Source organism: Phycomyces blakesleeanus (genome assembly GCF_001638985.1).
Source record: "Phycomyces blakesleeanus NRRL 1555(-) unplaced genomic scaffold PHYBLscaffold_6, whole genome shotgun sequence".
Lineage (NCBI taxonomy): Eukaryota > Fungi > Mucoromycota > Mucoromycetes > Mucorales > Phycomycetaceae > Phycomyces > Phycomyces blakesleeanus.
The window spans coordinates 1139789-1200736 of record NW_017265139.1 but is presented as its reverse complement, the minus strand read 5'-3'; the positions used below and the strand labels follow the sequence as shown (position 1 = coordinate 1200736).

At 34.8% G+C, this 60948-nt stretch overlaps 19 protein-coding genes across 19 annotated transcripts in view; 11 read left to right on the top strand and 8 right to left on the bottom strand.

Moving 5' to 3' along the window:
- Positions 1-263: 263 nt before the first annotated feature.
- Positions 264-1688, bottom strand: PHYBLDRAFT_166088 (hypothetical protein; the record flags this gene model as incomplete). Its single annotated transcript, XM_018435361.1, has 5 exons — positions 264-320; positions 853-973; position 1261; positions 1405-1492; positions 1584-1688. 5 exons carry the CDS (start codon positions 1686-1688, stop codon positions 264-266), a joined length of 372 nt encoding a protein of 123 aa, XP_018294156.1.
- A 778-nt stretch (positions 1689-2466) lies between these two features.
- Positions 2467-3479, top strand: PHYBLDRAFT_59647 (C2H2-type zinc finger transcription factor; the record flags this gene model as incomplete). Its single annotated transcript, XM_018440535.1, has 2 exons — positions 2467-2678; positions 2780-3479. The coding sequence occupies 2 exons, from the start codon at positions 2467-2469 to the stop codon at positions 3477-3479; spliced, it is 912 nt and encodes a 303-aa protein (XP_018294155.1).
- Positions 3480-4209: 730 nt separating this feature from the next.
- PHYBLDRAFT_59646 (Homeodomain-like DNA binding domain-containing transcription factor) lies at positions 4210-5548 on the bottom strand (the record flags this gene model as incomplete). The annotated part of the gene is made up of 4 exons (XM_018440534.1): positions 4210-4276; positions 4665-4921; positions 5018-5111; positions 5154-5548. 4 exons carry the CDS (start codon positions 5546-5548, stop codon positions 4210-4212), a joined length of 813 nt encoding a protein of 270 aa, XP_018294154.1.
- A 9631-nt stretch (positions 5549-15179) lies between these two features.
- On the top strand, positions 15180-16839 carry PHYBLDRAFT_74346 (hypothetical protein; the record flags this gene model as incomplete). The annotated part of the gene is made up of 2 exons (XM_018443012.1): positions 15180-15485; positions 15507-16839. The coding sequence occupies 2 exons, from the start codon at positions 15180-15182 to the stop codon at positions 16722-16724; spliced, it is 1524 nt and encodes a 507-aa protein (XP_018294153.1). The 3' UTR covers positions 16725-16839.
- Positions 16840-17566: 727 nt separating this feature from the next.
- On the bottom strand, positions 17567-17788 carry PHYBLDRAFT_95552 (hypothetical protein; the record flags this gene model as incomplete). The annotated part of the gene is made up of 1 exon (XM_018443917.1): positions 17567-17788. A coding segment is annotated over one exon (222 nt), but the record flags the coding sequence as incomplete, so codon positions are not given.
- Positions 17789-20235: 2447 nt separating this feature from the next.
- On the top strand, positions 20236-21069 carry PHYBLDRAFT_59642 (hypothetical protein; the record flags this gene model as incomplete). The annotated part of the gene is made up of 2 exons (XM_018440533.1): positions 20236-20392; positions 20522-21069. The coding sequence occupies 2 exons, from the start codon at positions 20236-20238 to the stop codon at positions 21067-21069; spliced, it is 705 nt and encodes a 234-aa protein (XP_018294151.1).
- Positions 21070-21815: 746 nt separating this feature from the next.
- Positions 21816-22534, top strand: PHYBLDRAFT_110529 (hypothetical protein; the record flags this gene model as incomplete). The annotated part of the gene is made up of 4 exons (XM_018428170.1): positions 21816-21858; positions 22007-22072; positions 22195-22358; positions 22436-22534. Coding segments are annotated over 4 exons (372 nt in total), but the record flags the coding sequence as incomplete, so codon positions are not given.
- A 266-nt stretch (positions 22535-22800) lies between these two features.
- Positions 22801-24720, bottom strand: PHYBLDRAFT_166082 (hypothetical protein; the record flags this gene model as incomplete). The annotated part of the gene is made up of 7 exons (XM_018435360.1): positions 22801-23102; positions 23331-23447; positions 23578-23853; positions 23983-24075; positions 24167-24226; positions 24399-24554; positions 24633-24720. The coding sequence occupies 7 exons, from the start codon at positions 24718-24720 to the stop codon at positions 22801-22803; spliced, it is 1092 nt and encodes a 363-aa protein (XP_018294149.1).
- A 1286-nt stretch (positions 24721-26006) lies between these two features.
- Positions 26007-28305, top strand: PHYBLDRAFT_186134 (hypothetical protein). The gene is made up of 6 exons (XM_018439199.1): positions 26007-26352; positions 26504-26652; positions 26793-26990; positions 27089-27110; positions 27210-27352; positions 27435-28305. Exons 1-6 carry the CDS (start codon positions 26265-26267, stop codon positions 28122-28124), a joined length of 1290 nt encoding a protein of 429 aa, XP_018294148.1. The 5' UTR covers positions 26007-26264; the 3' UTR covers positions 28125-28305.
- Positions 28306-28521: 216 nt separating this feature from the next.
- Positions 28522-29187, top strand: PHYBLDRAFT_158219 (hypothetical protein). The gene has a single exon (XM_018433754.1). The coding sequence runs from the start codon at positions 28693-28695 to the stop codon at positions 28957-28959; it is 267 nt and encodes an 88-aa protein (XP_018294147.1). The 5' UTR covers positions 28522-28692; the 3' UTR covers positions 28960-29187.
- A 1818-nt stretch (positions 29188-31005) lies between these two features.
- Positions 31006-32785, top strand: PHYBLDRAFT_186133 (hypothetical protein; the record flags this gene model as incomplete). Its single annotated transcript, XM_018439198.1, has 5 exons — positions 31006-31085; positions 31269-31530; positions 31678-31809; positions 31925-32083; positions 32152-32785. The coding sequence occupies 5 exons, from the start codon at positions 31006-31008 to the stop codon at positions 32461-32463; spliced, it is 945 nt and encodes a 314-aa protein (XP_018294146.1). The 3' UTR covers positions 32464-32785.
- Positions 32786-39243: 6458 nt separating this feature from the next.
- PHYBLDRAFT_123400 (hypothetical protein) lies at positions 39244-40810 on the top strand. The gene is made up of 6 exons (XM_018428926.1): positions 39244-39318; positions 39447-39591; positions 39671-39793; positions 39867-39964; positions 40090-40302; positions 40493-40810. Exons 1-6 carry the CDS (start codon positions 39262-39264, stop codon positions 40766-40768), a joined length of 912 nt encoding a protein of 303 aa, XP_018294145.1. The 5' UTR covers positions 39244-39261; the 3' UTR covers positions 40769-40810.
- Positions 40811-40992: 182 nt separating this feature from the next.
- QCR9 (ubiquinol-cytochrome c reductase core subunit 9 QCR9) lies at positions 40993-41522 on the bottom strand. Its single transcript, XM_018440064.1, has 2 exons — positions 41345-41522; positions 40993-41209 (listed from the first exon to the last, which is right to left on the bottom strand). Exons 1-2 carry the CDS (start codon positions 41501-41503, stop codon positions 41171-41173), a joined length of 198 nt encoding a protein of 65 aa, XP_018294144.1. The 5' UTR covers positions 41504-41522; the 3' UTR covers positions 40993-41170.
- Positions 41523-43516: 1994 nt separating this feature from the next.
- On the top strand, positions 43517-45989 carry Gpa2B (G protein alpha subunit; the record flags this gene model as incomplete). The annotated part of the gene is made up of 9 exons (XM_018440063.1): positions 43517-44179; positions 44230-44425; positions 44623-44765; positions 44966-45094; positions 45149-45278; positions 45386-45539; positions 45605-45689; positions 45791-45818; positions 45918-45989. Exons 1-9 carry the CDS (start codon positions 44049-44051, stop codon positions 45987-45989), a joined length of 1068 nt encoding a protein of 355 aa, XP_018294143.1. The 5' UTR covers positions 43517-44048.
- A 1071-nt stretch (positions 45990-47060) lies between these two features.
- On the bottom strand, positions 47061-47740 carry PHYBLDRAFT_143087 (hypothetical protein; the record flags this gene model as incomplete). The annotated part of the gene is made up of 4 exons (XM_018430934.1): positions 47061-47299; positions 47438-47510; positions 47565-47654; positions 47702-47740. 4 exons carry the CDS (start codon positions 47738-47740, stop codon positions 47061-47063), a joined length of 441 nt encoding a protein of 146 aa, XP_018294142.1.
- A 4599-nt stretch (positions 47741-52339) lies between these two features.
- On the top strand, positions 52340-53231 carry PHYBLDRAFT_158216 (hypothetical protein). The gene is made up of 3 exons (XM_018433753.1): positions 52340-52495; positions 52571-52607; positions 52713-53231. Exons 1-3 carry the CDS (start codon positions 52354-52356, stop codon positions 53116-53118), a joined length of 585 nt encoding a protein of 194 aa, XP_018294141.1. The 5' UTR covers positions 52340-52353; the 3' UTR covers positions 53119-53231.
- Positions 53232-53917: 686 nt separating this feature from the next.
- Positions 53918-54909, bottom strand: PHYBLDRAFT_143085 (Homeodomain-like DNA binding domain-containing transcription factor; the record flags this gene model as incomplete). Its single annotated transcript, XM_018430933.1, has 2 exons — positions 53918-54473; positions 54713-54909. 2 exons carry the CDS (start codon positions 54907-54909, stop codon positions 53918-53920), a joined length of 753 nt encoding a protein of 250 aa, XP_018294140.1.
- Positions 54910-56369: 1460 nt separating this feature from the next.
- On the top strand, positions 56370-59833 carry PHYBLDRAFT_180518 (hypothetical protein; the record flags this gene model as incomplete). The annotated part of the gene is made up of 12 exons (XM_018438329.1): positions 56370-56432; positions 56509-56544; positions 56600-56710; positions 56838-57050; positions 57113-57170; positions 57248-57906; positions 57970-58024; positions 58289-58452; positions 58501-58744; positions 58805-59100; positions 59179-59256; positions 59333-59833. The coding sequence occupies 12 exons, from the start codon at positions 56370-56372 to the stop codon at positions 59690-59692; spliced, it is 2337 nt and encodes a 778-aa protein (XP_018294139.1). The 3' UTR covers positions 59693-59833.
- Positions 59834-60097: 264 nt separating this feature from the next.
- The window catches only part of PHYBLDRAFT_132158 (hypothetical protein), a 2059-nt gene continuing 1208 nt past the window's right edge, over positions 60098-60948 (bottom strand). The window contains exons 3-5 of the mRNA XM_018429472.1: positions 60661-60948; positions 60502-60593; positions 60098-60432 (exon numbers count right to left, since the gene is read on the bottom strand). The exon at positions 60661-60948 is cut by the window's right edge and continues 643 nt beyond it. Of these exons, the coding sequence (XP_018294138.1) occupies positions 60296-60432; positions 60502-60593; positions 60661-60948 (517 nt within the window). The 3' untranslated portion in view covers positions 60098-60295. The remainder of the gene's footprint in view (positions 60433-60501; positions 60594-60660) is intronic.

The following is a 60948-nucleotide window of genomic DNA, read 5'->3' as shown; positions in this document are numbered from 1 at the left end:
ATCACCTTTTTATTTGCTTTTCCTTTATGTACACTAATTTTATATTGTATTGTAATAGTTTCGGTTTGTTTTGCTATCTTCTTTAGGGAATTTACCTAGTTATTTTGTTACAATGTCCACTTTTTTAATTATGAACTGTTCAAACTTTGTGCATATAAAGTAATCTGCATTTTAAATACCAGTTAAATGTTTGAGCCTTGGCCTTTTTTTTATTCCTTTTCTTTTTGCAGAACTCTCGGTTGTCTTCCTGACCTGTATCACTCCTATTTCTGTTTTTGACATTCAATGTGTCTTGAAAAATTTAAACTTAACTCAGACTTCTTTTAAAGAAATAATAATATATAATATAATAAAATAAAATAAAATAAAATATAGCTACATTTTCTTTTTTTTTTAAAAAAAAAAAAAAAGCTCGCGAACACACGATGTTAAAACTGACACTACTACTTCAAAGACTTTCAAAACACTCGATTTATTTGAAGTTCAAATATAGGCATATTTACATACACATAAAATCGAGGAAAATCCTTGTTGATAATTCTTATTTCAGCATATATTTGTCGTACTGAACTACATTCTTTACATGCTTTTTAGTGTTATGTCTGTACTTTTAGGTAAGAGTTACCAAATCTAAAATTATTTAATCCGGAAATTTATATTTTTATGATCGGTCTTGAAGTCCCCGAGTGTTTTTTTTTTTTGAGTTCAACGAGCTCGTTTTAGCTTGCTTCTGCTTCTTCCTCTTCCTCTTCTTATTATTGTTATTTTGACTTTATACTTCAATTAAAAGTTTCTTAGCTATCATATAATTATGTAATACTTATAGTACGTAATTACAGGAGTAACTTTTACTTTGTTAGCATTGAGTATTGTTATATATTTTCTGGGTATAAAGAATACCCAGGAAGAAGACAATCTAGCTAATAATCGGGGCAGATAACTCCCCAAAAAGAAACACTTTTTATTAAATACACTATACAATCAATGAAAGTTATGTATACACCTATATAGCTTTATAAAAGATATATTTTCTATTAAATCATATAAAACACAAGAAATATCAAAAAGAACATATATTCTGCTATAATCCCCTTGGCCATATTTTACTTTTGTAACTTGAAAATATTCTCGTTTATTCTGAATCTATACACATTTTACTACTAACCTGTGCTACAATTTTAAATTTAAAAACTCTCTACGCGTATTACGCCACACGATATTGGTATTGATTTAGCAAACTGGCGTTTTTTTTTTACTTACCCTTTAAAACATACTACATGTATATTTTATTCACTTTTTTAGCTGCAGTAAGAGATACGAGTTTAAAGTACTTAGAAAATGAGAATATGTATATATTCTCTTTATTTGCTAACTTAAAAATAGATCAATACAAATAATACTTACATATATATTTATCAACTACGTTTATGGCAGTAGTCCCAAAAGCAGAAAGTTCATTAAGTTCTTCTAATATTCTTTCAATATTCGGTAACTAGAGCAGCAGCTACATAAAAGGCATGTTCTATATTCCAACTAGATATTTTTGGATGTACAAAAGCATGCTAAGCAAAACAGTCGAATACCTGGTTACACTGACGAAACTTTCTAGAAGTAGTGGAGGGAGATATGGGACCGATAATAAGGGATGCTTTGTAGGCACGAGATGAAAAGAATGTATAATGGCGCATTTTTAAGAGAATTTATTGGTCAGAAAGAATGTTTTAATTATGTTTATTGAAGACGCACATAGGCTGCCCCTTTTGTAGTCGATCTTGTCAGGAGAAAAGCACTGACCTTTACTTTCTTAGGTTTCAATAAGTACTACAAGAAAGAAGAGAATCAATCTATAAAAAAATCAATTGATTTCATTATACAACTATCTATAAATATTCAGTGCTTTGTAAAAATAATAACAACATAGAAAAGCTTTTTACTTAAGAATTTTTAATCAGATAGTAATATTATACACACACACACACACACATATATATATATATATATATAAAATGCGTATAGTTCAAGTGTTAACACGTCTTATTCATAGGTTATAAAAAAAACATATAGAGAAAATATATATGTTTTATATTCAATCTTAATAGGAAGTGAAAAAAAGGGGGTTGGACAGTACTATAGACATTATGTATACAAATCATTTATAATTTTTTTATAATCAACTCTATTTAACCTTTTGTTTTAAAGCTTGAGAAACATCAAACTGATACTCATGGCATCTATATAAATATATAAATATATATTACATATATATTATTTACCTCTTTACAATTTTATCAAAAGCAGCGTCTACAAAACCTTAATACCCTTTCCTTTCTGTATTTCATACATTCTCTTTAAAGTCTCCAATCCTCTCTTTTTCTCTTTCTTTATATTACTTTCTTATTCCTATCCTTATCTCATTTCAGAGCTTTAATAAGTTATCTTTATTATCTTTACTACTACTTACTACACATGGTTACTCTATCAACCATACTGACTGGACACACTATGGACAATAAATTGACTTTTGGAGCTCAAGACCAAATTTATGAAAAATTCTCGGACTCGTCTACTGAAAAGAAAGGGTACCAGTGCACGACTTGTCATAAACATTTTACTCGGCCAAGTGCGCTAAGGACCCACATGTATACACACACTGGGGAGAAACCATTTGCATGTAGCCAGTAAGTATTTTTTTCTCTCTCTCTCTCTCTCTTCTTCTTCTTCTACTACTACTACTACTTTCTGTCATTGTAATTTTTACTAACAGCTCGTTTTGAATTAGTCTAAGATGTGGTCGTCGATTCGCCGTTATCAGTAACCTGCGTCGACATCTAAAGGTTCATAAGAAGCCGGTGTCTCCACACAGACTTTCTTCCGAAGAACGTATTCGAAGAGTTCAGAGTTTGATTAAACGAACGTCTGGAAATGAATCCTCCGACTCGTGTCACAACATGGTCGAGGCAAGACGTATTTTTTCAATCGCGCCTCGGCCACTCCAGCCATGTCCCCCAAGAGATATCTCATCGCCATCAGAAAGAGCCTACATCCCCAGAAAGGTCTCCACATCTTCAGAGGGATCTGTGCTGGATGATAGCATGTCCAGCTGGTCTTCCCTCCCAACGTGTGCTGGACTTGAGACATACACCCATGGTTCTATCAATCAATCCGCAGCTCTCTATCCTACTGAAACACAAGTCTATTACGAGTACAAACAGCCTGATGATATCAACTATAATCTCATGCAGTGGGTTACCCCATCCCCAGTAAATACACAGCTGGTGAATACATATACCGATCTAGGTCGTATGGACCGTCTGTCTATAGCAGACCCAATTTCTCTACCATTCTCCCATCAAACTGTAACCCACCCTAACAACCATCTCTCGTATTTTTCTGATTGCTCAGCAAGCATAGATAACTTAAATATCTACCAAAATTCATTACTACAGTACATCAACGAATTCGATTTTCCTCCCTTATAGAATATTATTTACAAAACTTTGCATTTGTTTTTCTCCACATCTTGGGGCTATGACATTTATTTCTATACACATACACGCATATATTATTATTATTATTATTATTATTATTATTATTATTATTATTATTATTATTATTATTATTATTATTATTATTCTCTCGCTCTTTATCTCTCTTGGATCCTCTGTCTATCTCTTTATTTATATGCCCTGTATGATATATGTATTTGTGTGTGTATTGTTGACAGTTTCAAAAAAAAACCCTATATTCATGGCACAAAATATAGTATTGTGTTGTCTAATCACTACTGAATAATTACTACTATCTATTATAATAATAAACCATAAAAATAATAGTAGTTGTTACTATAGTGACAAGTTGTTTCACGAAAACACAAAAAAAATGTATGCGCAAGCTGCGTACTGATTTCTAATAAAAATAATAATATTATAATAATTAACGCGCAAATTTATAGTAATAATAAATAGAAAATTCTTTTACATCTACCAAAATCTCGAGATCTTTATTTTATTTTCTCTATAACAACAATATAATGTTTTTTTTTATATTCTCTATTTATATATAGTCTAACATGTACCTCTTTCGTATATATATAAGCAGATACTTTGATATAAGATATAGTGTTAAGTAGGGCCATATTATATGAGAAGGGAGGAAAGGGAGAAGAAAATGGAGTTGACCCTCAAAAGTAAATATAAAATAGAATAAGAATCAGCTGAGTACTTTCGTTGTTCTAAGCAGAGTATGGCACCAGACATACATTTTCTTATTTTGAATCCTTCAAGCATATATATACATATATATATATATACACTCCCAAAACTGAAATCACCGACAAAATCTTTGATTTCTACCCCCGAATAAACCATACATCAACTTCATTATGCTATATCTTCTCAAGAAGTTGACAAAATAAAACCAAACATTGTGTTGTTATAGAGAAATGTATATATATTATAGAATAAAAATAAAAAAATGAGGTTTAATATACGGTATGATCACCACGAGCTTTTATGAATGCTTTAACTCTGTCAGGAATACTTGCCACAAGAGTTTGCAGAACTCCAGGGTCAAGCAACTCCCATTCCTGAAGAATACAGGCCTTTAGATCTTGCACATTGTTAATAGAGATCTTTCTCTCTTGAACCTTGGCCTTTAGGGCATACCAGACATGCTCAATTGGGTTCAAATCTGGACTTTGCGACGGCCAGTAGTCAAATCGTTTAATCTCCCAACGGTTTTTCCACCACGTCGTGTAGGACCCAGTATGACAGCTAGCACCATCTTCTTGGAATGTGAACATGGTGTCATGTTCTTCATTCAATTGTTTGTACCAGGGATTGAAGTCCTTAGACAGACAATTGACGTATGCATCTTGGTCTACAGATCCTTCGATAAACGATAATGGTCCAATGCCACCAGCCTGGAAACAATCTCATACCATCACGGAACCTTTTCCATACTTTTCTGTTGTTCGTATATGGCGTTCCTGGTGCCTCTCCCCTCGTTTACCAATTACCGATGGGTCAGAATCATTTCCTTTCACCATGAACCTCGACTCATCTGACCACACCACTCTGCTCCAGTCTTCGATGCTAAAACTGGCCCTAGCTCTAGCCTAACGCAACCGATTCTTTTTCTGCTCACAGGTTAACTTTTGTTTAGATACAGGGGTGTAAGAACCGAAGCCTTTTGCTCGTAGGTATTGGATAACTGTCTGTCTACAGACAATAACGCCAGCAGCTCCCAAATTTGCCTGGTGGTATCCATAACTCTCAAAAGGATTACGTCTCACACTCAAACAAAGACTTGTAACGTTTGTTACACTAAGTTTCTTTGGTCTCCCAGGTCTGGTATTTGTCTTGGCTGTTCCAGTAGTCTCCCAGCGCTTTATTGTATCGAAAACTATAGTTCTAGGAATGTTCATACGGTTTGCAATGTCAGTTGGAGTATGATCGGCTTTTGAGAGCCAAACAATGCCTCCACGCTCAAAATCTGACAGCTCGCGTCTGGAGGGAGTAGTTTTAATTCTTTTATTACTTTTCGACATTGGTGGTTAAGTTTGAGGTAAAGGTGTGAGGAAGAGAAAGGTAAAGAATGTTATAAAAAAAGCAGCATGAAAAATGTGGTTCATCGATGATTTTTATTGTCGGAGTGTATATATAGTAAATTCAAAAACCGGGCCAGCAAATGTAAAAATTGTACTCCGCAACTTATATCTTCTTGAGTTCTTATTCTTTCGCGATAGTTTTAATACACTCTAGGACATCTGTTAAAGAGCTACAACATACTATGCTAGTATAGATATATATATATAGTATTAATAAAAAGTTATATGAAAAAAAGTGGAAATTTTCAGTGGCCCGGTTTTTTAGGTAAAGGTATCTTTTTTTATTTTTCATTAATAAGATACCCTTTCTTCAAAATGCATTTATGCATTCTGCTTTGCATGGATTCAATTAGATCCTTGCACATTTCCTCTGGGATACTATCCCACTCATTCTGGAAACGGGACCACAATTCCCTCATTGAGCTGGCTGGCTCTTCATATTGGTAGAGTTTACCCTTTGTGTACGCCCAAAGGTTTTCGATGGGATTAAGGTCAGGCGAAAACGGTGGGAAATCAATGACCTCAATTTCCTCTGCCTTCAACCACTTTCTGGTATTGGCTGCAGTGTGTGACCGGGCGTTATCATGCAAAAACATGATATCGGACTTGATGAGATTCTGCTTCTTCAAGGTCTTCAGTAAACCCTGCTCCAAAACTGTTACGTATTTTGGGCTTGTCATGGTTTCATTGATCTTGAGAAGCTCTCCGTGACCTCTGGACGAAAAGCATCCCCAAACCATAATGTGTCCTCCAGCACGAACAGGGGAAGTCTTACCCTTATATTTTTTAATTGCCGACTTCTTCAACTTCCACCTCCATCTCTTTCCATCCGAGCCAAAGCGATTCACCTTACATTCGTCTGAGAAGACAACACACTTCCAGTCCTCCACGGTGAAGTTGATATAGTTCCTTGCGAACTCCATACGCTGCTTGCGGATAGCGGGGTTTGTTTTTACCTTCGGAGGTGGTTCCAAGGTACAGATGAACCCAGATGCTTTTAGCAAGGTGTGGATTGCTGGAGCCTTGACAGCAAAACCTTCACCACATAGCCGTCTCTCTGCCTCTGTTGTTGTCATAAATTCCTCATTTAGGAATGCATAGATGATACGGTGGGCGAGCCTTTCATCGATTTGGGCAGGTCTACCCCCAGGAACTGAGGTAGAGATGTTCAATTTTCTTCGATATCTCTTGACAGAAGTCTGCGAAACACCAACAATCTTTGCTACCTCGGCTGTAGACTTTCCGTGTCTAAGTTCAACTTCAATTGAGAGTATTTTGTCGCGTGAGATGGGAGACATTTTTGTTTTAAAAGTTGAGCAAAGGAACAAGGAAAACTCTGAAAAATTCAATATAATATATCTATTTTGTTTGGATGATTGTGATATAATGACAAGACACACTCCGTATAAAAATTATCATAAAGCAGTTCTGCATTAAAAGTAAAGAAATAATGCTTTACTCTATTTTTTGGCCCATACCTAAAAACCGGGCCACTGAAAATTTCCACTTTTTTTCATATAACTTTTTATTAATACTATATATATATATCTATACTAGCATAGTATGTTGTAGCTCTTTAACAGATGTCCTAGAGTGTATTAAAACTATCGCGAAAGAATAAGAACTCAAGAAGATATAAGTTGCGGAGTACAATTTTTACATTTGCTGGCCCGGTTTTTGAATTTACTATATATGTTACAAAAAAATCTGGGTTGCTACCCTTGAGTACATTTCTTTTTATTCAAAACGGTAACACTTTTCCATTACCATAAATAATTCATTGTTAGCTTCTCAGGAGTTACGCGTTATTAAACCCTACCTTTAGATTTAAGTAAGCTATTATCAGATAGTATATTATAAGATAACCAATGAAATCTTATATATATATACATGTTTATTTCAATAGCAGACTTCATAAGTATAGTAATTGACGTTATTTAATGTACTGAAATGGCTTCTTTGTTGTTGTCGTTGCTGCTGCTGCTGCTGCTACTATGGTATCGATATTAATATTGATAGTAGTTTTGTTCTCAATTCTGTAATAAAACTTTTAGGATATTATATAGATTGTTGTCTCGATTATTCTGATTTATTTACATGCCAATTTGACAGATAAAGTAACCGTGCGCTAGTCAAATATATACAAAACCGGAGTGAAAATTTCATTCTTAAAGTTATAGTAATGTTTCATAAAAAAAATCAAGCTCAATGTTCAGAACTAAATAGATTATAAGCACTTGACTATTTGCTATTTTCTAATAATAATAAAAATAACAATAATAGTATCATAGTATCGTAAAAATTGTGCGATAAGAGCCTAACCCACACATATCTAATACTTTTTTTTTTAAAAAAAAAAGAAATAGCATACACATTCACATAAATGTTTTTACGCGTAGCCTTTTCTAAAAATAAATCTAGATAGCTATTCAATTTAATAGAAATATATTTAATTTTCTGTGTGTGTGTAATTACTAGATTTACTCGTCAAAATATTTTTTGATAGCTACACAATCTAAATCCAGGTATTTATATAGATACATTATTATTAGTTAAGGAAAATACAAAGCATTTATAGCAATAAAGCCGATATATCTTGTACAGAATATTTAAATTATTGTGAAAGCTTCTGTTAATAAAATAGGATTAAGATGTGCTCGAGCCATTTCAAAATGATAGTGTGGTTATGATTTTATTCCTATAAAAAGAGCATCACAAGTATAGGAATTGTCGAGATAACATGTGTCTCAAAAGATAATATAGTACAATATTTACATAAATTCTTAACACGCTTATTATTTAGGTAACCGCAAAATTATAGTAAAGAGAGTACAGCATTAGTTTGAATACACAAATCAGCAAAAGGACTCTGATATATTTATTTAACTATAAAATTCTCAAATATATATTTTATTGGATCGAATTCTCCCCCGAGATACAATCACATTATACATCTCTAATAAGTATAGACTAATTATTATTATTACTATTCTTTTTTTTAAAAAAAAAAAAGAGAGAGAGAGGCCAAATCAGAAGTTAGCGTTACGGATAATTTAATGTGTTTAGTAAATCTATATTTCTTTAAAAGGAAGAAAGGAAAAAAAGGAAAAAAAGAAAAAAAGAAAAAAAAAGAAAGAAAGAAGAAATTATCCTACAAGATGGAGTTAGTACACATATCAAACTCACGGTCCGAGAATAATAGTTCTCGTGCCAAGCTTATATATTATTTATGTAGCTCCTAATATATATATAAAGGACATTTTAAATCTATGGCTCTATTGAGTCATCCCCTAGAATCATATGCTATCAAAGATCTTGAGATTATATATTATAATCTTCCTTACTTTAAATGATACATATATATATATATATATATATATATATTGGTGGTTTTGAATCTACAAAATCCAATTCATCTTTAACTTATAAGAGCCTCAAATTGAGTGCATTACAATGGTACCCCTTTCTCTTATCGTACTTTCTTTATAGAAATATTAGATATATATATATATGCCCTAGCATAAATGTTTGTATCTATGTATTCCCTTTTCAAAACTAACTCAAACCAAATCAAGGCTCTAAATAGTATAACCGCTGTACATTCCTTGTATTATTAATGGGCGTGCAATCAATGTGGTAAAGTTTAAATTTTGTATTACCGAGCTGCTTGATGGAATAACTAGACAAAAATCGCGCGATACAGCGCAATAGAAATAATTTCTTAACCTCATTCACCCTACAAAAGACATTAGCTATAATGCGAGCTTAGGTTGTTTAGTAGAAAATATTCTTTCCGCTAGATATTTCAATATAAATTACTTAAAACAAAACAAAAATAACAAAAAGAGACCCATCTATCTAGAACTATCTAAAATATTATTCTGTCCATTATCCATAATCGCTTTATTTTACTTTTTTTTTGTTTTCAATAACTCTTGTTAATAATAACAACAGTATACATTTTCAGTATGTGTGTTTTTTATTGAAATATTTATTTATTAATTAATCATATTTAATTATATAACTTCAGCCAATTATCTAGTCTTATAACCAAAAAAAAAAGAACCCTACATCAAGCTGGCGAAATACATATAATATAATAATTATTGCAACATTGAGTTATGAAACTGGAAACTAGATAATTACAACTGTTCTGTGTTTTAAATTCCTAGTATTTGTTTAGCGTAATTAAGTTTTATAATTTAATATATGCATTTTATTTAATTACAATGCACCTAATCTGAGTAAAAAAATAAATGTATGGTGAAACTCAGAGCTTAATACGATGATAATTTATTCTTTCTAGTTTAAATAGCTATTCATTTGATGTGGGTAGATTGAAAGAATTAATCAAGGATAATAATAATAATAATAATAAAAAGGGTCAAAATGGGACTTATCTAACAGAAAATAATAATCTATATCTGTCCACACTGCCTTTTTTTTTCTTTCAAATAAAACATAAAACTTTAATTCAATAATACGGGGTTAAAACTCTAGTCTTTGTTTCATATGCTTAATTTTTTGATCTGTGCACATCAAAAAAAAAGAGTGCGGCAGAATATTTATACTACAATAAACTTATTCCACCACATCAATATACAAGTCTCAAGTGATCGATCAACACAGATAAAGTACTTTTATACTTTTGACTATCACTCATTGGTGTTAAATACCCGATACCATAAAAAGAGCTTGAAAAGTCGGAATAAAAATTCGTGGCATAATTCAACAAGATAGGGTACACAATCGGAAAAGTCAAATTGTATCTTAGGTAGGCTGGTCAACAATAATATTCACTATACTTATTTTATTCCTAACAACTTTACACATAAAAAGAATATATATATATATTGGTAACTATAGATACCATGGAGTAAATAACATATTAAAAAATTGATTTGGCATTGTATCTTCAAATACAATAAAAGAGTCTTAAAATAAGCACACACGCCCAAATATTACAAGTCTAAAATAATAATTGAAGGTCAATAACTGCAGTTAGCCCATTTGTTCATTAACCATGACATGAAATGTACCCGTAATACCTCACGTCATTATTCATACGAACTGGTAAATAGGCTGGAATATTTTTGAAGGATGAATTAAATATTTATTTATTTTTTGCCTTCAAAATATGTCTTCTTCTTTTGAATAGCCAAAAAAAAATACACAAAAGTAATGATTTAATAAGTATAGTGTAATTTTCTACCAATTGCTATTATGAATCCAAATATTACTATCCTAAGAATATTTTCTAGCTATCACATTATATTGGTTTACCGTAAAGACAATGTATTTCTACTTTAAACCTTTATCTGAGAACGAAATTAACTTATTTGATTAAGCATACACGCATGTAGATATGTGTAAATTAATATATGGTGCACTTATAATATTTTGCTATTTCAGATCTGTAATCATCTTCATTATTATTATTTTGCTTGGCAGCATAAAATTTAACTGGTTTTGATAATTATAGAAAACTTATAGCACAAAGCTTTTGTCAATAATTCGAGATATAATATTAATATTACCTGATCCACATTTCTAAAGGCACTTCTGTACTCATTAAAAAATCATTCATAAACACGTATTTATTTATTTTTATTTTTATATAGCTTATTTTAATCAATGTTATAATCAAATAATCAAATACGTTGCATTATTTTTTATTATTTTGCGCACAGACTCATAAACCCAATATATAATAATTACTAGTCCGTAGGCAATGTAGAAGCTAAAAATATACTTTAATTACAATCTACTCTTAATAAAGCTACTATTTTATGTATTATACTCCACTAGTAATATTTTAAGGTACACAAGCAATTACTATTGGAAAATAACGACTACTTGGATGATAGCCCAACAATCATTTATTCTATTGGACTTGCAAACTATAGGAAACGCTCTGCAAACTAATGAAATAATAGCTCAGTACTTTATCAAATAAGTAAGAATATTTTAATAGACGTATTTAAGCATGGAAATAATATCATAGCATATATTCTCTTTTATAAGCAAGCTTTTTTTCCCTCAAAGATATTTTATTATTATTATTATTATTATTATTATTTGCTTATTTGATAAAGTAATTCTTTTTAAAATAAATGTTAACTGATTAATGTGTATATGTATATCGAGTAATTTTTTGTAGAAGAATGGTATGGCTTAAATATAAACGAAATAATAGCTGGCAAACAATAAATAGACCAAGTAATATGTAGTAGAAAGTAGTGCAGCTTTAATCAATAAAATTAACCTTTAGTAAATGCTCCGTGATATTCAAGACCCTCCCAGTATTTGTTTTTTTTATATAATATTGGCCTATATATTCGAATAGACAATACGGAGAATTTTTATATATCAAACTCACATTGTATTTAAAGTTGCGGTAAACTTGTAAAATATTAGGATTTTACGGTTATACATTTATGTCGGCATAAATATATAACCCAATACATATATAAAGACTATTTCTATAAGAAAATCCACAGTGGTTTGTGTAATTAAAATATTCAAGTCAAACCAGAAACACATATTTAAATGAAATAACTTAGAGTATCCACATTGGTTTATTTAAACCTAAAGTTACATTTTTTTATTGCTTGAATGTTTTGTTGAAATAATGAATTTAGATATTCGTTAAGTATTTGTCTAAAAAAATTGGATAAAACATTTTTTAGACAAACCACTGTGGGTGAAAAATCTGAATTTTCTATCTAAATTTACATATTTGGTGAGTTTACCCAAACCGCTATGGATGCTCTAAATAAGTGAAAATCAATATTAGTTATAGGATAATTTAGAAAAATATGCTATTTTCTTTTCTTTTTCATATTTGACCAAGTACAGTAGGCATAAAATTTTTTTTGCGAGCCGTATAAAAAAGAAGTATTCAAAAGAGAATTAAAAAAAATTCAGGGCATTGTGTTCTCCAGCATCCTCAGTGTGTTATCTAAAAAGTCTAGGATCAGTTCAAGGGACAAATATAGGAATGCCAGATATTATTGTGTTAATGAAAAAATAAACAATAATAAATAGTCAATGTTCTGGTGAAAGTTGACCATTTATCTAAGCAAAAGCATAGTAATTACTGAACTGAATCAATCTTTGGAGAGATAATAGAATAATGTAAAGAACAAAAAATACTAAATTCAGCCTCTAAATTGACAAGAGTTATTCTCATTGACAGCATTACAAGTACTTTCAATTCACATTTGCTCTATAACAACTTCTTATTTTCTATCTAATATATAATAAAAGATTAGCCACTCAGACCTAAGTATGCAAAGACTAATAGGTCTGAAAATACAGAGTCTTATGAACCTCTTCATGCTGACATTTCTATTGGTATATATCTTCTTTACTTTGGTACAACTATGGAGATGATATATTAGTATTAAATTAATTCTTACAAAAGTACCATACCAAGAAGACTTTAAATTAGCACGTAACAATATTCAATTACTCCTGGTAATTTTAGAGACTGATTTTTTTTGTTCTTTACATTACTCTATTACCTCTCCAAAAATTGATCCAGCTCAGTAATTAATATGCTTTTGCTTAGATAAATGGTCAACTTTCACCAGAACATTTATTTATTATTGTTTATTTTTTCATTAACACAATAATATCTGGCATTCCTATATTTGTCCCTTGAACTGATCCTAGACTTTTTAGATAACACACTGAGGATGCTGGAGAACACCTTTAGCTATTAAAATATCAAATAGCCACTACGGGAAAAGTAGGGTTTTAAAGGAGGCTTACTGGCGGTTTCTTCCCAAAAACCGCCGGTAAAATTTCCATTTTATCCCTAAGAAAACACGGCAGGTAAAGGCTATGCTCTTAAAAATCACTATCAAAAGTATTATACGTATATAACTTTCTACTTTGCTTAATTGAGAGTGATGTCTTCCAATAGAATATATTAATTGTTACTGAGCATGATATCGTAGTAAAGTATTATAATAAAGCTATTGGATATTCTCCCGTATATATTTGTCGATTGGCTTTAAGATAATCTCTGTCACAGTTGACTCTGCTGCTACTTGATTACAAGTGTCAGAAAGAGAATTTGGCTATTTTACTCTATAAATTATGCTACACTTTACTTTAATCCAATAAAACAGAAATACTATCATTTATGTCAAAAACTTTTTTCGAAATTTTGATTATACCTACCTGTGCATTGATATTCACTTGCTTAATTTTTTTGAAGCTTATTTACGATATATTGATCGAAGCTAAATCGTGAGCACGAACATTTTACAGGTCATCAGAAGCATTGCAAAAACAAGTTGTGTGTAGTCCAAGTCCCACTTGTCAAGCATCATATCCTTTTTACCTATTTTTAGGCAATATCTCAACCTACAGGAGCACTGTAGTGCTTGGATGATTAGATCGATAAGATACACATACATACATATGTATATATGTATGTATTTATATATCTTTCAAATGCTTAAATTTAAGAATTAAATAAAAGGTTAATTTTTAAGGTCACAAACTGCCTGTAAAATAGACTTGTTATTTTTATCTCCTAAAAAGTATCAGCCCACACAATCCAGATTTTAGCAGTTGTTTAAATCAATTATTGATTGTCGATTATTCAAGCATATTACTGAGCTGATAAACTACATACAAGCCGTTGTTCTTTAAAGACAAAGCATGCATTAACAAATATGTATGTATAAAGAATATATATAAAAAAAAGAGGGGGGGGGGGCTTTGTGTAGGACTAGAGCACTATTGTTTAGTGTGTGAACAGTATATGATATTAAGAATATATATATTGCTTTAAATAGAAGTATGTTATAATATACCATTAGGTATTTATATCTCCGAATCGACCGAGGTTCAAACTGATAGTTCTTGATTATACATATACCATGTATATATAGATTGCCAAGAACAACATCAAAAACCTTTGAGATTGACTTATCATTTTGTTCTGAGAAAAACTACCAAGGAAAATCAAAATGCTGATGAACTTATTTGTTTGCTTGTAGAATATTTTTACAGCATTAATGTAGTACACACCCTGCAGCGTTTTTTTTTCTTTTTCTTAAATTATACACTGTTTGTTTGGTTGACTTAAAGTATATCTTTGGACAAATCCTATTGAAGACGTCTTGAATTTGATAGTTGCTCTTTCTTATTCCCTTTACATTCTGGTTTTTCTTACACCCAAATTTTAATTAATAGTATGGGTTTGAAACGGACGGCTTTTATTTTTATCTTATTTTAGTTGCCCTGAGCGTATTAATAAGGTGTATAAATAATGTCATATTCATCTGATAACACAATAGTAAAGAGAAGAATATTGTCGAACATCTTACCGCTCAAGGGGCTTTTATATCACATTAAATAACAGAAACGGGGGCTTTGATAATGGCTAGGCTCGTAGACACCAATCAATCTCAGACTGTACCACAGGTCCTGTTACTCTTTCTATACTTCTCCGATTGTAAACCAATGATTCCGTGAGCCATTTCTCTTGGACCTTCTATTTTGTGGTCCTTGTCCTTTTCTGCTAGTTTAGCTTCCTCTCTTACATTATACAATGCCACCAAACGCAGAGCCAAGGAATGAGAGGCTAGACAACTTAAAATACATCACGGCCCAAGAGCTTCAAGACAGAATTAAACAGGGCGACGCTTTGTTTATCTACGATGCGAAGGTGTACAAAGTTAACCGGTTCATGGCCAACCATCCTGGTGGTGATCTCGCCATTCGCCATTCCTTGGGCAGGGATGTGACAGACGAGATTCGTTCACTGCACCCCCCGGCTGTGTATGAGCGTATGATTCACCATTTTTACGCAGGAGAATATGTACCTGACCTCGAAGTATCCAAAAAAGCTGTCAAGGTGTCCGCCAACACTACTGAGGAAACAATGACGACATCATGGGAAGGTGGAATTAGCGTGAGAGCATTCGATGATGAGATTCAGCAGCTTCATGACCACCACGCAGAAGATCTTTCCAAGGATCAGATCAGTCAAAAGAATCTTGACATGTTGACTATTCGCAAACATTTCCGACACCTCGAACAAGAAATTAAAGATCGAGGATTGTTTGAGTGTAACTACTGGAAATATGGAAAAGAAGTGTGCCGATATCTTTTATTTCTTTACATTTCACTCTGGTTCACTCTCACTGGATCAGAAACTTGGCACTACATGGTCGGTGCTTGCTTTATGGCATTCTTCTGGCACCAACTTGTCTTTACAGCACATGATGCTGGTCACAACGAAATTACTGGGCGCCTGGAAATCGACCATTTGATTGGAGTTCTTATTGCAAACTTCATAGGTGGGCTTAGTCTGGGATGGTGGAAAGACAGCCATAATGTTCATCATATTGTTACCAACCATCCTGAACATGATCCTGATATTCAGCACATGCCATTCATGGCCATCACCACCAAGCTCTTTAACAATCTCTACTCGACATATTACGGTCGTGTAATGAAGTTTGATGCACCTTCGCGTTTCTTTATCAAGTACCAGCATTACCTCTATTATCTCATACTGTCTTTCGGTCGATTCAACCTCCACGTCTTATCATTCACCTACCTCTTCTCCTCAAAGAACGTCCGCAACCGTAAACTTGAACTTACTGGAATCGCGTTCTTTTTTGTTTGGTATGGCGCGTTATTGTCTACCTTGCCTAGTTGGGGTGTGGTGTTTGCCTACATTATGGTCTCCTACATGTTGACCTTCCCTCTTCACGTTCAGATAACACTCTCACACTTTGGTATGTCGACATATGACGGTGGACCAAACGAGTCTTTTGCGGCAAAGATGCTGCGTACCACCATGGATGTGGATTGCCCAGAGTGGCTTGATTGGTTCCACGGTGGTCTTCAATACCAAGCAGTCCATCATCTCTTCCCTCGCATACCAAGACACAATCTTCGCTTGTGTGTTCCTCTGGTGAAGGAATTTTGTAAAGAGACGGGTCTCCATTATTACATGTACAACTTTTCTACTGGAAATGGTGTTATCTTGGGTGCACTAAAGTCTGTTGCTGACCAAGTTGTACTTATGAACGATGTTGCCAAATACAATGCTGGTGTGTGGAACAGTGAAAAGTCTGTAAATTAAAATAAATCATAAAATACAAAAACAAAGGGGTTGTAACCGTATAGTGAAAATGTTCAAGTCAAAAACAAAAATAAAAATTGAATATTAAAACAGTTTTGTTTTATTTGCAAATGTGATTATTATTGTTTTTAAATTAATGATTGAAAATGAAGTTCGTAATTTATTTTGTGTATAACTACCTATGATAATATGTTGTACATATAGGTACGTAAAAAAAAGGATAAAGAAAATTGAAATGATAAATAGAAAAACACAGTTTACAATGATGAGATGTAAAAATTTTGCTTATAAGCCATAAACAAAAGCAAAGAGGAAAATGGAGTATGAGAAGGAATTCTGGATCATGACATGTACAGGGAAGACTTTTTTTTTGCAATGAGAATGATTTAGTCTCTACCACGGAAACCACCACGTCCGCCACGGCCACGGCCACCACGGAAGTCACCACGTCCACCACCGCGACCACCGCGGAAGTCACCACGGCCACCACGTCCACCACGGCCACCACGGCTTCCACCAGCACGGGGAGCATCGGATCCACCGCTGAAGTCAGTGCGGAGGGGACGACCACAGACGGAGACACCAGCCATACCCTTGACAGCAGCCTCGGCCTCGTTCTCGGAAGAGAACTGGATGTAACCAATACCACGGAGACCACCAGTCTCTCTGTTGAAGGGAAGACCGATATCACCAACGATGGTACCGAACTTGGCGAAAGCATCGTTGAGGGCCTCACGCAACTCACTCTCTTCCATCTCGCGGTTGATGTTGGCAATGAAAACCTTGTCGGTCTTGGCGCTGAGGGCACCTTCGTTGAAGCGACCAGCAGGGCGGCTGGACTCGTCGACACGGAGGGAACGGCCCATGTGCTCGGACTCGTTCATGTTGAGGGCAGCCTGGTGAGCGGCCTTGTCGTTGAAGTCAATGTGGGCGAAACCTCTGCTCTTGCCGGTGTCGTTGTCCATTCTCAGGCGAACGTCGACGATAGAACCGCACTCGGCGAAGTGGCTACGGAGATCATCAGCAGTGGCAGCGTAGTTGAGACCACCGACCCAGATAGTGTAGATCTCTTCAACCTTGGCAACCTTGGCAACGGGCTCCTCCTCGGACTCCTCGGCGCTACGCTTGTTAGACTTAACCTCTTCCTCGGATTCAGACTCGGAAGCAGACTTGGTCTCCTCCTCCTCAGACTCGGACTCGGAAGCAGACTTGGACTCTTCTTCCTCAGACTCGGAAGATGAAGAGGACTCCTCTTCCTTGGCAGCAGCAGCAGCGGCGGCGGCGGCAGCGGCGGCGGCAGCAGCTTCTTCTTCGGCCTTCTTGGCAGCCTTCTCAGCCTTCTTGGCAGCCTTATCGGCCTTCTTGGCAGACTTATCGACCTTCTCGACGTTGTCAGACTTGCTGATCTTCTGGGTAGCAGATTTGGCCATTTGAATTATTTTTTTAGAAGAAAAAAGGGGTTATGAAACAAGAGGTTGCCATTGATCCCCCGCCTTTTAACAATAAAAAAATTTCGTTCAGCAAGAGGTCCGCCTCTGTGACTATCCGATGAAAAGCAGTTCGTACCTTACTAAGCCCCTAATAAGACTGCGGGGTCCAACTAGAAAAGACAAAGTAGTTTAAATGCCATGCTCTCAATTGGTCCGCAAAATAGGTTTCTCAACCTTTTGTATGCTTATCACACCGATCCATCGCGCTTGGAAAAGATTTTTTTTTTAAAAAAAAAAGAAAAAAAAACTCTTCCTTGCATTAAAGACCAGTCGAACTCGATGGGATATGGTATTGCCATCTAAGCTCATCAATACATTAGTACGGTTTTACAAATTAAATAGCCTATGGAATATGAATACATTGTTCTTATTATTTTCTGAAGTTTAATCCAATAGACTAATTCTTATTTTTATTGAGCAATTGGACTGTCAAGAAGTATATCTTATTCTTTAAACATTATAAATTGATACAATCAATAAAAAAAAAAGAAGTAGAAAAAATAAACAGCCTAACTTCTTTGTATCTTTTTTTTCTTGTTTCAAAATGTATGGCCTTTTGGTATATAATTCATATTTGAATCTCATGGTTTTGTGCAAAAAGAAGGCATTTTCTTATTATTTTCTGTAATTCAATTTATAATGGTTTAATCTTAGGGCAAGAAAATTGAAACAATATTTGTTATGAGACTTTTATTAATTACTACTACTATTGTTAGTATTTACATCATTCTAGAGATAATTACTTATGTACATACTTTCTAGTTAAAATGATATTAAGTATGTGCTGTTCAGTTTTTCAATTGGAATCACAATTGACAATATTCACTATAAGAAGAGCAGATGTAATAAAAAAAAAGGTATCATTTTTTGTATTACCTTTATCTGTAACACAATCTACATTTGACAGCAATGTATTGGATAAGCAACCCCAAGTTTAAAAGTCATTATGTTTCAGTAAAATAAAGAAGACAAAGAAAACAAAAAAAAAATCAAAAAAAAACTTCTTGGCCATTGATTAGTATTATATTTTGTGCATTGTATGTTCACGCATTGATTAAACTAGAAATGATGGCAAGCAAGAATAATAATAGATTGTCTAATTCACCATTTTACACATGAAATAATAAAAACATCGTAGCTCGAATATGAATGCGATACGTAGAGTTACTTGGATGTACTTCTTTATAATAGTAGGCTTTACATATTTATATCTAACATGTATGTTTAATGAATATTTCTTCAGACGAAGAATTTAAAGGTTGTGTACAAGCCTAAGAAATTAATAATAAAAATAAAATAAAACAAAAACTTTGCACGACAAGAAGTATACGACTGCTTATCGTGGACTGCGCATGTTGTATGATGATTATGAATAAAATCAAAGTAAATATCTTGTTGTATCTTTACTCATTTGTTCAAAACACACCACACGGAATTTTTCTTATGTGAAATACCCCACTACTTTACAGCACTTAAAGAATTCCTTTGATATTAGTAAACATATTTAGATATCTTATTGCTCTGTACCTTATTTAACAGAAAGAAGTTATCCTAAAGAACACAACACATATCCATTCAAGTCTATCTTGTGAAAAACTAAAAGCTAAAAAAAATACTTTGGTTGATGTAGAGGATACGCCTTTAACTTGTATTTTCTCTTTAAATGTAAACTTATATAACGAATACGGGTTTTATTATGTACGATTCTAATGACACTGCTACTGCTATTGTTACTTTTACTGCTTTAGTCGCATCATTTTTAAATAAATAAAATATATATATATATAAAGTTTTATTTTATCAGGCGACGATCCTTCCAAAAGGGCAAGCTAATCAGTGTCAGTGTTCTTTCGTACTCCATTCCAAAAGGGCAAGCTCATTTAATAAAGCTCTCTATTAGCCAATACTTTTAGAATTTGGGTGATACACATATATCTCTTAATATTAAATATATATTTTCTTGGGTCCATTTTTATTTATTTATTTATTTATTTTTCCCTTCTTTCCAACATTAGAAATAAATGAGTAAACTGTGGGCACGGCCAAGTCGAGTTCATTTGATACAGTTGATTCATGGTTTCAACTCTCTCATATCGATTGTATGGGCAGGGATATTAATCGGAGCCGCTACCAAGATAAACTTATTCACGACAACCGCCGCTGCCTTAAGTGGTCTTGGTGAGTCCCAAAAAAAAGAGGGGGAAAAAGGGGAAGACTCTAAACCTGAGACAAGAGTTTGTACATTAAGCTCTTGTTCCGAATAGAAATATGTATAGGCATGTATTCATTCTAAATTTGCAAGAGTAGGAAACTATAGTGGATTCGCTTACCCGGCTACCTTTGTCTACATGCTGGTTCCTGCAGTGTGTTCAGTCGTATTAAGTTTGATCCTCGCCTTTGATCCCAGCCCAGGGTATACATTTTGGAAGCCATCAAAGACATTAACGGTTACTATTGGGTGCTTTGGAATCGCATCCTTGATGTCGGCCTTGTTGCCTCTAGTGCCTGGCGCGGATGTGATAACAACCCCAGATTCAGCTTTAGATTGTACTTGGACCAATTACATGACATGGAAGGTTATCTTTGGAAACATAGGAGCGTTTCCTTGGGTGTCGGCTATGGACACCGCTTGTTCCTGTTTTCATGCAGCCGATATATTTGCTTGGATAATTGGGTTTGTCTGGCTTGGGCTCACTGGTCTTTATTGTTATCGAATTCGCACAGCCATAAATTATGTTTCCAATTCTGGCAAAACTGAAGCACCCTTTGACTCCAAATCAACTGCATGGCCTATGGCAACTCTCACTTCTCCTACAAATGACAGCACAAAGTATGAAGTTCCTGACAAATACTGAGCAAAGGTCCACAGAGACAAATTCCATAGAATCAACATCCTTACATATATATCTATATACATTATCATCTTACTATATTTAAATCTCTCACTCTTACATTTTTACACTTTTACATGCTGTCCTAAAGTTAAAGCTAAACTCACCCCCAAAGAAAACCTATTTACCATTACATTATATATTCTTATAAACTCTCCCCTCTTTTGTTCAGCAGTTGTAATAACAATTGTATAAAATTCGATGATCATATCCTACTTTATCCCTTGCGCCTTTTTTTTTTGCTTTGTTTTTGATTATAGATACATATATACTATATTGATCTACAATAGTACCTGCTTTATACCGAGAACCTTTATAATCTTTTAAAGTCTTGCGGTTTCTTGATAATATCCATGTATTTATTGGTATGAGCGAAACTGAGAATAATTTACACTGTCTATCTGTATACTGTCAAAGCAAATAACTTTTTTTTTAAAAAAAATAAAAAAATAAAATAAATCACGGTTTTTAGCATAGAAATTGCGACTGGCAAAAAAGCTGTATTTTACAGGGCTTTTTATTGGCTCCAGTACAAAAATCCGATCCATCTAATCAGTTTCACACCTAATTTTTTTTTTAAAGAGAACCCGCAGACCATGTTTTCCACCCGAGTCCTCTCTTCATCTTTTAAGCGTAACATGTCTTCCCTCACCCGTGTCGGTAAGAACCCTTTTGTCAATAGCAAACTGGAATAAAGCTAATAACAAACAATTGTAGAAACCACCAACGCCCCTGCTGCCATTGGCCCCTATGGTAATTGGCATTCTTTTTTTTTCTTTTTCTTTTAATTTTTTTCTCACGCGCGCTAATCTCATTTGACATGTCGCGACATCACCCTTAAACATTTTCTTTATAAACATAACCATAAACATATGAATATTGATATTCTTGTTTTCTACAGCCCAGGCTATCAAGGCCAACAACATGGTCTACACCTCTGGTCAGATTGGTTTCATCCCTGCCACTGGTAAGTACAGGAAATATTAAATATATGTATATAATAAAAACGTTCAAGTGAACTCCCGACTTTTATATATATATATGCATTTTTCGGCTATATTAATGTGTCTCTATTTTGTGGTATTCTAGGTGAGATCGTTGAGGGTGGTGTCGTTGCACAGACCGAACAGACCTTGAAGAACTTGTCTGCAGTTCTTGAGGCTGCTGGCTCTAGCCTCGAGAAGGTTGTCAAGACCACCGTCTTCATGAGAGACATGAACGACTTTGTTGCCATGAACGAGGTCTACGCCAAGGTAAGATAGCATCTGTTTTCTTTTTTTTTTCATTGGTATTAATGTTCTTTGTTCTTTGTTTTTTATATATTTCTTAGTACTTTGCCAAGCACCAGCCTGCTCGTAGTGCTGTCCAGGTTGCTCGTCTTCCCAAGGATGCTGCCGTCGAAATCGAGGCCGTTGCCATGCTCGAATGAGAATTAACCAACGCACACCCTGTTCAGTTTATTAAACAAAAGCTTTAAGGGAAAATAAGAATATTGTGTGTGTGTTATATAATCGCGAAGCCAATTAGCCAATAAATCAATAAATTAATCAATCAATAAAATATGTATATATTTTCTTTTGGACTTATTAGAGTTCTCGTTGAATTTGCGGATATTAATTGCTACCTTGTGAGAAGGAGTGTGTGTGTGTGTGCGTGTGTGTGTACATATATTTTGATTTATTGCTATAGTTTGCATTACATAACGGTACATTTAGAAGAGTCCTTCTTTACATTATCAAGTTCGTCTAATCTCTTTTGAGCATCTTTTCCAATCGCGCCACCTTTCACAATAGCCTTTTCCAACAGAGCACGTGCTTCATCAAGATCCTTTTTCACGCCACATCCTTCAATGTACATGCCTGCCAAGTTTATCTGTGCCAACTGAAACCCTTGCATGGCTGCCATCCTAAAGAATTCTGCTGCATTGAAAGGGTTGGACTCTACTCCATGGCCTTTTAAGAATCGCAGTCCAACATTGTATTGTGCTTCAGGTAAACCTGTATGTATGTGTGTGTGCATATATGTGTGTAAATGAAATCATTGTATTTTATATTTTATTTATACTTATATTTATATTTTGTTCAGTAAATTACATTATTGTTAGTATATATATATATATATATATATATATATATATATATAGATATATAGATAAAAAGAATAGGCATAATAGAAAGCTAAAGAATAGTCTAATTTCTATATACTTTTTTTGTTTGTTTATTTACCTTTGAGTGCTGCTTTTTGGAAGCATTTGAATGCCTTTGCCTGGTCAGGTTCTTTACTTTCCACTCCCAGTCCAGACGAATAATAGACACCCAGCATAAAGTTGCATTGAGGATTTCCTGTGCAGAAAGTTTGTATGATTGTTTTATTATTATTATTATTATTTAATTTATTTATTTAATATTTTAAAATATATCAATTAGTATACCAGATATAAATATATATACATTATATACATTATATTCTTACCTGCTTGAGCACCCTTTTTGAAATAATCAATGGCCGTGTTGTGATCTTGATGAACACCATACCCTAAACGATACATTCTTCCAAGTTCCATGTACGCACTGTCCAAACCTCCCTTTGCTGCAAGAGAATAAAGTTTAATAGCTGATTCAACCTTATCTGGCTGTGTTCTCATCAAAATTGCAGCCAAATTCATTTGAGCATAAGGGTGTCCCTTTTGTGCCAATTTTGACATAATTTCGATTGCTTTCATTTCATCTTTTGGTGTTCCATTGTAACCTTTGTAAACACATATACAGAAATACAGAATAAAAAATAATAATATTATAGATATAGATATATATATATATATATATCACATTTATAACTGTTTTGTTATCATTACTATCTTATCATTTATTTGCTTACCTCTGTAGAGCATATTTGCATAACTGAATGCACCTCTGTCATCACCTTGCGTCATGGAGCATTTGTACAACGCGAGACCTATGGGTGCACCGACTGTCTATCATGTAAGCAAGCACAAGGGGGGGAGAAAAGAACAACAAAGAGCAGCAGAAGACGCTGATATTCAAATATAATGACGACGTACATTTTGAGCTGCGCAAGATGATGTTTCCTAGGGCTGCCAATTCAGATGGTTTTTCTGCCACTGTAACAAGAATGATGATATTCGGTAATGATAATTATAACATTTATAACAATAACAATACTAGTAATTAGTAATGATACAGATATGTTACAGATAGGAGGTTATTTGATTTATATATCTATGTGTGTGTGTGCGATCTGATTCACCTTGTTTGGAATTTTTAATAACTTACATGCAATGATTTCTTTGGACTGCTCGTCCGTGAGTTCCTTATCGGCTTTAAGATTCTCGAGAATTATGGACACAATCTTCTTTTGGTTTTCAATAGGAATACCAATGTACTTTTTCTTGATAAACGTCTCAAGCTGTTCATCTGAAGGAAATAAATCTTATATTTCGGTAGATATTAATATTAATTTAGTATGTTAATTAATTAATACGCATATAGATATGTATATATATTTACCCTTCACAGCTACGCGAGCCAGCATTTCTGCTAGAGTCTGGACTGGTTCTGGTTCACTAACACAGTAGTATGTTATTGGTACTCCCATATATATATATGTATATATTGTGTGTGTGTATATAGATTTTATATATTATATATTTATAGAATATCGTTGGTTACGTCTTGTTGTTTATAGAATCCAAAAATGGCTCGAAAATGTCACTGGCTGACTGGTTCATTCGACCACGCCCAGTTGATTTTTGTGTGGCATGACTGGTGAGTGACCGATGAGCAACGCTAGGAATGATAGTTCTGAATGTCGTTCTGGGTCTAATGACACGTGGTTTGTAATGAGCAATGCAACGCTGGGCTGAACGCGAGGTTGACATTAGAGAAAAGGAGGTAATAGTTTCTAACAAGTGACCTTGAATTTTTGTTTGATTTTATTTTTATTTATTTTGTTTGATTTTATTATATATTTTTTATAGTTTTATTTTGTGTTTTAATATAAATTTATTGGTGTAATTCTTTGTACAAAAAATAAAATAAAATGGCTATCTTACTTTACTCTATTTTTGATTTTCTTTTTCTTTTTCTTCTCTTTAAGCTCAAAGTGGGGTAGTGAAAAGGAGGATGATAATTGGAATAGAGGAGCTGAGAGAGATAGAGAGATAGAGAGATAGAGATAGAGGGATGGGGATGGGGGGAGGAGGACAATGGTGATGGTGAGGAGGCTGAGAGAAAGAGATAGAGACAGAAGAGAGGGGAAAGGGGAGGAGGAGGGGTGGAGTTGAAATTGACCCCGCCATTGTTCATCACAAATAAGTTTGACGAATAGGTACAAGATGTTCAAGACGCTTTAACAGTCTAATTTGGTAACCATGACAACAATTTGTTACCACAGCAACTAATTGCTACCATGGAATCGGTATTTATTTTTACTTTGAATATATAAATATATATATATATATAAAAGAATAATCTTTATATACGTTCTATATGCATAAACCCTTTATGTTTTATGTTTTATGTTTTGTATATTGAATTGGTTTTTCTTCTTCTTCTTATTCTTATTGTTAGTATTAGTATTAGAAAAAGAGGAATAAGAAGAATAAAAAGGAATAAAAAGGAATAAATCATAATAGTATATACACACAGAGAGAGAGAGAGAGGTATATATATATATATATATATATGTATGTATTTTATATATTATTATCAAAGGGGATCATCTTGACTTGGCATGTATGACGTCTATGCCCAATGTTACATTCCCTACTTACTGCGAACACCGGTCCCTTTTCTCCTTCTCTTTCTTTTCTTTATTTATTTTATTTTCTTTTCACTTCACCACTCGCCTTCCGTTCCTTCTCACAACTCTCTTTTTTCTCTCTTTATTTCTTCTTTTATAAGAATCTATACGCCACCTATTCTTTTATTTTACCTTACCTTGTTTTATTTTCTGTGTCCTTTTATATATATATCTTTGTATATTCTACATTCTACATTCTCAATTCTCATTTACCATTACACTTCAAGCCAGTGTAAACAACAATCGACTAGGGCCTGGCTTACATGAAGCAGTAGATGAATCCCGAGAAGATTATCTAGGTACTGCTCAACCACGTGTATAAATAAATTACCGTTACTATGGTAACACCCGCCTCTATGGAGCAGCTGTCTTTTGGGGATTCTGAAGCGACACATTGCACTTCTTGGGCAATGTTAAGTACAGCAGGTAAACAGACAAAAAATTCAATATATACATATATATATTACTTGTAATGAATAGAGACAATTAACTATATAAAATATATGTATATGTATATGTATATAAACTTCTTTTTTTTTCTCTTCTCCTTTATTTTACAATTTAATTAACAAAATAGAACCCCAAGGAAAGAACAATATTAAAGAACACTATAACTGTATTCGACCAACAAATGATTGCTTTGATTTTGAATATTTTGATACAATGCCTATGAATTATCTTGATACTGAACCTGACAATGATAGTCAGGTATTTCGGTTTCCTAAAGTAAGTTTAAATTTTGGTTTTGATGCCGAAAATGTTGGTTTTCGTTGTCTGCTTGTATATAAGAAATCTTTTTTTTTTTATTAAATTGCCCACTACTATTTTTTCTTTCTTTCTATTGTTATATATATATATATATAAAGTTAAATTCGTCTCAGTCAACACCAACTCGACCATCGAGTGCAATGTCCGGACGATCCGACACATCTTTGTCTGAGCAAGACGCAGAAGGACAATCCCGGTTCCTAAATGAGATTGGAAAGGCACGAGAGCAGCTGATGCGATTTCGGAATGAAATGGATGGCCTAGCTAAACAAATGGACGGCATTGAGATTGATTTGGTAAGTAGTTTCTGTTTTTATTTAATTATTTATTATATAAATAATAATATCCAGAGACTAATTTTTTTTTAAAAAAAAAATCACCATCATTATTATAGAGAGATTCAAAAAACAGAGTGTGTAGGTAGCACAGAAGATTGAACAAATGAAAACTACAAAAAAAAAGGAAAAAGAATGAAACAGCTGACGACTGACGCCACTTACTGATTTTGTATGCAGTAGAAATTGAAGAAGATCTTACTACCACCCAAGAAGTCAATGTCAATCTCCAAGTCATTCTCGAAAGAGCCGTCTCAAGGCAGAAAGAGACTGATGTTTCTGCAACCCGTACCATGAAACACATTCATGCTGACTTGGCTAGTGTATGTTGTATTTTATTTTATTTTAAAAAAATTATTGGGTGATATTTATTTATAATTATTTTAAAATAAAATAAAATCACAGGTTGTCCAACAGAATAGTCAACTTCAGGGAAGATTGGCCACAATTGCCAGTTACCAGCGTGAATATCAAGGAAATGCCACTGATGTGGTGGAAAGGATGCGAGAATATGCAGAAATGCTTGAGCAGGCTCAAGGCACCATCCAAATGCTCCAATTTCCTCGAATTCGATCCGGAATGCCCGAGGATATGATCATTGAGCTCGCAGTACAAAACACATTAGGAACACGGCGTTTGAGCGAAACATCCGACACGAGCACATTAAATAATGAGCTAGAATCCGATCGAATGATTAAAGACAACCATAGTCATCATCACCCCCTCAACCTCGGCCTTGACCTTGACCTCGACCTTGACCACAGCCTCAACCACAACCACAATGTCGACCTCAACCTTAACCTCAACCTCAACCACAATCTTAACCACAATCTTAACCTCAACCTCAACCACAGCCGTCAAACTGTGGTATCTCCTGACACAACCGAACTATACCGTCATCGGATAATCCGTAAACGCACATCATTACCCGGGCGATCTCTGGGTGGCCCATCTCTTTCTTTAGCACTTCCTCCTCAACCAATACCTCTGTCAAAACCCATGAGTCTTCCTTCTCGTCTATTACCCCAACAAGGTCTAAAACTGCTATTGAATAAATCCCAAGGCGGTCTGGGTGGACTTGGCGGACTGACATAAATATATTATTGCTTTACTTATTCCATACTTACTTTTTACTATTCTTCTTCTTTTTCTACTTCCTTAAGCTTACCTTTTTCTTATACAAATTTCTCTTCTCCTTTTTTTTTTCTTTCCTTATCTTTGTTTGCATTGTACTTGAATAAACCACAATTTTATACATACATATGTACATACATACATCTAATTATTTATATATGTATACAAGTACAAGATATACATGTACATGTACATGTACATATAAAGTAATGTTCATTCTAATTGAATTCATAAAAATGGCTTAGTTTCTGGGTAGCACACAAAGACTATGTGTGCTGTCATCACCGGAATCTCATGGTTCTTCCGAGAGTATAAAACTAGAATGTAAGCCCTTTTCTTTTTTTTTCTTGCTCTGCTCTTTTATTTTATTTTTATTATATTTCAATTTCTATCAGTTCATTATACCACCGACGTCAGATCAGCCAAAAGAAATAAATTTATATACTCAAAAGACCTTTGCTGAGCCTGAGCCATCAACAACTACTTGGCATACAAATTAAAATAAGAAAATAAAATATAAACTCTTGTCATGACACTGCAGACACAACCTCAGATGCTCTTGGGAGCTTTTATTCTCGTTCTTGATCTCTTCTCGCTCTATGGTACGGTCAGATCATCATCCTCGATATCCACAAAGCTATTCTGGTTCATGGCTATCACATTATTCCCAATCAGCGGTCTATTCTTCTGCCTACCGCTGCTAATGGTTGGATTGATTTTTGTCAATGGATCCTTTGCAAACACAGCCTCATGTTCGGCAACACCACTATCTGTTTTCTTTTCTTCTTGTTCATAATATAAATATAAATATATCAATTTTTTTTATTGTTATTTTTTTAAGGAAAAAAAATGATTAATTTAATTACAATTAGTATGAATATGAATATGAATATTAATATTAATATGAATAGCACTGTGATTATTGTTTTATATATAAATATATAAATATATATTATATTATATCCACAATTTATGGGGTAGACTGAACGTAAACTAATATACACTTGTATCATGTGAAGAGTGCAAATAAATAAATAAATAAATAAATAAATAAATAAAAATGATTTCCCATTGATCTATATTGTACATTTTAATTCTCTCTTGTCAAGAAATGGGCGTTTTATTCCGCTGGGAATTTCCTTTTTTTTTTTTTTTTTTTTTACACAGATCATTTGTTACCAAGGCAAATTCACCGTCCACAATAGATTCATATATATTATATAATATAAATGTAGATATGTAGATATGTATATCACTCTTTTCTTTTAAAATGTACTAGTTTTCATATCAGTTCATATCAGTTCAGTTCAATTCAATTGGGTTCAATTGGGTTCAATTGGGTTCAATTGGGCTCAATTTAGCTCACAATACTGTCCAATATAAAGAAAAGTTCCCAGGACAACAACAACAAAAAACAACGGGAATATATATATATATATAAAAAGAGGGGTTCTTTGTTTCTTCTTTCTTGTTTAGCCAAATGTGAGATATTACGGTTCTAATTCTATAAATGGACATGACCGGATCATAAAAAGAGGGGTGGGGAAGGAGACACTAACTCTTGAGTGCGTGCGTACGAGCGTTCGTTCGTGCGTGCGTGCGTGCGTTTGTGTGGGGAAAGAATAATGATGATGATGATAATAATAATAATAGATGGTCAAAGTGTAAAATAGTGTATAAAATTATACGCACTTTAACCAGAAACAGAATGAGCTATAGATAAAGAAGAACGTCTCTAAAGGGTTGGGACACTATGCTTTGTGAATTGGAGACAGTTGCAGACTATTAAATTGTATATAAAAAGTTACATCTGTACATATAAAACTAAAAGAGGGGGAAAAAAAGGGGGGGGATTCAAATTGAACCTTTTAAGCTTTAGGTTTTTCAGTATAGTTCCCGTTGTCATTTATTTTTCTCGTATTACATGGTTAGCACCCATATGTACTCTATATATATATATATATATTACCCTTTATTCTATTGGGAGTGTGAGCCTTCATTTGATCGTACCAAAGTAAAATGATCAAATACATTTGTGTGCTAATAATCAATAGAACAAATATATCAAACTAGGCCACTTATGCCTTTAAACTTTTTTCTTTTCTTTTTCTTTTATGTCATGTCTGTTACCCGCCCAATATTTGTCTTTAGTGTCTGACTAGATTGAATTGAATTGAATTAAAATGGTAGGCATTAATGTATAAATGCAAAACAGCCAAGATATTTTTGTAGGCTACATAAGTATTATTATTATCAGTCTTTGATACAAGGAGAAAAAAATCAAACGTGTCAAGGCATGAAACAAAAAAAAAACAAAAACAAAAAAAAAAGAAAATGGCTTTGTCTAGACCAGATCTTTTAATATTCTCAATAATCTATCTCTATGCAAAACCTGGCATAATTTGAGAAAATAAGGGTCAAATTCAAGTTAATTATTATAAATATTTTAACCATATACCACACTAAATACATACATATACATATATATATATATCTTTGTCATTACTATGAATCCAATCCAATTCAATTCAATTCAGTTCAGTTCTATAAAGCAATTCCCCAAAATAACAGCGGAAACAAAATTAAACACGAACCGACAAACCCAACCCATAAGAAGCCAACCAAAGAGTCTATCAAAGCACAAAGAGAAAAATATATATAGCTCAACATATGTCTAATTACACACTCCGCCATTCCTTTCAAAGCAGAAAAAAAAACTTATCGCAAAACCTTTATACTACACTACACTACACTACATTGCATAAATCATACGCACACGCATACATACATACATACATACATACATACATACATACATATATACACATAATACTTTTATTCAATGCCGTCCTATATAACAGACGCTAATCTCAACAGCTATGAGCTGGCCTTTTGTGGAGGACTAGCCGGTGTGGTATCAAGGTAAAGAATGACAGATAGAATATTCACAATTAACATCTTTCAAACCAAAACAAAAAAAAAAAAGAAAGTTAATAATATGATTCAAAACTTACTTGTGTGTATAAACATATAAATATAAATATAATAAATATAATAATATTATGAACATACATATCTATACACATATAAATTAAAAACACAAAGATTCTTTATTGCTCCATTGGATGTCATCAAGATCCGGATGCAATTACAAACTCATCGAACAGAATTTGGATTGCAAGGGAGTAAGATACTGGAATCTAATGTCAAATACACGAGTATGACCCAAACAATGAAGAAGATTGCAAAAGAGGAAGGTATCAGGGGGCTCTACAAGGGGAATGTACCAGCCGAATATCTCTATTTATCCTACAGTGCGGTTGAATTTTGGGCGTACAAGGAGTTGGAGATGGCATTAGAAACCATGGTAAGGATTTTATCCTTTTGTTGTTTGTTTGTTTGTTAGTGTCACTTTATAAGAGTACATATTTTGTGCATTAAAGACAGAAAGAAAGGGATTCTTCTATCATTTAATCTAATATTTTCTTGTTTCTTCTTTTTCTCAATCCCCTAGGATCACAAGAAGCAAATCCCACATGTAGCCAAGACGTTTTTATGTGGTATGGCTGCAGGAAGTGTAGCAACCATGGCCACCTATCCATTTGATCTCTTGAGAACGCGATTTGCAATGGAAGACTCTAGAAAGGTAAAGTTTTTTTTGGATATATGATTAATTGTTTAAATAATAAGAAGAAGAAAATTAACTCTTTTCTTTCTTTGGCTATTCTGTGCTGTGAATAATAATGGCTTAAATACAACAGCACATCAGCCTCGTCAGTGCGATCAAGAAAATATATAACACTGAAGGCAAACGAGGATTCTATCGTGGTGTGGGACCTACATTGGTCCAGATTATGCCCTATATGGGATTAGTATTCTCGAGTTACGACGCATTGGCAGCAGGCTTCAAAAAGATGAGAGTAAGGTCCCAAACAATAATGATTTAAGAAAAAAGAAGAATGGTATTAAAATAATAATAACATTGTAGGAACAAGGCTTAATCGATCCAGATTACAAACCACTACAGGATATGTTGAGTGGTGCTCTTTCAAGTGTCATTGGCAAAACGGCTGTATATCCTATGGATGTTGTGCGGAAACGAATGCAGGCTCAGACATTTCCTTCTGTGGGTGTGTCGTGGTGGACCTGCCTCCAACAGATTGTGCAGAAAGAAGGGTACAGCAGTCTTTACAAAGGTCTTACTCCCTCACTTGTTAAAGTGGCACCTGCAGTGTCGCTGACGTTTTTGGTGTTTGAAGAAAGCAAAAAAGGAATGTTGTGGCTGAAGGATCACGAATGATAATATGTGCAATTTCATGAAGAAGGGGTGGGTAATATACATTTCACACACACGCACAAAATATATATGTATGTAGGTAGGTAGGTATCTGCATATGTATATATGTGTATATGTGTATATGTGTATATGTGTATGTATAGATAAATAGATATATAGACGTATGTACTGTGATCTTTCTTTCATTTTTGTGTGACACATTTGTGGCTCAATTTTTTGGAGGTAAAGATTAAAAAGACTCAAAAAGAATTTGTACACGCACAAATATAAATATATATATATATATATAAAAGCAAAAAGACAAGAAACCCGTCAACTCCGCGCCAATTCACAGTAGTATTCTATTTTATTTAATCTCTTAGATCAAGAATGAAGAGACTCAATGGCCTATATACATGTATTATATTATTCTTCAAGAGATCGTATATAGTAATTTAAAGAAAGGCACGTTTTTTCTTGGTGTTTTAATGATGAAAATAAACACGGCATGTAATATGGATTTTATGGCATGAGTAAGATATGGGCGCATACAGATCAAGAGATAGGATTTTGCTTGAAAGATCGAACATTGCATTTTGTTCTGTTTGAATAAGAATCATCTTGTGAATAAATCAATGGCAATAACTCGGCTTTGGTTTTCCAAGACAAGCTACCATATCGCCAACCATTACGAATCACCTCGAAAAAGAAGAAGATGTATTCAACCTTGATTTCTTTGGCTTCTCTATAGACACACTCTTCTACAAACCATATCCATAGCAACGCTTTGCAAAAGAAAAGAAAATAAGATTAAAAATATTGAAAGACTTGCTGTAGATGTCGGATATTTAACTTGACCAATCCTTTCAAACAGAACACTGCAATCCAAAATAGTCCATTACCTTTTTACACGTTTCGATCTTTACCATTTTCCTTTCTCTCTTTCTCTCTTTCCTTCTTATTGCATTTTACTATCTTCATTTAATACACGCTTACATACATCTATTCTTATATTCAACACTATTGGATATACACAATCTATATCCCACTTTATTTCCAAAGAAATAATAATATCCATTTCTATATCTCTATCTCTATTATATAAACGGTTAATAGTATTTACCGGCAGTACAACATACACACACACACAGAGAGAACCTAGCAGAAGTACATCAATTTTCTTCAGCCAAAGAAAATATAACGAAAAGACCGAAGAATCCATAGTTGATTATTTTTTGCAAAGAAAATATACCCCTTCTATCACCAACCTTCTACTAAACAGCAAGAAAACCAAAAAGAAAAAAAAGTAATGATATTATATAGACGAATACAAAGAAGAAGAGAAGTTTAATATTAATATTAATATCATTAATAAGAAAAAGAATAAATAAATAAATAAAAAAGTAACAAAAAAATACGCAACTAAACTGATCATCTTCTTCATTCTTTTGAATCTCTTCTTCCTTTTATCCTGTTATTTGCGGGGGATTTTTTTTATTGTTATTATTATAGACTCTACAATCGTCTCATTCACATCATGGCGGTATGTTGTGTTTCTATCTTGGGTTATTCTACACGGGATGAGCATATTCTCATGAACACTATCATTGACTGACTTGATTGCACAGGACCATCAAGACACCAAGATGAGGGAGCTGCACGCTCTGATCGAGCGCAACAAAACAATGCGAGATAAGGCGAGTCAGATGCGCCCACTTCTCAGGGACCGCAACGCCATATCACAGTGTGAAACCGAGATCAAAGAATACCAAAAGTATATCGATTACTTTTCCGAAGAACTTCAACGTCTTCAAGCACGCACTAGCCAATCATTCTCTCAGCGCTCAAACTCAGACGAAGGGAACGAGAATACACATGGCCTCGAAACGCCTGTCAACAACACACGAGGTGTCGCATCAACATCCAATACGACTACCTCGGGTCAACTGCAGACCTCAAGAGGTGTTCCTCCTCGCTCAAGCAGCATGGCCACCATGCCAAAAGAAGAGACCGAGAAAAAGAAATATAGTAACCTAGGTAAAGTATACAGCGATACTATATTTCCTTTATTATTATTGCTATTGCTATTATTACCATTGGCAAGTTAAACAATAGTTGGCGGGTATAGTCAATTCTACCTACTACTGCTATAATTATTATTAAATAATGTGGGCTGACATGAACTATTTCTTTTATTTTATTTTATTTTATTTTATACTACTGCTACTACAATGATAACAACAATACAATAGATCTTTTGACGAGTGCAACACCTTATAACAAACCAAAGGTGTCCATGAAATTACACGAACTGGAGTACAAAATGGATGTTGAGAAGAAAGTCTTGGCTGGTATCAAAACTATGGCCAATGTGCTATCAAATGAACCTTCTCTCGGTGACCGAAAGAGTCGTGGTGAAGTTCAGGGTCAATTGAATGAGAGTAAAGAGAAGCTCAATTTGTTAAACCGTGCTCTTCGTAAATACAAGGGACTTTACATCGGCGAAGGTGATGAGGATGATTATGGTAAGTTTTGTCAAGACATGTAATTTCATTTCATTTTGCCTCGTTTTGTCTCATGTTAAAATCTGATTTGATTTGATTTGATTTAATTTTTTTTTAATTTTAATAATAATATTATATATTCTATATAATATAAATAATATAAATACTTTTTTTTTATTTGTACGCGTTTGATTTATTAATTATTGATCCACAGAATTGGAAACTCCACCAGCGGCCCGCATGCCACCAAATATCCGTCGTCCAGTTACCGGAAAACTTGTGCTGCAGATTATTGAAGCTCATGAACTGGCCCACGCACCAACCCGGATGATCAAATCTCCAGACACAGTTGTGTACATCAAGATCGATGGTAATGAAGTGTACCACACCAGACCCTCCAGAAACGACAGGTGGCTTGAAGAGTGCGAGATCCATGTAAACAAGGCATCCGAAGTAGAGATCGCAATCTACGATCAGGGTTTTGAGCGCAATCTGCCTATTGGTATCTTCTGGCTCAAGATCACCGATATTGCCGAAGGTCTCCGTCGACGCAAAGTTCAGCAGGAAAGCGGCCCTGGCTGGGTCAAGGCAGAAGTGGCCCAGCAGCAGCACGATGCCTCTGGAGGATCACCAATGGCTCACCACCAAACTCTCGTCTCGGCTCAGAACCATGGTACCACAGAGTCATCGGATGGAGGCATCGAAGCCTGGTTTGACATTGAGCCACTGGGACAAATGGCCTTGCGTTTGAACTTTGGTAATTTTCTTTATTCAATTTGTTTGTTTGTTTGTTTGTTTTCATTTTGGAGGGGCTGATACTTAATAATTCTTGTGTGCGTGCGTGCGTGTATTTGTGTGTTTATTTTAGTCCGTGAAACTGCCAATCGTCGTCCTCTTGACAAGCTTGGTCGTGCTGGTGCTGTCCGTCAGAGACGTGAAGAAGTTCATGAAATGAATGGCCACCAGTTTGTGGAAAAGAAATTCTACAACATCATGAAGTGTGCATTGTGTGGCGAATTTTTAGTGAACAGCGGATTCCAGTGTGAAGGTAATATTAAAGATGATTAGTTAAATTCACTCGATCGGCTTATATATATATATATATATATATATATATACACGTCTATATTCTTGCAGACTGTGAATACACATGTCACAAAAAGTGCTACCAAAAGGTGGTCACCAAGTGTATTTCACGAGCTCAGGTTGAAGCAGTAAGTGCTAGACAAAAAAAAATTGCTTAAATGTAAAGCTTGCTTAATTTTGGCATATGTATGTATGTGTAATCCGTTAAATCAAATTTAGGATCCTGATATGGATAAACTGAACCACAGAATTCCTCATCGCTTCGAACCTATTACAAATATTGGCGCCAATTGGTGTTGCCACTGTGGGTATATGCTCCCCCTCGGCTCTCGAGGATCCAAGAAGTGTTCTGGTGGGTATCTATATAGATTTGTGTATTTTTTTTGTGTGTGCGCGTGTGTGGACTCGACAACTGAGTTGCTAATTCGATATTTGATGGATTAGAATGTGACATCACATGCCACACAAAATGTGCACATCTTGTACCTGACTTCTGCGGTCTGTCTATGGAGCAAGCCAACCAAATGTTGGCCGAGATCAAGGCAGCTAAGCGTAGAACTTACGAGACAGGCCCAACTGTCTCTACATCTACTAAGCACAGAATCTCTCGGCCAGAGGATTCGCCTTCGTCTCCAACACCTCCTCCACCTACACCTACACCTCCTCCAGCACCACAGCCTAGTCAGAGCAGTCCTAGTACACCTTCTTCCCCTGTTGTTGCCCCTCAACCATCAGTGTCAACAGAGCCTCCAACTGCGCAAATGGCCCAGATGTCTGTCCATAATAGCCCTTCCCATAGTGGTGCCAACTCACCTGTGATGGCTCCAGGATCTCAACAAATGCACATGCAAATGCCCCCTTTGCCTACTCACGGTAGTCATCAAATGTACCCCGCACATTCTCAAGGAGCCCCACCTTATGGTAACTATCAACAGCCTCCACAGCAGCAACATTATCAGCAGCAACAGCAACAGCAACAGCATTATCAGCAGCAGCAATATCAGCAGCAGCAACAACAGCAGCAGCAATCATATCCTCAAGTTAGACCCACAAACTCTCCTGCAGTCCAGCCTCAATACCCTTACTCAATGCCCAGTCCTGGAGCACAGCACCATCGCCCAGTATTCAACCCATCTTATTCAAATGATATGATGCAAAGAGTAAGTTTAGAATTTGTCAGCGTTTTCTTCTTTCTTTTTTATTCGCTTTTGTTTCTTTGATAATATTTAAACTAAAGAAAAAAGTGTTCGCTCCCTTGCTGTCAATTAGCCTCCTCATGTGCCACAATACATGAACCATCCCCCGTCTCCCCAGAACATGTCTCCGGTCGTTGCTCCTGGTATATCTCCCACAATTACTCCTGCCCCTGCAAAGGTGTCTCGCAAAGTCACATTGGATGATTTCCACTTCCTGGCTGTTCTCGGAAAGGGTAATTTTGGAAAGGTAATAAGCAAGATACACACCCACACACCCACATATATATATATATATACAACTCAATACCAATGTTGATTTATTAACCTTCATTTGGGTTCGGTTAATTGCGTGGATAGGTAATGCTGGCAGAAGAAAAGTATGACAAGTCGTTATATGCTATCAAGGTCTTAAAGAAGAGATTCATCATTGACAATGATGAACTGGAGAGGTAAGATAAAATCGTAACTAGTTTTCGATTCACTCACATTTATATATATATATATATTTGGTGGTACGATTTCTAAATACATAATACTTATTGCATTGCTTTTTTTTTTAAAAAAAAATCAAAGTCTTAAATCCGAGAAGCGTGTATTCCAGGCTGCAAACCGCGAGAGACATCCTTTCCTCATCAACCTTCACTCAACATTCCAAACTGAATCTCGTGTTTACTTTGTAATGGAGTACGTTAGTGGTGGTGATCTTATGTGGCATATCCAGCGTGAGCCATTCTCAGAACGTCGTGCAAAGTAAGTAATCTTATATATATATATATATATTACCAAGATAAATAACCACAACAAAAAACCTTAGGTTTTACGCATGTGAAGTATTGCTAGCATTAGAGTACTTCCACAGCCAAGGCATTATTTATCGTGATTTGAAGCTAGACAATATCATGTTGGGTTTGGATGGTCACATAAAGATTGCCGATTATGGTCTGTGCAAAGAAAACATATGGCATGGACAGACCACAGGTACTTTCTGTGGTACTCCAGAGTTCATGGCCCCAGAAATCTTGTTAGAACAAAAGTACGGCAGAGCAGTCGATTGGTGGGCTTATGGTGTTCTGATTTACGAAATGTTGCTTGGACAAGTAAGTGAAGATATATGTATCTGAAATGAAAAAGTTAACCCACACTATTGCTATCTACAGTCTCCTTTCCGTGGTGAAGATGAAGACGAAATCTTTGATGCCATTCTTGAAGATGATATTCTTTATCCCATCAACATGTCTAGAGACTCTGTTTCTATTTGCCAGCGTGTAAGTATCCCAATTTTTTTGTTAAAAAATAATAACTTCAAGATGCATATACATATATTCTATATAAGTGGGTGTATTGATTTGTCTATTGTTATTTTACACAATAGCTCTTAAACCGTGATCCCGAGAAGCGCCTTGGAGCTGGTCCAAACGATGCTGCTGATATTAGAGCACATCCATTCTACCGCGGTGTCAACTGGGATGACCTTTTGCACAAGCGTGTTACTCCACCTTTCTACCCCTCCATCACTGGACGTCTGGATACCTCCAACTTTGATGAAGAATTCACTCGTGAACGTCCAGCTCTGACACCAATTGAGTCGAATATGGCAATGAACGAACAGCAAGAGTTTGCTGCATTCTCATATGTAGCACAGTGGGCCAATCATAAATAAACATGAATTCGAATACACATACAAACATACAAGCTACACACACACATATATATATATACAACATTTTTTTTTAATTGGATATTTGTAAATTATTGTATTTTGAATAAATATTCCCACCACTTAAGTAAAGAAGAAGAAGAAGAATAGTAATATATAAGATACATCTTTATATAGTCAAGAAAAGAAAGAAACAACAGCTGTAACTATTTTCTGATTATTAGTATTATTATTATTTTGATACAATTGCTTTACAGGCATTGTGTGACTCTCCTTTTCATAGGCAAGAACAAAGGGTATCATTATCTCTCTCGAGATACTTTTTGTGTGCTTCTTACTTTGCCAGCTCCTCTCCGACTCTCCTTCCCGAGACCTTGCTATGCTTGCCAGGCGGTTTCTGTCAACATCACGCACCCTGTTCCATGAAAACCCTCTTGTAAAGGATTACAATACACCACTATATTTACTCGCCTAACCTTCTCTGTCATTTTATTTTCGTTCAAACACACACACACACATATATATATATATATATATATATACGCATATCCTTATTTATCACAGGGACTTCATCGCCCAGCTGTCAAGCAGCCACCAACCATACCACGTGCCCAGCGTGGGTTACCAAAGAAAATGCCCATTGCTGGTGTGAAGCATGTCATTGCTGTTTCCTCCGGAAAGGGAGGTGTTGGAAAGTCCACTACTGCAGGTACACACAACACTAAATAATATGTATACACAGAAAGAACCTCATTGCTAATCAACGTCTTTTTTTTTAAAAAAAAAAGTCAACATTGCATTGGCAGCAGCTGGAATGAAGCAAAAGGTTGGAATCCTTGATGCTGATATATTTGGACCTTCGATCCCTTCCCTCATGAACCTCAGTGGTGAACCTAATCTGACAGAAAAAGGTGAGATCTTTTGTTGCTGTTTTTTTATTGTATCAAAAGTACTGGTACCCATGACTTTACATATTAACAATAGGTGATCGTCTGATTCCACTACAAAACTATGGTGTCAAGTGTATGTCTATGGGATTCCTAGTAGATAAAGAGGCGCCTATTGTGTGGAGAGGTCTGATGGTAAGAAGCATACACATATATCGCACTACACTACACTACACTATATGTGTGTATGTGTGTGTTTTTTAGTTTGCTTGTTTGTTGTTATTATCATTTATTAATATTAAAAATTTCAATTGTTGTAGGTTATGAAGGCACTTCAACAATTACTACATGAGGTTGATTGGGGACGTTTGGACCTTTTGGTTATCGATATGCCTCCAGGTACAGGAGATGTTCAATTGACTATCAGTCAACAGGTTGTAGTGGATGGCGCTGTCGTCATTTCTACCCCTCAGGATATTGCACTTATTGACGCAGTAAAGGGAGTCAATATGTTCAAGAAGGTTAATGTGCCTGTAAGTATCTTTATCTATTTCTCTGTGTTTCATTTCTTAAAAGTAACAATAAGAAGCTTCTATCCAATCTCTCATTCTTGCAACGTGTATATTTGATTTCGTTTTCATTTCTTTTCGCTTTTTTTTTTTAAAAAAAAATACAAACTCACTCACTCTCACTCACTCGCTCACCCACACGCAACAATATTAGATTCTCGGTATGGTCCAAAACATGTCCCTCTTCATTTGTCCCAACTGCAACCACGAATCCCACATATTTGGTCACGACGGAGCAGCACGAATGGCTGAAAAGATGGAAATCCCATTTCTCGGTGAAGTTCCTCTCCACGCAGATATTTGCAAATTGTCAGATTCTGGCACACCTATTGTTATATCTCAACCTGATGGTCAATTTGCAGCTCACTACAAGGAGATCGCTAGTCGGTTACTGGACCAACTATCTTCCAACGACCCAAAATTAAAGTAAAAATAGAGAAATAAAATAAAATAAAAAGCCCCATTTGTTCCCTACTCCCATTCCTTGAAAAGCCTGTGGTTCATTCATATTTCCTTTTCTTTTTCCCTCATCATTTCTTCTTCTTCTTTGGGTTGCTGCTGCTGTTGCTGCGGCTACTGCCATTATTGCTGTTTGTCGTCGTCGTTGAGTAAAAATAATAATAGACAAATAAAACAATAATAATATAAAAAAAGGCGTCTACAAAAAAATGGTGCGTTTTTTTTTATTGGCGATACAAGGATAGTGCGAGAGAGGTAGATGTAGAGAGATAGATAGAGGAGTGATGCGACTGTCTGTCCGTCTTTCTGACCGTTTTAATTGTCTTTTTCTTCTTCTTTGTCGTCGTCGTTGTAGTCATCTTCCTACTCTTCTTTACTGCTCGTACTTGTCCTTGATATCCTTCCACTGCTTCTATAAATTCCTCGAATAGTAATAGTAGCAATAGAATAAAAAAAAAGACAATAATAGTAATGTTAAGTACACATTTTATTTTCAATTTTTTTTAAAATCTTTTTTTTTGCTGGAAATTTCCCGTGCTGTACTTACGCCCTTGTTCACATTGTCCCAGACCTTGTCACTGACGGTATCAAAGGCCATTTCGAAGCCAATGGCACCAACAAAGATGGAGGTGACGAAGACAGAGTTCTTCTTGAAGATGGTGTTGTAGATAGTGCGGGTAAGACCGTTAGCGGCAGCGGAAGGCATTATGATTATTCAAAGAGTGGGGAGAGGAAGAGGAAATAAAAAAAAATGTGTCACTTAGTAGAGAAATATTTGGCAAGGGCCAAGATTTGAAAGTAAACATAATTGACGTCACACTGTCATTTGGGGGGACACAACATACACACACAGCTTCACACACCCACACAGCCAGGCAGCCAGGCAGACACAGGCAGGTACAGGTACAAACAGATGCACACAAACATAAACATAAGCACAGATACAAATATACACACAAAAATAAAAAAATAAAAAAAAATACTAAAAAAGACTTTTTCTTTTCTTTTCTTCTTGTCCTTGCTCTTGTTCTTGGCCAGTGGGTATATTTATTCTATGTGTGCATATAGTAGTGTGTAGTATATGCGCACTAATTTTGAAAAAGGCACTATAGAAAATAAAAATTAAAAAATCAAAAGAGGGTATTCAATCAACTATTATTCTGTATTATTCTTAATTACATATACAAAAAATACAGAATTTTGTATATATATATATATATTTGATTTGTTAATGTTCATTTTCTTTTGATTAAAATATTTTTTAAAGCAATTAGTCTAGCCAATATCCTATGGTATCTCTTTACTGTGCGAAATTATATATACAAAAACTCGCATATTTGCAGCATATAGATAATTAAACATCTAAGCATACATATCAATTGCCTGGTTTTTTTTTCTTCTTTATTAGCATACATGTAGCTAGGCAACTGTGCAAGAATTAGTTACATTGGCCATATTACAAAGGGTCACTTCTGTGAGCAGATTCTTCAGACTATCACTATAAGGAGGGGGATTCAGAAATGCCCAATTTTTTTTTATGTAGACAAAGGATTTAAATGTTTGTTCAACTTTGTCATTAAAGAACATTCATGAAGAGTGAAAATATAACGTCTGGTGTTTAATAATGATCACATCTTGTATTAAAATGATTTTTATGTGTATAACTATTTTGTCCAAGAGATTATAAATCCAAATATTTAAACTTTTAAACTTTTACTTAAAATCTAGAAGTATACCAAGACAAATGTATAAAGCCGCTTTGGGTGTTGTTGTTGTTTTTGTTGTTTTGTGTTTATAAATGAAAAGCTCAAACATTATCTTCAAATAATAATAATAAAGAATGTGAATGATTAATGGAGTGAGCTTACTATTTGGTTGACTTTGATTAGGCACCTCTGCAGAAAAGGGAAAGAGAAGGAAGGACTTGTATACAGCATACAAAAAAAAAGGATTGTTTTATATAAATACAACAGTGTTTAGAAGATTGGATAGTTTTGGTTTATTCCGGCTACTAGTGTATTTATGTATATTGGTATGTCCTTAAGGTAAGTTGCCTGTTGATGATTTGATTTGATTTTATATCCTTATTTCCTTTATGTGTATGTGTGTGTAATATGTGTTTGTATGAATTTAGGCTTTGGGCAGCATAGGAGGAGAAAGGAAAAGTTGGTTTAAATTCTTTGATTTTTTTCTATAATATTTATTCATTTCGTTTCAAATTTTATTAAGAGACTTGACATACTTGGATAATTGGATGGGCAATGTTACGTATCAAAAAGCATCTGTTTTTAGAAGTTTTTGGTTTCTTTTGTGCTTGTGTGTCTTGCTCAGCTTCTGCATGATCTTTAGGCTTGGCTGATCAATAATATATGGAAGTATGTTTTGTAGAATCCAAAAAAAATATTAAAAAGTGGCTGATTTTTCTTAATATATATAAAGTGAGAAGAAAAGAAAAGAATAGTAGGATTGAAGCATTTGTATGGTGTTTGTAGTGGTAGTGATAGTGGTCATAGTAAGAGTAGTAATAATGTGTGTGTGTGTGTGTGGGGACAATCTACAAACAAAAAGGAAACCAACCACATGAAATATTCAGTCAGCAAGATGTTTAATTTAGGTAATCTTGAACAGCAGACAAAATATTGGACAAAATTAAGCTAAATATGAGCAATGATAATCTATCAAAGAAATATATATATAAAAAAGATTGGTTGGTTGCTCAGGCATTTTATTTTTCTTGTAATTATAATAAGGTGGACACGAGCCACTTGTACAAGAAGATCCTTGGGTACAATTTGCTCTTCATTCGATCGATCATTCCCCCACTCAATTCGACTCAATTCAATAGCAAAAGCAAGTACTTTAGCGTAAAATCCACTGATTTTCTCGGGCATCTTTTAACATGCAAACTTGCGCCTAAAAAAGAACCGTGCACCCACTATGATTAAGTATCGATTTTTTTTTCAATCCTTGTTTTGAATACCCGTAAAATATATATATATGTCACCAATATTCTAAAATCCCAACTTCTTTACCCTTCTTCCTTTCTCACAGCTTTACACCTATAATACAAATCAAACCAAACCAAACCAAACCGAACCAAAATAATATAATACAAAAAAGTCAATTCTTTCATATATACATACATACATACACGCATATACATATCTTTACAAATAGTCGGACTTCTGACAAAATATCCTTTTCTTTCTCTCTCTTTCCCTTCTGACCTTGATGACAACTGCCCAAGCAGCATGGGGTCATGCCTGTCTATCAACAATAACGATTCCACAGAAGAACGCAAACGTCAACGCGAAATTAATAAAGAACTAGAAAATGAGCGTATTAAACAAAATACCCAGACCAAAATACTACTCCTCGGTGAGTGAATAAAAACGTATTTGGATTATTAAGCTCATCTCAAACAACAGGAAGTGGAGAATCGGGAAAATCAACGATCCTAAAGCAAATGAAGATCATCAATCAGAATGGCTATTCAAAACAGGAGCTTTTTGGCTGGAGAGTCATTGTGTTTCGAAACATTATAGAATCTGCCCAAGCATTAGTACAGGCTACCCGGGAATTCGGTTATTTATTTACGGATAATAAGACATTGGAGGCAAGTCTTCACGTGGTGTGTGTCTAAAGAAGCCTTCTTTCTTTCTATCTTTTTTTTTTTAAAAAAAAAGGAACAAAAAGGAACAAAAGAATAAAGGAATAAAATACACACACACACATACATACATACACACCTGCATGCATATCTATATCTATATGTTCTTTGTTTGCTAATATTGTTTTATATTAAAGGATATGAAACGTATAGAGCGTTATGCATTCCCCGGAATTGCACAGCCTAGTTTGGATCGTGCATTTGTCAGGAGTGCTGCTCGTCTGTGGAATAATCCTGTCATATTAGAGATGATTGAGGAAAGGGGAACTGAATTTTACTTGATGGATTCTGCACCATAGTAAGTTGACAAGATTGAATTTGGATGACGTTTTCTATCAAAGTAGATTGTGTGTTGATTTCTAAATAGCAATAATGATAATAAGTACAATAGCCATAAGAATCGTAGAAGCATAATGCTGTAATTACTTGATAATTTGCAATAATTATAATAATAAATAATAAATAATAAATTCAATTCTATCCGATCTTCAACTTCAGTTTCTTTGAAGCCCTGGATCGAATAGGTCAACCTGGATATATACCAACCGAACAAGATGTCTTGCGGGCAAGGCACAGGTCGACGGGAATTACAGAAATATGTTTCAAGATGGAAAGTTTAACTATAAGGTACATATATATAAACATTATTTCTGTTGAGATACATAGCTAAACATTTATTAGGATGCTGGACGTTGGAGGTCAACGGTCAGAACGAAGAAAATGGATCCATTGCTTTGAAGCCGTTACTTCTGTTATATTTTGCGTGGCCATGAGTGAATATGACCAAGTGCTTTTGGAAGAAACAAAACAGGTAATAACCACAAACTCATTTTTTTTTAAAAAAATATATAAATATATATTAAATACTATAGTTTTAATTGATATTAAACAATATTTATTAATAATAATTCTTTAAAGAATCGTATGCTTGAGAGCCTGGCGCTTTTCGAATCAATTATTAATAGCAGGTGGTTCTTGACCTCTTCAATCGTATTGTTTTTGAACAAGCAAGACTTGTTTGAATCCAAAATCCAGAAAATTCCACTTAGCATATGCTTTCCAGATTATGAAGGTATGGGAGACGATTATGATAATAACAATGATCATTCAATTCAATTCAATTGTGATGTTTTGTAGGAGGCAATGATCCGAAGAAAGCAGCCAAATATATACTGTGGCGTTTCTTACAAACCAATCGTGCCCGATTAACCATTTACCCACAGTAAGTGTGATCATATAGTCAAGTTATATCTATTTACTGTTATTGGTTCAAGAATAATAAAAATCAACCTCTTGCCTAATCCTAATTATGTTGACATTTAGTCTCACCCAAGCTACTGACACAACAAATGTAAGTAAAAGAAAGAAAGACTTGATGCGAGAAGAATTTTATCAATCAATATGAACGAATATGCATTTAATTCAATTTAATTTCTTTCTTTGTATGTAGATTCGTTTTGTATTTGCTGCAGTCAAGGAAACCATAGTACAGAATGCATTACGAGAGTCTGGCATGGTTTAAAAATAATAATATAATATCCTGCCTTTTCTTCTATACATCTATCTGCTTTATAGTGGATTTTTAAGCCATGTAGTTCTTTTATTTCTTTCATAATAATAATTGTAACAATAATCTATAACCTATAATACTATAATACTATAATACTATAACACTATAATACTTTAACACTATAATACTTTAATACTCTTCTTCTTCTTCTTCTTCTTGAAAATATATATATATTTAATATGATCAATTCTTGCTATTACAACGTGTATATGTGTATACAATATAATAATATAAATAAAATAAAATGAAAAAAAAAAGTCGGAGAAAATTGCTTATTTAAAAAAAAGAAAAAGACAGTACAAAATTTAAATTTTTATACACAAAACCGTCTTGATTGGACGGAGACCAATAAAATCCAAGTCACGGCGCCATCCAAAAAAAAAACTTTTCAGAAGATTTCTTAAAAAAAAGTATAAAAGGAACCATTGTTTTCATCCTAAAAAAATTAATTATACAACGCAAAAAATACCAATTGTAATAAAAGCATTCGTGTGAGATGACCACCTCGGTGGCTATCGAAGATACAACGAAATCGTCAAGCAATTGCAGATTGAATTTAGGCACACAGAAGGGTGCGCCGGGCAGTTAGTCCCAAGCTTCGTCTTGGCCTATGGTGTCGGGTGCAATTCTGGGTAGCACATCCATTTTTCTTTATGATTACAATATTTATATTTTTTATTAGAAAATATATATTCTTTATAAAATTAAAAAAAAATGAAAATAAACATACTATAAATCTAATTTTTTGTTCGTTTCAAAAAATTGATATTTTTAAAAAGATCATTTTGTATCATTTCGAAAAGTTACTTTTTATTTTAAAGATATTGTCATGGTTGTGGTCACATAGTCATGGATTTGATCATACCGTAATCCCCTCATAATTGAGGTGATTTTGCATCATTTTAATATCAACCTTTTTTTTAAAAAAAATAATAAATAAAAATAAATAGCAGAAAACAAGCCATGTTTCAATTTTTGTAGCAAGACAATAAGTATATATCGATTTATATTTATATATCTTTTTTAATTGTCCTCAGTTAATAAAGCATTTCCAAGACCATCAAATTGAGGGCCCTCATTTTGTTGGTCGATATCCATATGCTCTATTGATTTTTCTCCATTCTGTGTTTCTTGATTGGCTATTTCAATCCTATCCATCATTAGCACACGCGTTGTTTTGCACTTGAAGGTTGTCTTGATGTGTGCAAGTTTTTGGTTTTCCTCATTATTGTATTTCATTGAATTAAGAAGTGGAAAGAGACCTATTTTTTTTTTGGTAGATCAAGTATATATATATGAATAAGTAATAGGTTAAAAAATATTTCATTCATTTATTTACATTTATAACTTGCCTGTATTCTCAAACTTGCTCTCTTCAACCTCAAAGACCATTGTTTCACCTACAGTCTCATCCAAAGCACCTACAAAGAAGTAGGGTCCTGCTTGGAAATATACAGTGTCTGCCTCAAGATCCTATAGGATTTTTTTTTTACGTGAGCCAAAGATAATCATAAGAGTTATACTCACAGTGATGCGGGCCCCTCCATTAGCCTTTGCCATACTTGCAATAACATCAGCTTTGCAATCACTGCCAACATCCATTATAACGTATGAAACCTAGACAACAGCATGAGCTGTGTTATTAATGGTAAAAAGATGTTTACTTCTTCATCGTATTCTTCAGAATCATCTGAATCTGACATGATTAAAAAAAAAAGCAAAAATTAAAAAGCAAAAATAAATAGCGTTGAGTAATTCCCATATTTGAAGCTGACTTGACATCCAAGTTCAGTCAGTCAGTCAGTCATTCAATAGGTCGGTCAGTTAAAAAAAAAAGGAAGAATCAAAAATTAAAATATAAAAGAAAAAGACATTCTCGGGTCAAGTCAAAATATATCACCAATACCATAACATCGACTAACACGTTTCTATCTATTAAAACAAAGCAAAAAGAAAGCATTATAAGAATTCATTGTTTCTGTCTTATCTTTGATCCATATTCTTTATATCAATTGACATGAATAGTTAAAAATGATCATTTTTTTTTGCTGACCACACAAAGTGTATAATGTGCCCTTGACCATTAATGCTTACTATTTATCTGATAAAAGCTTTCAAAGTATATTTTACGTTCTTCTCTAAAGGATTGCGGTAACAAATTTATATAATTTTGACCAAGTACTTCAAGATGTAAAAGTCAAATGGAAACATAAAAAAACTAAATTTGCTGCCTTTGGGTGGCATTCGGCAGTTTAATGAAAATTTGCATCAACAGGTAAACCTTGTAGAGACTGTTTGTGAAGCACACATAAGAAACCTTTTTTGTTTACTTGTGCTGCTTCTAGCATTTACTATTAGTATGTTTTCTTCTTCTTCTTTTTTTTTCTTCAAAAGATGACCTAGAAGGTTAGTCATCTATATTTTGCAGAATACTTCTGTATCTTTCAATTCTACATGCCAAGTGCAAAGTTGGAGAAATTTTCTTGCTACTAAAAAAGGTGCCGAAATATCATATTTAAAAATTATTTCAATAAGCCATTTCTTTGTTTGAAAGCCTTTTGAACGCTACTAATATATATATATATATATATATCTAGCTTTTTTTTTATTCTTATAAAATTAGAAGAATAGTAAGCAATAATATTTGTTCCTTGGGCTATTGATTTACCAAAAAACAACTGGCCCTTCTGGGACTCCGAGTGCAACGATCTTTGATTGCTGTCGATCTGGGTAGTGAGATTACTGGCTAGAGACAGATATGGGATGAGCTGTGTGTAACTATTTGTGTATCTGTATATTTCTTTTCTTTGTTTGTTTGTTTGTTTAAGGTGGACTCTTCCTTCATTCCAAACACATGAATACTTTGGCTTGTAAAATTGAAACAATTGAGGGGAGTAAATATTTTATTCATTTTACCCAGTAGCGATAACACACTTTATCAGTTCATTCATCTATCTGGGATAAGCAGATACCAGCAAAAATTAGAGCATAGATTATGATATTTTATTACGAACTCTGTATTTGAACCAAGAGCAAAGTTTATTTGTTTGAAAAGAAAAAAAGAAACCCCACTTATTCTACCTTGACTTGGGCCTTTAATCGCGAGGTTTGCTTTTCAAGCCCCACCCCTGAAAATATAAGTGAATGATGAATAATGAGGTGCCTGGCACAATAGAAGCAAAGCCTTGCCTTGGGACAAGCGGAGTAAATGTTCGATGGTCAAGGGGGGTTTTTATTTTGCGTTATCCCAAGGTACCGAGTCGGTTGACAGTAATTCAATTTCTTATTCTATCTGTAGAGTTTCAATTACTGTAGATGCATACCTCCTAAAAGTATCTACGTTTAATAAACCCAAATTAATAAATAGACTTGCTTAAAGGACTTTCTTATTAAAGATAATATAATAATTGGAGTATAATTTTACCATTAAATATATTCAGACAATGTATTATACCATGCTACAAATGTGTTGCAAATTATATTGGTTCGTCAGGAAAGGAACACCTGTCATGGTATATTTTATAGAGCAATTGACATTTCTACTAAATTGCTATTTAACTAGTTTAATTGATAGAAATATATACGGACCATAGTTATTCAGGACTAATGGCAAAGGACAATGTAGGTCCTAAAGCCGAGTAGACGGAGTTTGATTGTTTTAATAGAATTTGGCATATGCTTTGAGCATAGGATTTTCTAGTTTGGTTTCTAAAATAAAAATAAGAATAAGATACCTCAAGATCTTAAGCATATGACCTCTTTAATATACATATATTTGGGCTTCATATATAGCCAACTCTGTTCTAAGCTGCTCTCAAGAGCTTTTGGTTTGGTTGAGTAGGTTAAGGGTTCAGTCCTGAGGATTTTTTGTTTGTTTATTTATTTATCTCAACGGCTCTAGTACCAAAAAAGAAATGTATATATATTTCTTTATCATTTAAGTGATAGTATGGGTGTATATACGATCTGTCCCACGACCAACCATGCTGTAGGATACATATTACCAGTGGGACAAATAAACGCTTCACTGACCATATTTTCTATTTTTACAGCTCACAAGAAAAAAGGAAGGAAGGAAAAAATATTCCTTTCCTGGGTCAAATTATACTTGAACAAAAAAGAAAAAAAAAAGAGCAAATCATGAAGGTTGAATAGAGTAATACGGATAAATGCAGCACAATTCAATGATCAGGCGCTCGTGTAATAATTGAGGTGGGGTTACGGCAACACAAGACGGACAACAGAACTGTGGGGATGGTACTCGATAATGGGCTGTCATGAATATACGCACCGTTTGACTTTATAGAACTTCACGGCCTATTGATGAGGCTCTCAACTAACCGATTTATTGGTGGCTTTGATAGTCATTTGTGCCAATATTCAGGAACCAATTCCGAATGGGTTTTGAGCCGAGAAAGAAAAGCTGTCTTTGTAGTTCATCCCTGCATCACAAAATGTCGGTTGACACAAAGGGTTCGTGACCTTTTTCTTTTAGATTACCGCTATTCCATGTGAAGTTGATCCACTCCAGTGCTTGCCCCACAAAATGGCAAACGCTGGCTCCTGAACTCCCGTCTATTAAAGCGCATCTCTTCCGAGCACAGTATCACTGTCTCGACAAGCGCACTTTACAACATGACCGAAGGGCGCAATCGAGTTTACATTGGCATCTCATCTCTAATCTCATTTGTGCCAGCATTAGTTGGTCTGTATGCAGTCATTCATCAATATTCAACCTTGAGCGAGATTATGTTCAGCATCTCATTCATATCTCTTGGTCTCTCTGTCTTCTTCTTTGTTGGCTACAAAACAGTCAAACATGGCACACCTGTTCTCCTCCGTACTCTCAAGTACCTCAACCACACATTGGCCCCAATCGCATCCTATCTATCCAACAGTACTATCCTAGGGCCAGTTTTCTCGGCTATTATCAGAGTCTTTTTCTTCATTGGATTTGTTGTATTGCTGATGAGTGACCAGCTGATTAGAGTTCTTGTCGGTCGATTTGTCGGGCAGCACCCCACCAAACGCAACCTAAGTACGTCAACATTAAACATTGCGCCAATACTTCTTTACTAACATTCTTTTTTTTTAAATAATAACAATAATTACAACAATTTTATATTAGCCCTTATCAATGCCATGCATCCTTATTTTTCACTATTTGACCATCATATACCCCAAACTAAAACTTTACAATCAAGTGATCTATTTAATATACGGAAGCGTATGGCAGATCAAACCGATGAAGAAGCACGAACCTTGACGAATATGCTAAAAAGACCACGCTATTCGCTTCCGTTGGCATATACTCTTTCAGTCGCTAGTAAACTAGTCTATGAAGATATCGAAGTAATCAAATACGAGCTTGAAAAAGACGGTTTTGAAGTAGAACGAACATTTAGACCAATTGCATACAGGGTAATAATAATAATAATAATCTTATACGCACATACACCCATACGCGCACCTACGAATATGCAGATTTTTTTAGAACACCTTACTGATAAGAAATCTCTAGAATATTTGCGCTTTCATCGTCGAAAAAGACAATGATATTGTTCTAGTGTTTCGCGGGTAAATTTTAATAAGCAGCGACAAACACGTAGTTTTCTTTTGTTGTTGCTGTAATCTAACGTCAATTTTCATACGTCTAGAACAAACCCCCTGAATATTCAAAACTATTTGACAAATATAAACATTACATTGGGAGAAGTAGAGGCTTCATGGGGACCTATGGGCAAAGTACACAAAGGCTATTGGAATGCCATGGGTGATCCCGCTCCTTCCTCTTCTTCCTCTTCTTCCTCTTCCTCCAGATCATCCCAAGATTGCGATCCACTTTCAGCACGGATTCAGATTGAGCTTGTAAACACTTCAATTTATCAGACCATTGTCAGTACGGCAAAGGCTGCAGTCAAGGTCACAAAGTTCTTTATTCTCAACTTATTCCACCACGTTGCAGAACCAATTGACAGTACCTGGTTGGGCCACGAAGCTGACATTAGGTCCCACAGCATGTATGCTCAGGCTGAGCGTTACATTATGGAATTGATTGAACCTAGCCTGGCCATTCCAGGGGGTAATGGGGATGCTCAGGTACCCGAGTCGGCTAACGGCCACACGCTCATCAAGTCAGAGACAGATCAAGCACGGCCATCCAATCTACAACCCAAGAAGCGTCTGTTTATTACTGGCCATTCACTGGGCGGAGCTCTGGCAACAAGTAAGCGACTAAATTTACTGGATAGATAATTGAAATATATTGAACCAATGGTGTATTTTACGGTGTATTTGTATAGTATTTTTAGCAAAGATGCTCCAGAGCAAGAGTCCTCTTTTAGAGCACTTCTCTGGTATGTATACTTATGGACAACCAAAGATTGGAGACGCCAAATTCTCCAGAATATTCAGTACCCAGCTGACAAACAAGATATTCCATCATGCCTACAACAACGGTAAGACAAACAAACAAACAAGCAAAAAAGACGCGTGAATTTGCACATGAAAAAATTCATAAAAAATATGTGTAGATATTGTTACACGCACTCCTTCTTGGTTTCACTATGAGTAAGTTTTGATTGATGTGGGGTTTCTGACAGGAGTACTGAAGTGTATGTTCTCTTTCTCTCTTTGTTTTTTTTTGTTTTTTTTTTTTTTTTTAAATCATTCAAGTACCCCACCTGGGACCCTTGTCTTCATCGATTCGGCGTACAATATCACGCTCTATCCTCCTAATCCTTACACAAATGAGCCTGTTCCTGTTCGCCCCATTTCTTTTGTCCATCTTTCGGGTATCTTGAATCATTATGTCATCAAAAGATTAAGTGGCGAAACATGGATTAGAATTATCTTTCGATTTGCATTTCCGTTCTGTTTGAACGATCACTTCCCATCTGAATACTGTGAAGGTTTACGACACGGTACCGTCAACTGGGTCATTATGGCTGCAGGTGGAATTCAAGGTGGATATAGAGATGACAAGCGTACTGTCAATCGACCTCGAAAATCATTTAGTGCTGTCAATGTACAGAATTCGGCCAGTAATATAAATATGTCTCCTAGAGAGCCTGCCTTGTAGAAATAGTAACAATAAACAAATACCCTCATACATTTTTTTTAAAAAAACATCATTAATCACAAAGATGTGTGTTATATACATAAAACATAAATATATAATACTTACTGAAATTGATTATTTTGTGCAATTATAGACCCATGATGTGGGTCATTGTGGGGGAATGTGTCTCACACAACACAGTTGGCACTTGTGCTTATCTATGATTAGGTTTTGTCTGATAAACAGCCTGTGGGTTAAACATGATTAGTTTTCTTTTTTTTTTTACAAGGTACATCATAAAATACACGTAAATTAAACTGTCTTTTAAATCCATGCCCTCTAAATCTATTCATTAAAACCATGTGAATGCAATATTGATTCATTCTATCTGCAAAGAAGAAGAAAGACATCAAAGAGATGCTTTCCTTTGTCTTAAACAATACAGAAAAAAAAGGGCTCTGCTAATTATCGTTAAAGACTAGTATTTACTCCAATATAAAACAAAGCAACTTAGTAGGATATACAAAAACCAATACTGACAAGACTTAATGATTGTAATATATAATCCTGATCATTTATTGTATATGTTTATCACTTATTATTGTTTGTAAATTGTAAATTGGGCGTTTTGTGATGTGTGATATATTGGTTTAAGTGAAAGGCGCAGCTGTAATCTCTAATCAATCTTTATTATTAAACCAAACTGTTTATGCAAATATATATATATGTGTATATATATAGAGTAGTATATTGATAGATGCTAATATAAGCACATAGAAAAGAATGATTTATTTAAGCTAGGCAAGAGCAATTAAACCAGCTATTGATTACGCTGCTGGTGAAGTTGAGACACGCTGGCTTCAAATCCGAATTCAACATGGTAAAAGAAGAATGGAATGTTTGTAGAAGCATACGGGTCTACATGCTGTTGTTGGATGTTTACTCTGGGCAATTGGTTATTGAAATCTGGCACTCCCATTACAGAGTTAGGACTGTGGTTTGGAAGAGGAAGATGGGACGGGTGGGCAAGTAGAGAAGCCAAGGGAGGGAGGCGCGGTTGGGCCGAATATTGAGCACACTGCTGAACAGACACAGGCGTAGTTGGTGTCATTTCTGGCAACTTAAAGGCGCGTTGCTGGTACTGAGCAACAGCTGGCGAGTAAAAAGTAACTCTTTTCTTTGGTTCCTTGTCTTCAGAACTTCTTTGGTCAGCCACGTTGAATTCATCAAGCCTATTTTGCTGATAGCCACCAGAAACTTGCGGAAGATGGTTTGGATCACGTCTGGTTTTCTTGGTCTTTGGCATGGCTTCTTCTTGGGTCTTTTCTTTGGATTTCCGGCCTTCTCTTTTAACTGAAGCTCTTTTGTTTTGGTACCTACGTGGCAATTCAGGAAATATAGGAAAGAAAGAGGCAACAAAGAGTAAACAAGATGTTCCTTGCTATCCACTTATAACATTTGCGAAAGTCAAAAAAAAGAACCCCCGACTAGACAACATCTATTTAGTGCGTGTGGGGGTTTTCTTTTATTTTGTTTTATTTTTGGTTTGGTTTCTATTGCATATATCTGTATATTAAAAGTATCTTTATTTCTTTTGTTCTTTTATTCTTTATACCAAAAATGAGTACTTCTTGGCTTTATTTTGACTTCTCTGGCAATAAGCTTTATTTCATTCTTGCTTGGGACAGGGTTTCGAGCAAAATGAGTATTTAAGATACGAGATTGCTCTGGCGTTGTTCTAGGACGACGTTTAGCAATAGTACTAAGCTTTTCAGCAAGAGTAATATTATTGGCGTTTGTCACAGAATCCATTTTGAATTGAGGATATGCAAAAGACGAAAGGATATTACTTATGTACTACGCCATTTTATTTTATACTTTCAAAATCATGTACTGCATTCACTTTATCTTTTCTTTTCTTGTTTGGTTTTTGATAAATTGTAAGTAAATTGCACTTTCAAAGTAATTATCATTTTTTTTTAATAGAATGATTTATTCCTCATTTTACTTAATTTCATTTTTTTGATTCATAAATGGGTGAAATGTACCAAGTATCATAGACACCATTTACAAAGCACTGTGCAAACGGCTAACGGAGACTGGCTGGTGAGAGGTCTATTCTTGGGTCAATGATAGAGTTGTAAGTGCACGATTACCACTACAACTACAATAATATGCCCGGAAAATTGAGTAAAGAATATCAAGTTTGGCGCTCCGTTCGATCTTCTTGAGATAAAGACCAATCCAGAGTTAAGTTGTGGTTTGCTTGTTAATGTAGCAATCAAAGTTGTTTTGGCGGCGTTCATTCTTTTTATCTTTACTATCTCTTTTTCGTTTACAGTCTGCAGAGGTATCCCATCAAACTTGGGCTTGATATATTAGAATATCAATACAAATAATGAAGAAAAAGAGATCATTTTATACATTTTCTTACTGAAATTCACTACTTTAAACTCCTAATAACTATGTTTTATATAAAAATTTGAAAGATATATTCCCACTATATCTATTTACAAATCGTATGGTAGAGACTCAAAATCCAATAATAAAATAAGTGTTAAATATACAATTATATAGACTAAATCCATTTGGTTCTTTTTTCCAGTTTTTTCTTTTAAGTTATCAATAAAAGTCTTGCGCTAAAAATGTACTAATTAATATACATACATACATACATACATACATACATATATATATATATATATATATAAAGGTGAGATTTTGATTGCAATTTATGTCCTGGCCTGTATGTGTGATTCTGATGACAAAAAAAAAACTGTAACTGTAAAGTGAGATTATTTATCGGAGTATTAATATTTTTGCCTGTACTTTCATTGTCAAGTGCTTTCTTTATTCTTTTCCAAAAATGTGGGCGGACTTTTCAAAAGAATCGGTAAATTGAGAGTGAAAGAACTACAAGAATTTGGAGATCTTCTCTTTATACACAACTGTTGTTGTATTTATTATATTTTCAAGCATAGTTCCAGGGCAAAGTACCCAATCCCTTTGGAAGCATTACACTAAGCTAAAAGCCCATTTATAGGCTCCCAAATATAACAAGTAGTCGCCTTCAAAAATTATGTATTATTGTTGTATATTGCCATTTCCATCAACTCTTTGGCTTATCCTCTTCTGGAAATATGTCTGCCTGCGTCATAAACAGGTGGTGCAAATAGTACACATCACAGCTAATTAAGTTCTGTTACGTCATCTGAATAAAACCTACAAAAAATCCAAAGGGCAGCGATCTTGTTCTTGGCTTCAATTCAGTCATGGGAGCGACAGACAGCAAGTTAGCATTTCGAAAAGGTGTATTCCGTTTGTTTGAGGAAAGAGTACGTAATGCCAGCTACATGTTGAGGATTTCGGCCGGAACGACGTTGACGGACCTTTATTTCGGTGCGATCATAGAGCATTCCTGTGGATGCAGATGATTATTGGACACTTGTGAGTGGAATTACAGCCATGCCAGATTGAACGAGATGTTGACAGAATTATATAGTTCTGGACACTTCCAGAATCAACGGATGATGTGTTTTCACTTGTCAGTCAATCTGACATCCGTAGAGCAAGAGACACTGCGAAAGAGAATTTGGAGACATTGATCGACAAGGTAGATCCATACGCATAAGATATAGATAGCAACATCTGTATATGCTTTGTATATTATACTGTTAAGAATATAAAAGATGCAACCAAGTAATTCAACGAGAGATAAGCCCTAAAGTGTACAAATTTAGATTATTTGTCAAATGGATGAGATTATACATGCACCCGTATTCCCTTCTACACAACATAGTACACTCCGTCTCTTGAATTGTTGCAGAGTATTAACTCGCATTATGCCATACGTATTCGAGAGCCCTGAATGCGGAGAGTGGGAGACCTCATTTTTTTGGACTCCGCGATCCGTGAAAAGACTTGTACCCAATACAAGTGATGACCAAGACAAGGTAAGCAGGCCGTGCTCATCAAAATAGATTCTCAATAAAGAGCGATACCTCTCCATTGAAAGCAAGAAGATAAGGTTCGCCAAGATATTGAACCGCCCAGAGGAGAAGTTATGATAACCTGTAAGAGTATCTTGACTTTAAGAATTATGTTTATTGCGTTCTTGTTTACTTTCTTACCAAATTTTGGCTCACAAAAGTGGCTATTCGATGTTTGTTCCTTGCTGGATTCTCTCTACCTCCTTCTATGGCTACATTAGAGTCACATGTAAACTATGTAATATGGGAGACCGGCGTTGGATCTTCTACTCCAATCGGATCCTTCCGAGATAATGACACCAACAGAAATGAAGCCCTCCGGCTTCTCACAGTCCTTTTATCAAAGTCAATGTATATCTCTCCTGGGCAGATTACAACAAAGGAAGATCCATGGCTTCGATTTATAGTAACAAAAATGGAACGAAAGGTGGTTCTTGCTTTATTGTGCAGTTTGTTAAACACATCCTGCAAATATAATCCTTTGGGTTGGGGTGTTCCATACAATCATGTCATGTTCACAGATACTCGAGAACAGCTTGTATCTATGTGCCTAAGAACACTTTTAGTCATATTAGATTATCGTTCTCCCAGATCTGTTCAATCTTTACGTCTCGAACAGCAGTTTGGGTCTTCTTCTAAACAGACCGAGTCCGGTGTAAAACAATCTCCAATCGAAGAAAAAGAAGAAAACAATGAGAGAGAAGACAATTTGGATACTTCCGATAATCTCTTTAGACATTATCTTTCCAAACTCCATCGAGCACAAGATTTTCAGTTCCTCATTGATGGTATTTACAGAATACTTAGCTACCCAATGCAGGTAAAGTAATCACAGTGTCCACATCCTTCCTTTCTCTTTTATTATACAGACCATTATTGACAGAGAAGTATACAGGCTACTTCTAGTTATTTTCCTAGTCCAAACAAACACATTAAATGTAATGTTGAGATGATGATGCTCTGTTGGAAATTGCTTGAGACAAATACGGTAGGACATTGCCTTTCATCATGAGTATATTTAACTAACAATGTATGAGCAGAGATTTAGAACGTATCTAATTGATACTGAGAGGTCTCTGGACTTGGTGGTTGTTTTGATTTACCATTGCATGGAGAATAAGCTAAACCCAGGAAAGCATTTTTCCTAAAAGAAATCATGTAGTTAATGATGGACTAACATGTTATAAATTTATTGTCTACAGCTCAAGTTGGTTTTGTACGGATGAGTGCCTTTATTCTTCAAACTTTGTCTTCAGACCCCATTTTTGGCTCGAAGCTTGATAAGCCATTTGAGAATCCTTCATCTTTACCCGTTAGCATTCGGATACCATACTTTAATGGAACTTACGCCGACTTTCTATTGATAGTAAGTTCTAAAAAACATATAATAGCTATCTTTTAACAACCATTATAGTCCATCTTTACGCTTATTGCAACTTCGCGAGGCTCACTATCGACACTCTATCCAACCCTGGTATTCACAATTACCAACATATCACCATATGTCAAGAATCTGTCTACAGCTTCTTCCAGTAAACTTGTAGCTTTGTTCGGATCGATATCAGCACCTGGTTTTCTATTAGCAGACGAGTCCAACCATCGTCTGGTTGGATATCTCTTGAAAGCATTCAATAATATCATCCAGTATCGATTTTCAGGTACAAAAAAAACCTACTTGATTACATGTTGTCAGTTATTAACAAACAAACAAACAAAAGACAACCCAAGTTTCATTTATGCAATTGTCCGTAACCACAAAAAGTTTGAAAGATTGCGTGATATGACTATGGAAAATGCTCTTGAAGACATAGAGAATTCCCGCCTGTTGAAAGAAGGAGCTCAACGTTCCCAGCACATTCCAGCATCTCCATCCCACTCCATCCCCCCTTTATCCCCAAGTAAAGAAGTTTCTGGAAGTCCATTCACAGAGTCCGGTGGTGATGTTTCTGAGTCAGAAATAAGTGCTACCACCCGCGTCTCTGGCGAATTAGGATTAGACCAAGTCTCTGATAAAGTAAGAGGTAAGAGGCCAGAACATCTTCTCTCTCGAGGAACGAGTGAGGGAAGCCTTTCTTTCCAAGGTTTCCGACAGGGAAGATCGTCATCTGTGGTGTCTACCGCAAGTCTTATGCCAGGTGCAAAGCATGGTTTTACACCAACAGAAGAATGGGTATGTTGTATTATTTATAATACTTTATATCAATAGCTAATATTCTCTCTGTGTGTATATATATATGGGGGTACAGGTGCAGAAATGGCATGATCAGCTTCCTCTCAAGACAATACTGGCGACATTGGACTATCTGGTGCCACAAATAGAAGCAATGTGCACAACCCAGTCGCTTACTTCTGACCAGCAAATTCTCGACTTTCTGCGCCATCAATCTCTGAGCGGGATTCTCCCTCAACCACAGCCTCTTTCGATGCACAGATTCCAGTGGAATGAGTCGCTTGTAATCTGGTTTAGGAGCATGCTTTGGGGTCAGACCTATGTATCTTCAATTGCAAATCATGGTCCATGGAACGGAACTTCTGTAAAGCTATTCCAGATCAAACAACAAGAAACTCCCCAGAATGAACCTCCTCCATCTCCAACAACTCAATGAAGGACTACCGTATAATAAAAGCAAGCTCAATTTTACAAGAGTTTTATCAGTTTATACTCTTGTTAACCTTGTCTTAAAGCAAATATTTCTTATATTCAAATGATTAAATAAACAAATAAGCAACAAGTCAATATCAATACTATTTATACCTGGTATCATATGGCGCTTTAGTATCTCTACAGATTCAAGTACACATCATACAACGTAAAATATTAACCAATAAAAGTTATGATAAAGTAAAGTGCATTATGCTTCTCTTTTGATTATCCCAATTATAACTTTAAGCTTGCTATTTAAATTATCACAAGAGGTATAGACGACAATATCTAAGCTTTGAACTGAATATTCAACCTGTTGGCTTTAATTCTATACATATACTTTACGGTCTATAATTCATTGTTTTTAACAGAAATACACAATCTTATTAAATATCTTGTATTGTATTAATCTTTTTTTTTTATGGAAAGGGACATTATTAGCAAAGAAGTATACCATTTACATATTATTTTACACACACAATTTTGTTGTTGCTATAAGAAAATAGCTTAAAATGAACAGTAGAAAAGCAGATCGGGTTTGTTTTTTGTTTTTTTTGTAATTATTCTACTTTTTGCTTGCTTGTTGAATCTTGTAAATCTTTTGTTCACATTGCTCAATGGTAGCAAGGTTGGATCCCATCTTGTTCATAGTCTCCTGGTATTCGTCTTCTTCAACAGAGTCACAAACGATACCTCCACCGGCTTTGTGATAATAAAAGATAGTTAGAAACAGACCATTTGATCTATTTATAGCTGTAGTCAAAAGCTTACCTTGCAAATACGCAACATCGTTTTTGAATACCATAGTACGGATCGCAATGCATGTATCAAGATCACCAGAGTAGTCAAAGTGACCCACAGATCTATCGAGTTACAAGTAGATTTAACACCAAGTCTCTTTCTAAGCTAGATGTGTTCGCTTGGTCTTACCCTGCATATATTCCTCTCTTTTCCTTCTCTAGTTTACGAATAAGCTCAACAGCCTTGATCTTTGGAGCACCGGAAACAGTTCCAGCAGGAAATATGGCACGGAATGCGTCAAATGGTGTCTTATCCTCTCTTAAAACACCTGACACATTAGAGACGATGTGCATAACATGTGAATAATATTCGATCTCCATCAACTTGTCCACCTTGACAGATGCTGGCTGACAGACACGGTTGATGTCATTACGACCCAAATCCACAAGCATAACATGTTCAGCTCTCTCCTTGGGG

Excerpts from the sequence above, each read along its gene's own strand:
- QCR9 (XM_018440064.1), bottom strand. The coding sequence starts at position 41,503 with ATGCCTTCCGCTGCCGCTAACGGTCTTACCCGCACTATCTACAACACC. Across the intron at positions 41,210-41,344 it reads GGGACAATGTGAACAAGGGC|AAGCAGTGGAAGGATATCAA; the intron begins GTAAGTACAGCA and ends AGGAATTTATAG.
- PHYBLDRAFT_158219 (XM_018433754.1), top strand. The coding sequence starts at position 28,693 with ATGACACTGCAGACACAACCTCAGATGCTCTTGGGAGCTTTTATTCTC.
- PHYBLDRAFT_123400 (XM_018428926.1), top strand. The coding sequence starts at position 39,262 with ATGCTTGCCAGGCGGTTTCTGTCAACATCACGCACCCTGTTCCATGAA. Across the intron at positions 39,319-39,446 it reads TGTTCCATGAAAACCCTCTT|GGACTTCATCGCCCAGCTGT; the intron begins GTAAAGGATTAC and ends TATTTATCACAG. Across the intron at positions 40,303-40,492 it reads TCAAGAAGGTTAATGTGCCT|ATTCTCGGTATGGTCCAAAA; the intron begins GTAAGTATCTTT and ends CAACAATATTAG.
- PHYBLDRAFT_186134 (XM_018439199.1), top strand. The coding sequence starts at position 26,265 with ATGGTAACACCCGCCTCTATGGAGCAGCTGTCTTTTGGGGATTCTGAA. Across the intron at positions 26,353-26,503 it reads GGCAATGTTAAGTACAGCAG|AACCCCAAGGAAAGAACAAT; the intron begins GTAAACAGACAA and ends TTAACAAAATAG. Across the intron at positions 27,353-27,434 it reads TTCATGCTGACTTGGCTAGT|GTTGTCCAACAGAATAGTCA; the intron begins GTATGTTGTATT and ends ATAAAATCACAG.
- PHYBLDRAFT_158216 (XM_018433753.1), top strand. The coding sequence starts at position 52,354 with ATGCTCCAGAGCAAGAGTCCTCTTTTAGAGCACTTCTCTGGTATGTAT. Across the intron at positions 52,496-52,570 it reads CCATCATGCCTACAACAACG|ATATTGTTACACGCACTCCT; the intron begins GTAAGACAAACA and ends AAATATGTGTAG. Across the intron at positions 52,608-52,712 it reads CCTTCTTGGTTTCACTATGA|TACCCCACCTGGGACCCTTG; the intron begins GTAAGTTTTGAT and ends AAATCATTCAAG.